Source organism: Glycine soja, chromosome 2, assembly GCF_004193775.1.
Source record: "Glycine soja cultivar W05 chromosome 2, ASM419377v2, whole genome shotgun sequence".
NCBI classification, from domain to species: Eukaryota; Viridiplantae; Streptophyta; class Magnoliopsida; order Fabales; family Fabaceae; genus Glycine; species Glycine soja.
The window spans coordinates 42750724-42822812 of record NC_041003.1 but is presented as its reverse complement, the minus strand read 5'-3'; the positions used below and the strand labels follow the sequence as shown (position 1 = coordinate 42822812).

Genomic DNA, 72089 nt, shown 5'->3' with positions numbered 1-72089 from the left:
GAAGGCGCCATCACCAATGGCGCCATGCATGGCTGCTACGTAGAAAAACTGCACCCCTGGGAAAATTATTTAGGAACAGCCCTATTCTGGGAAATACTTTCTAAAAGCACCCTAACGAGAATGAGATAAGATAATGTTTAATATACTTATATTAACTTGTAAGAGAACGTTCTAACTATCATCTTTCATCTTATTTAGGGCAAAATCACCAAATTGGGTCCCTTTTACAAATTAATTACCAAAATGGGTCTGTTTTATTTTTATTTACCAAGGGGGTCTGTTATTTTACTACAAAGCGCTTACCTGAGGAGCGCGTTCCACCAGAACGCGACACGTGGCTTGTCTGGACAGGACGATGTGACAGGGGTGGTCGTGCCTGCCTGCCAGGCGCTACCAGTCGTGCCTACCTGCCAGGCGCTACCAGTCGTGCCTACCTGCCAGGCGCGACCACTAGTGGTAGCCTGGCAGGCACTTCCACTAGTGGTGGGGCCCCTGGCACGTCCCTGTTCCCTATAAAACCATCTGCCCTCCGTTTCATTTTCACACAAAAATCAAGCTCATTTGGAAACCTTGAAGCTGAGTTGAAACGTACCGGTTAGAAATTTTGTTCAAAACTAGTAAATATTTTTTATCTTCAATACATTATAGCATTAATTAATATTTATTTTGGTGATGATAATAATGATTATATTTTGTAGGTGCATAAACAAATTGACATGAACTATAAAATGAAATAGTAATTTTGTTTATATTTTTTGTGTGATAATTAGTAATTTTTGGTAACTTAATAATTTATTTTTTGGTTATAATTATGATATATTTGTTTGTTGATGACAATAATTATTTATTGTAGTAGTTTTTATGTCTAGCACATTATTATTATTATTAGTTAAGCTCATAATTATTGATGTTGTTGGTATATTTTTTTAATAGCCAAAATTTATACATAGACATTAAAAATAAATGCCGATTGTTTTGCGTCATTCGTGTGCGAAGTAGGAAATTGTTGTGACAGTAATTTCATTTATTTAGAGTAATTTGTTGTTGTTAATTTATTTTAGGTTAATAATTTATGTTATGTTAATATATTTTTTATATTATTGTTTGTTGACGACATTAATTATTTATTGTAGGTATATTTTTGAAAAATGAATTCAATTATTACACTCGTCTATTTAAATGGTAAGATGTATGAAACTGATGATGGTATCACATTTGAAGGCCCTAAAAAAGCTATTCAAATAAAGCGTGGTATTAGTTTTGAGAGTTTAAAAAAAAGGATACACGACAAGGTAAAATTACAAAAACATGAAAGTATATCTACTATCACTTGTAGATTTTTAGTTGCAGGTAAATATATTGCACTGCAAATTTGTGACGATGAAGATGTTGAAACAATGATTCAAAGTTTTGAACAACAACAAGAAATGTCTGTCATAGAATTATGTGTTGAAGTTGATGTTGCGGGTGCTTCTGCAATTAATTTGACAAATTCATTGTTATCATGCGGAAATAATATGTCTCACAATGAATCGGGTAGTGCAACAGTTGGAACAAATTCAGAAGAAGATTTTGATGATGATGATTATTTAATATCTAATTCATACGCTGAGGACTCACTAGATGAGGATGAGGATATTAATGAAATGTCTGACACAGATGATGAAGCTGCCCGTTTGATCGAACCACTTACAGTTGTGCAATCGGGAGAAGGTATATTTATTGTTATATATAAATAAATATTATAATATTTAAATAATTCTCTACACTTGAATTATAAATTTTTGGTATATTGTTTTTGTAGGTGGAAGTCAGACTCCATTTTGGGATTCTGCTTCTCACTATAGTAATATTAATTGGAGTTATCCTGACCAAGAAGAAATTTGCGGTTTAGATATGGAATCAAATTTTAATATGGGTCAAGAATTATATGTTGGTATGGAATTTGATACCAAAAGCGCAGTAAAAAATGCATTACAACAATATGTAATGAAAGTGCATCAAAGTTTCAAAGTTGTTGAATCTAAATCGCAGAAATATGTCGTCTGTTGTGGAAATAGAAGCGATGACATCCCATGCCCTTTTTATATGAGGGCAATTTTATAAAAAAAACTGATACATGGAAAGTTACGCAATGGGGAGGACCACACAGTTGCTTGAATATGAGTATAACTCAAGACCATGATAAATTGGATTCTGATTTGATTGCCACTTGTGTACTAGGTATGATTATAAATTTTCATTCTTATTTATCCTTTTTTTTGTGTTTGTTGGTGTGGTGTACAATAATTTTTCGTACTTATTTTTATAGGGATGATCAAAGAAGATCCGTCACTCAAGATTTCTTTGATTCAAGAGAGGATCAATGGAATGTTTAATTACAACATTTCGTACAGGAAAGCGTGGAAGGCAAAGCAAAAGGCAATAACAATTGAATATGGCGACTGGGATGAGTCTTATGCCGTTCTTCCGTCATGGCTGAAACACATGCAAAATCATTCGCCAGGATCGTATTATCAAATTTGTGATGATGATTTTGTTGTTGGCAATACTGTCAGCCGTGAACACCGACAGTTCCATCGAGTCTTTTGGACCTTCGGTCAATGCAAAGAGGCTTTTAAATATTGCAAACCAGTCATACAAGTTGATGGTACATTCATGTATGGGAAGTATCGCGGTACGCTGTTAATTGCAACAACACAAGATGGAAATAGTCATGTTCTTCCGCTTGCATTCGTTGTGGTTGAGGGGGAAACATTAACAGCGTGGTCATGGTTTTTGGCACACTTGCGTGAACATGTCACAGATAAAGATGGTATCTGTCTCATTTCTGATCGTCATGCAAGTATAAAGGCAGCTGTTGCGAATGAAGCACTTGGGTGGCAACCTCCTCATGCGTATCATGTGTATTGCGTGCGCCACATTGCAAGTAATTTTAATCACAAATTTAAGAATGGGAAACAAAAAGAAATGTTAAAAAAATTAGGTAACATTTCATATCTAACATATATTATTTCATATATAACATATATGTTATTTGTTATGCAAATTTGACTAATGTGGATAATTTATTATGTGCAGGATACACCCCGTGTAAGCATATTTTTGATAGAAATTTTGATAAATTTTGTGAGCTGAGTCCCCCAGTAAAAGCATGGATTGGGAAGATTTCAAAAGAAAAATGGACAATGGCATATGACAAAGAAGGCCGTAGATACGGTCATATGACAACCAATCTATCCGAATGTGTAAATAAAGTTTTTAAGGGATGTCGCAATGTACCAATAACTGCCCTTGTGAAGTCAACATACAGCAGGTGTCGAAAGTATTTTGTTGATCGTGGTCGTCAAGCACAAAGGGAAATACGCGATGGTCAAATATATTGCTCACACGTCATGAAAAAACTTCGGGAAAATCAAGAAAAGGCTTGTTCTCACATTGTTCGGACATATGATATTCAGAGAACAATATTTGAGGTTGAGGAGGCTTTCGACCCTATGACTCAACGAGGTGGACATAAATGGACAGTTAACTTGAATGAGCGCTACTGTCAATGTGGACAATTTACTACTTACCACTATCCGTGCTCTCATATCATTGCTGCGTGTGGTACTGTTAGCATCAACTTCTATCAATATATAGATGTTGTGTACACAAATGACTACATATTACGTGCTTACTCCGCACAATGGTGGCCTCTTGGGAATGACGATGCGATTGTCCCATCTGATGACCCGTGGACACTTGTGCCTGATCCAAGTTTTATTCGTGACAAAAAAGGAAGGCCAAGATCAACTCGATTAAGAAATGAAATGGATTGGAGGGAGCCATCGCAAAGTCGCTACAAGTGTGGCAGATGTGGGACAGTAGGACACAACCGGCGTAATTGTCCATTGCAATCTCAACAAGGCAGTTGTTGATGTCATGTATTAGATCATATGATAATGAAATGTTTACTTCTTTTTTTGTTATTCTTAAACACATTTATGTGTCAGTGACATTATCGTAATTTATTTTAAAAGCATTGCACGATAAGATTGAACGTTAAAGTAACAATAATATAAAATTAACATGAAAACAATATTTGAAAGTACATGACATTGTTAAAACATGAAGAAAAAAAAACAATACAAAGTACATGGAAAAAAACAATACAATGTAAACCCATTATTAATCAATCATGACTATGTCTGTGATGCCGCGACGATGTCCCACATGGCCGATCCCAATTCCTAGCTGCCCTATCAGGGTTTCTTCTTCTAAGATTCCCCCTTTCATCCACTTCGTCAGCCTCGGCAGAGAAATCATGACGTAAATCGACCCCCAATAAGTCATTCATGTCGGGTATATTTCCAGGTACATTCCACGGACCACCAAGTGGAGCATTTGGGGTCGGTAGTTCATTATTTTGGGTGAATGAAGGAGTCCCCCCTGAAGGAGGAGAGGATCCAAATATGCCTGTCATACTGTACCCTGGTTGGAAATCATGTGGGTATGAATACATCGGCGCCATCTGCGATGGTTCTTGGGTGAATACCAGCGGTGTGTAATACATTCCATGTTCTCGTTCTGGCATCGGAGGCAAACTGTACGGTGCTGCATCCACAGTTTGCCGACGTCGCCCTAAGCCTCGAGTCTCCACACTTCGCTGTAGTATATTAAACTGCTGATGTTCAAATTGTGGCTGAGAAGGGGGAGCATCTTGATGTGCCTCAAGTATCCTATCCTCTTCTTCAGATATAAGAGTGATCTTCTCGATACATGGCAGTAAATCATCAAAAGTACAAACCCTTCTCCCAGCAGGCGACACCATAAAATGTAGTGTTTCCGCGATTTCACCCTGCATAAAAAAATAAAAGAATAGTTATTAAAATAATCTTCAACGCAACATTATTTTCTAAATTATAATGAACAATTTATACCAATAGTCCTCTTCTTGCATGTTTTGGGTCGACATAAACTTTTGTCTTACGCCTGTACCACCTCATATATTCAGAGTTCAGACTAAGGGTCCCTGTTTGTGGCGGCGTTTGTTCTACTCTCCTTTCATAGCGACTATTCCATTCATTAAGCGCGGGTTGCATTAGTCGCATCCAATTTCTTCCTTCTTTTCCCTTTAAGGTCAAGTCATGTATGTTTTCGGGTTGCATTACTGGGCCCGGAATAGGTTGTTGCATTCCAAACTGTCGCATGACTCTATCCGGCTGGTGCCATTCCACTTTTTGAAAACAAATAAGTGGTACGATACATGTCCATAATACAGACCCAATAAAACAAACTTGACTCAAATTCATTTCCACATGTCCAGCATAAGGGACCCAAACAAACTGCATATAAAAGTTAAATTTAATAAATTAAGTAACAATTAGAACATCATTTAATAAACAAATGTCAAAATTATTACCTCGTCGCGTTTCATGACATCTAATTTACGACGAAACTCAAGTAAATTGTCATTGCCTATGTGATGCAATTCACCTCCTAACCATCTTCACAAAAAAACAAATAACAAAATAAGATGTTACGTATAATAATGATTAACATCAAGCAACCATATTTATTAATTATCAATTCAAAATATTAAAGGAAAGTATACCTGTAAGCAAGTGGCGCGTTTTGTTGTTGTGGAGGAATAACTGACGGGGCTAACGTTGGGCATCGTTCCCATGCCCATAACTGAATCAAGAGAGTGAAACCGCCTATTGATTTAGCATGATAGTCTGTTGCGATGCACATCTCTCTATAAAGGTTACCCAGAAGAGCAGCTCCCCATGCATAAGTGCTGCACTCTCTAAGGTCTCTCAAAAATTGCAAATATCTCATTGGCACCCTTTTGCTGCTTTTATCAACAAACATCACGCCTCCTATGAATCTTAAGATCCAAGCTCGAGCAAATCTTTCAAGCCCTTGTTGGTTGCCTATGAAATCATTAATATTTGCAAATTGAGAAGTCAGCCAACTCAATAAAAGTGAGTTCCCGTCAACTGCATCATCGTCAGGCATGACACCCAATAATTCATGGCACAACTCAAACCAATCAATATTTGTATTGCCGGTTAAAGGTCTTCCATCAACAGAAATACCAAGTAGCACAGAAACATCTTGAAGTGTAATAGTTGCCTCGCCACACTTCAAATGAAATGTATGTGTTTCTGGCCTCCACCTTTCAATAAAAGCATTAACTAATGCTCCATTTATCTTCAATTGCGCCAATTTCATTATCGGGTACAAACTCGAAACTTGTAATAAAGGAATAATTTCCTTGGGCAGTGCTTCTCTATGATTATACAGTGGTGTAGCTCGTCGAATTTTTAACGTCCTTTGATTAGCACCATTCCAAATATGTTGTGATATATGGTTTTTTTGCATCCACAGTAAATCATCCTCTAATGGTCCAGATGCCACGTCATAATGATTAGATGATGACGAACTTGCCATATTAAAACTCCTGTATAACAAGAAAAAAAATTAATAATCACACATATCATAAATAATTAATAATAAATTACAATATGTTTAAATACATTTTAAATACGTACGCAAACAATATTCTAAAAAAATACATAATTTAAATTTTAGAAATGAACACATAATTTAAATTTTAGAAATGAACACATAATTTAAGTAAATGAATTATAATGACACACACACATATATATATAGCAGCAATTTCAGCAATTTTTTTTCTTAATTTTAACTTTTTATTTTAAAAGTTATTAATTATAATTTAGAGTTTATTTTTAATTTTAAACTATTGATATATTGTATCAAACTCAATATGCCTTTCTTTTTTAAATATGCTCAATAGCAATATTCTAGTAATATTTATTATTAATTTTAATTAAAATTATATTCTACAAACTAAAATTATCAACCCAACAACAACAAAGTCTTACAATTGCAAATAACATCAATTATAACTAATATAATTAAATATTAACAAAAATAATAATATAATATTTAAATAACAATATTATTATCTATAATTATCTTCAACAATAATTAATAATTTTATATTATTATAAAATCAAAAAACAAAACACTAAAAATATATATCAATTTAAACTTCCTATTTATCAAAAAAAAATATATAACAAAGCATTAAAAATATAACACACTATCAAATTAATAATAATTACTTCTACAAATAAATCCACTAAAAAATATAAACTGCCTATATGCAATATATATATATATATATATATATATATATATATATATATATATTAAAATATAACAATTTATATAGTATTTAAATAACAATATTATTATCTATAATTATCTTCAACAATAATTAACAATTTTTATATTATTATAAAATAAAAAACAAAGCACTAAAAATATATATCAATTTAAACTGCCTATCTACCTAGAAAAAAATATATAACAAAGCACTAAAAATATAACACACTATCAAACTAATAATAATTACCTCTACAAATAAATCCACTAAAAAATATAAACTGCCTATCTGCAAAAAAAAATATACATATATATATATATATATATATATATATATGTATATATAAATATAACAATTTATATACATTAAATAAAAAATAAAAAAAACTAACCAAACAAGGGAAGTGGAACCTGCAAACAGGGGAGAAGCTGGCTGCAAAAAAAAAATTATATATATATATAAAAGATTAAAATATAATCATTTATATAAATAAAATAAATTAAAAAAACAAAAAACAAAAAAAAGAAAAACCTGCTGCTGGGGAGGGGGGAATGGGAAGGGGACTGCTGTGGGGGGGGGGGGGGGGAACACGAAGGGGGAGTTTGGGGGAGGGGGGGACAGCTTTCGTGGGGGGGTTTGGGGGAGGGGGGGACCCCATTTAAGGGCGCTTGGACGCGCCTGAGGCCAGGGCGCGAACCAAGGCGCCTCGGGAACGGCACGACGGAACGCGCCTGCGTGCAGGGCGCGACCAGTAGCGCCTGCATGCAGGGCGAGACCTTCGGCGCTTTGTTGCAGGGCGCTTCCAGCACCGTCTGCACCACCTGCAGCACCGCCTGCAGCAGCCTCCACGTGTCGCCTTCCTCCGGTAAGCGCCCCTCAGGTAAGCACTTTCCCTGCCAAAACAGCACCCCTTAGTAAATAAAAAACAAAGAGACCCATTCTGGTAAATAATTTCTAAAAGTAACCCAGAATGGTGATTTTGCCTCTTATTTAGAGAAAGAAAGTGAACATTGGAGCATTAAACTTTTTTTTACTAATTTGTCATATTGATAAGATAAAATATCTTGATTATCTTTTCTAGTACCAATATTATGCCACAAAGGATAAATCTACTTTTGATTAGAAAAGTGCACTTTTGTACTTTGCACCAACTTGTCATATTGATAAAGATAAAACAACTTGTCTTTTCTTATACCAAAGTTATGCCACATACAAAGGATATATATACTGTTTTGATTAGGGAAGTGCACTATTGTACTTTGTAATAGAAGGAGAAGTGTTCACCGTACAGTTTTGTTTAATTTTTTTTATTAAGAATTCATTTGAATCAAACATAAAAATTTATATGCAGATTTGAATTTATTATCAAATCTATCCAACCAAACCACTCTTTTACGGTTTGATTTGGATAAATTTTAACCATTTTTATTAAAATATTATTTCATTAAAATTTATATACATTATTTTCATCTTTTAATTAATTTAATTAAAAAATTACTAGTAACAATATATAAATTTTGTTAATGTGCTAAACATTCTATAACAGAAATGTCTCAAAATTTCATTTATTTCAAATCAACACATATCCTGAAAAGATCATGAAAATAATAGTATATAAGTTTCAGTTACTTAACACTTTAAACATTATAACACTATAGTATAAGTGTTATAATTTTATTTGGTTTTAGAAACACAAACTCCAAACCAATTAGTTTGACCACAAAATCATCCTAACAAATTAAAAAAACTATCAATTTGATATGATTTGTTTGAGCAGTTTTTTTTTTTATTTGAATCAATTTAGATTTAAGCACCCATACTTTATTCATGGTTGTTAGACACATTTTTTTTATGAAGTAGGTGAGCTTTGTGAGGGCGTTGACTTTACAAAAAGCTTATTTAATACGTTTAAGATCTTATATGGTGATGAGATCGAGCTTTTGGTTACTGCAAACACAACAAACTAAACTATGTAAGCAACTATGTCACTTTAAGTGAAACATTGCATTTGGCATTTGATTATGTGATTTGCATAATCAATTATATGCCTTCAATACAATTTTAAAAATATAAATGAGTTAGTGAACTTATTTTTTCCTTGGTTAAAGGAAAAATAAGTATTTGATTAATCATTTAAATTTTTTCTTTTTTTATTCTTACTTACCCAACCATTTTAAGTCAAATCTTTTATCTTTTTATACTCTTTTTTATCTCTATCAAACAAATTTACTTTCTACTCTCTTTTATTTTTTTACACTTTCATCTCTTTTCATCCCTCATAATCAAACACACCCTAAATCTTATAAAAGTGATTAAAATGAAGGTATTATGATTTTTAATTGATTGAGAGCGAATAGAACACATGAAATGAAAATCAAATTTATTAAACACCAATTCAAGGTATCAAAATTGTGTGGCAGAATTTATCATGATTTGAAGGTGTATGAAATTGATATGCATCATTGTCAAATTGAATTCAATTAAATGATCATCTAGAATTTTATTTCTAATACTCAAGATTTTAAGGGGTATATAGGTGTTATACCCTAGTGCTAAGAATTAGTAAGGTGATAGAATCCAAGAGAACAACTAAGGCTAAGGGATTAAGCTCACCCAAACACTACAGGGTGTTATTAAGCCCACCTAAGTCTTATTATTAAGAGGAAAGAGAAGAAAAATAGGTTAGTCATCAAAAATAGAAGAGGAAAGAGAGTGCGGAGGAAAAATATTAAGTTGTTAGTGTTTGTTATGTCATAAGTTAATGTTGTTAGTTGTTACTCTTGCAGTAGAGATTAAAACTATTAACACATGAACAATATAGGAACAAAAATGTTAAAAGAGGGACTAAATTAAAATTTACAAAATATTGAGGAACCAAAATACAATTAACCCTAAAATAAATTAAATGAGTTGGGTTATTAGTTCATTTTATACTGTAATGTTTCATTATAAGATCATGTACCATTTTTTTATTTGAATTTTTTTACAAATTCTAAAATGAAAACAAAACATAAATTTGCAAGTACTTAAAAGAATAAAATGGCATCATTATTCCCGTTTGCTTAACTTGGGAAGGAAAGCACCTCGGGTCAAGGACACAGAGTTTGCTGCAAATCAGAATCGATATCTTTTTCCTAAAAAGTAAAAAATTTAATATTTATGTACTGATAATATAAAATAATTTTATATTAATATTTAATTATAAATTATTGTTTGAATTATCTTAAAATAATTATTTTATAAATCAATTAACTTGTTATGTATATAATTAATTATAATTGATTATATAATTTTTTTTAACTTTTTCTCTCCAAAAATACTTATGTGACATTAACTTTTCTATGCGCAGCCATGCTTCAAATTACCATTGACAATCAACATGATGTGGACGTCACCCCACAAAAATATCTGGCACGTGAGTTTACTTTAGTACGAATCGAAGAGTATGTATACACATGATAAGTTGCATCTCTTTCACGACGATGATTCAAATTTAAACTTTTTAAAATATTTTTTTAAAGAGAAAATGGTTTTATTTAATGTTCCTAAGTCCTAACCTAGGAAAAAAAGAATTTTGAGAGTGAACCATGCTCGCAGACATCATGTGTTCTATAAATGCCTCAAATTCTTCTGTCATGCAATTAACCAAAATGATTGAAGAGCATGCGATGTGGCCCCGTTTTGTATCCCCTCCCCTAACCTGAGGGATACTCAATGAGTGGGCTTCCATATTAATTTACTTTAGACTTTAGAGTAATGATATAACTATTTTTAATAAAATGTTTTATTCATGTTTTTTTTTCTTTTTTATCGATCGTGCCATATGATTTAGCATTTTTATTGCAATAATTAGGATGAACTCTTAGCTAGGGAGATATCCGGAAGTATTTTAACAAATTTCAATTTTTTATATTAATTATAAAATTATTTTTTGATCTAGATCGAGTTTTGTTATATTTAATTTTTTTTACTTCTCTTCAAAGATATATTATGCGAGAATCACACGAGATGCTTTCTTACAAAGCTCACTGTGCAGTAATTTTTCTAATCGAACCATACTCATTGAGTGACTTATTACATTTATATTTTTTTTCTTTATTTTCTCTTATTAATCGGACCATTGTTAAAATTTTTTACTTTTAACTACATTACAATCAATAATAGTTAAAAATGGATAAAATATTCATTTCGACCGATCTAGAAAACACATTTTTTTATAGTAGTGTCTCCAATCAGTTATGTTTACTGTATACATGCAACCTACTCAGTGTATATATATATATATATTCCTTCAATTCTAAACGTGAATTGCAAGGCAAAGAATTTTTAAACATTATCATCACAGACATTTGAATACACGAAGACCTACGTACGCGAAACCCCTAGGGATCATAATACAAGAAAAATAACTCGTTTTTTTTACACCCTTTTGCCCTTATATATTTATTTAGAAAAAAACATACATTATGTTAAAAATGTCTCTTTTATTTTATTTCCTATAAAATAAAAGAAACAAGACAAGCACAAACAACACAGTCGATAATAAATAATGCTCAATGAGAGTAACTTTAGGATATTCGATAGAGACCTGCAGAAACAAACAAACAAGGAAATTATATATAATCAGTGAGATAAATAGATAGACTTGGTCCATACGTATATATATATATACCTAGCATGCACAATACTCAAGTGAAGAAGCACTTTACGTCCTACCCTCCAAAGCGAAAATCAAAATATCTTCTAATCAGTGAGTGATTTTTCTAACCAATAATTATTACTTAATTAACCCCAAAAGAACAGAAAGGTTAGCCGACCCAATTGCCAACCCATCACCACAACCTTTTCTTTATCCCTAGCATTAGGTGACACACTACCTGTTTACCTGTCCTATTATTAACCTATAATAATAACATTATAATAAAATACATTTAAAATGAACCCGTTCCTATCCAATTTCCCTTGTCGTTTCATTCACTAGTTGAACTTCTGCTGCAGTCCCTCCTGCACCTTAATAATTACAACTTACAAGAGAAATATATATTATTCTTGATACATTTTATAATATGGAGAACTACTTTTTTTTGGGTATCTAAAGTATCCTTAATCAAAAGCTAGATATTAAACTCTTGAGAGATATGAAAACTCATTAAGGGATGTATATGGCTTTGACAATTAAATTTCAAATCATATATTTTATTGATAGGGTTATTTATCAATTATATCATATTATTACTCCTTAATATATTCTTTTAAACATAATTTTTATTATTAACTGGAATTTATTAAAAATTATAAAATTTTGTATCCACTTCTTATTTAACGAGTTTTACTAAAAATTTTATAATTTTTAATAAATTTTAAACAACAATTAAGAATATATTAGAATGTATGTGTTAATAAAGAATGTATTATCATCAAATACCTAGATAAATTTATATGTATTTGTTTCAATTTAATTACTAGAAGAGAAAAGTTTATATGTATAATAATTTTACCTGGTTCAAATAAGGTTGATGTTTTTTTTTCAATTAAAAAAGTTAACTAGTAACTAATGTTATAGGATAAAAGATAAAAGTTTACTATCAAACCAAATACTAGAGTAAAATAATAATAAGCATACAAGGAGAGTGAGGAGTTAGGAAGAAGTGAGTTTTCTTAAAAAAAAAGAAGAAGAAAGAAGTGAATTCAAATATAAAAAATAGAGCAGACAAAATACACAAACACAATATATTTATTTGTAATTTTATTAAAGCCAGATACATTTACACACCTTCGATTATTTATAGATCCACACTAATCTCTACCAATAAATAAAAAATGCGTTACAATAAATGCAATAAATAGTGTCAATAATATTCAGCTAATATCTAATTATCTAGTAGAGTTGGCTTAGTGACGAAATATTTAATAGTATGTACAATGTTCTAAATTTTAATCTCTAAAACAAAATAACAATCAGCTAACTACAAATCTATAATTAGCAATGTACATAGCAAAAAAATACTAATCAATAATTAGCAATAATAAGCAGGAGGGCAGTTTGGTAAATAGATATCGAAAAGGGGTCAATTTTGGTGATCACAAGTCACAACAACGGAATCGCACTGAACTGCACCGCACCACACCACCTTTTCTTCTGCTTTACACAACGGTGGAACCGCCACGCACACACCCTTTCTCTCTCTGTCTGTGTGAGTTTGTTTCATTTTTGCGTTATACCTCTCTTAAAGTGTTCCCGCCAGAGAGAGAGAGAGAGAGGGGGCAAGGCACCGGGAAAAGTGCCACTAATTGTGATGCCGAATCCCGAGGCTCACCACCCCTCCCGGTCCCGGGCCCGGCCCTCCACGTCAGCCGCGGCCCGCCCCCCGGCCCGGGCCCGCGTCTCCCTCCGCCAGCTTCTGCGCGTGGCATCAGTCGCGAGCGGCATCCAGTTCGGGTGGGCCTTACAGCTCTCTCTGCTGACGCCCTACGTTCAGCAGCTGGGGATCCCCCACCAATGGGCCAGCATCATCTGGCTCTGCGGCCCAGTCTCCGGCCTCTTCGTGCAGCCCCTCGTCGGCCACATGAGCGACCGCTGCACCAGCCGCTACGGCCGCCGCAGGCCCTTCATCCTCGTCGGCGCCGTCGCCATCGTCGCCGCTGTTCTCGTCATCGCTTACGCCGCCGACATCGGCTGGCTCCTCGGCGACACCGCGGACTACCGCCCTGCCGCCATCACCGTCTTCATCGTCGGCTTCTGGATCCTCGACGTCGCCAACAACGTCACGCAAGGTCCCTGCCGTGCCTTGCTCGGTGATCTCACTAGTAAGCTCCGATGATAATTCTCTCTCTCTCTCTTGTCTTGTCTTCCCCGTTTGTTGAATTTGCAATCGCTAATTGAAGTTATAACTGTTTATGGTGAATTGGTTATTTCGTAAATTGATTTTGCGAATGCAACTGAACTACTGAAGTAGTTCGACGAAGATCGAGCTACCTTGTTGACTTCGTTTTCTCTTGAAGGATCGTGCAGTTGGTTAATTTTTTGAACTTTGACCGTTATGATCAGCGTGCGTTTTTACTGTTGACCAGATTTGACCTCACTTTTTTCTGTGAAATGTTACTGGGGCCTGTTTGGATAAACTTATTTAGAAACTTTTTTTGAGAAGAAAATAAGAAAAAAAATGAAAAATGAGTTTTTTCATAAGCTAAAATAAGTTCTCTATTAATGAGAGGACGTTGACAACTTGATGATTTTTGTTACGGAGAATGTAAAATGTAAAATGCGATGATTCAATTGTGTCCAGTGTTGAGAATTATTTTTTTGTTGGGATAAGGCTGGCAGTGGCGCCTAGTTCGTAGGTTGGGTCGAAATGGCGACTAAGAAGTTCTGTTGGAACAAATTGAAGTCTCCGAGGGACATTGTACACTTTCTCTGCATTGAGTTGTATTGAGGGGGTCAGGGGTGTTACTAACTTACCATTTTCATTCTGTGCTTTCTTGTGTTGCCAGATTTGTTTAGTGCTTCTTGCTTTGAAACTCATGGTTTTGGATGCCAAATGATTTTTTTACTTTAGTTACGACCTTGATAGTTGAAGAAACCTATGTATGTTGAAAACTATAGTTAGTCTCTGAATAATTTAATGTGTACAATTAAAATATAGAAAAAGAAAATTATTATTCAGAGAACAAAAAAATGCATACATAAGATTATATAAAGATTAGTGCTTACTGCTAAGCATTTGAAAATTGAAACCATGGTTCTTTTATTAGTGTGGCTACAACTAGTATCTGTCTCCAATATTATTTTTATTTTATTTTATTTATCTTTAGTCAATGGTGCATATCACACTTGAACTTTGTTTTTTATTAGTGAGTCTTATGTTATATAGTTAATGGTCACATTTATTTTCCAGAATTAGTTTTACTGTCTAGCTTGGTAGGTTATGAGCTGTTGGTTTGAGTCTATATTTTTATAAGTTTCAAATTTACAATCTTATGTTGCATATTCGCAGTAGTGCCAAATTTGAAACAACTACCAATCTTTGGTCATATCTGTTAGATGCTATTATGGGATAAGAGCCTGAGCTACTGAAACTTTCGATGCCTCAGTAATCATATCTGTTACTTTAGATATATAAATGCTCATTTCAGAGAGAGAGAGAGAGGGTAGGAGAATTATGTGTGCTTCTTATCAACAAAAAAAAAGCACAAAATGTTTTTATTATGTTTGTCATCATTTTTATGAAATGAGTGATCAATTTGGAAAACAAACAAGACATTGATGTTCCTATTTTTCTTTGAAATGTTAGGCAAGGATCCTCGAAGGACACGTGTTGCAAATGCTTATTACTCACTGTTTATGGCCATTGGTAACATTCTTGGCTATGCAACTGGATCATATAGTGGTTGGTACAAGATTTTTACTTTTGCCCTTTCCCCTGCTTGCACAATTAGTTGTGCAAATCTCAAGTCTGCTTTCTTTCTTGACATTGCTTTCATTGCGGTCACAACATATATCAGCATCATGGCAGCTCATGAAGTGCCTCTAAATTCAAGTGAGGCAGCCCATGCTGAAGCAGGGGCAGGGGAGTCAGGTAGTGCAGAAGAAGCTTTCATGTGGGAATTATTTGGGACATTCAAATATTTTACAACCCCTGTATGGATAATTCTGTCTGTTACTGCTCTGACATGGATTGGGTGGTTCCCATTTACTCTCTTTGATACTGATTGGATGGGTCGAGAGATTTATGGTGGTGATCCAAATCAAGGCCTTGTTTATGATACTGGAGTTAGAATGGGAGCACTTGGTTTGTTGCTTAATTCAGTTGTTCTTGCATTAACATCATTGTTCATGGAGAGGCTATGCAGGAAGAGGGGAGCTGGTTTTGTGTGGGGAATCTCAAATATCATGATGACCATTTGCTTTCTTGCAATGCTAGTAGTAACCTATGTGGCAAATAACATGGGCTATATAGGCAAAGATTTACCACCAACTGGCATTGTGATAGCTGCGTTGATTATCTTTACCATTCTTGGGTTTCCACTGGCAGTAAGTTGCCCTACTCTACTGCTAAAAGCTTATTGTTCCTTTCCTATCAACATTGAATATGTGGCTAATACATATCAGTTGCATTAATTGATTTGCTTTGGCTGTGCAATCTCCTTTAGCTTAAACTGTCTTAACTCTTATCTTGTATAATCTCTCTCATTTTTTGGGTGCATTCCTTGTGACACCTTTTATTTTAGTACAACAAGGTGTCAGAAATGCAAATTTGGTAATGGTCCCAAATATAGTGAACAAATTGAAACTATATATACTGTTTGATTAATTTAATCTGCTTTATATTATTTATTGCAGATCACTTATAGTGTTCCATATGCCTTAATTTCCACACATATTGAGTCATTGGGACTCGGCCAAGGTGAGCTTTTATTCATTGCCTTTTGTATTCTTTCTTGAAGATGTGTCTGTAGAACTATTTATATGAATTGTTGGAACTTACAGGGTTATCAATGGGTGTCCTAAATCTGGCAATAGTGGTCCCACAGGTATTTCTTCTTTTGAACATATATGATTCAAGTCAAACTACATTTATGTATCAACCTAGTGTGAAGCATAATCTTAGTAAATTTTCATCTGAACTCGGTCTACTTTTATTATTTAATATATGTTATCCTGAATGGAATGCAATTAATGGTCCTGAGTCATGAGGCGCATTATGTGCTGCTTCATGCCGCTTGATAAGACAACAGTCCTAAGTCCTGAGAATAGCTATTATTTCAATCAAAGTAAATTTAATCAGCATGAAACTTTTGTAATATCAAACTGATATAATGAAAACTTGAAGTGCATTTCTGTTTTCTCCCAAATATCTCACGTCAAGAAACTGGCAGATTTTAATATGGTATACATAGATTATGAAGTCACTTGCATATAAATACTTTCTGTTAGAAACTGTTAATTTTTTCATCCATTGTATTTTGAATTTGAAAGAAACCCACTTGCATACAGGTACACTTATTATCGTTGTATTTGAAACCATAAAAGTGTGATTTGATTGGATTTGATAGGATGTCCTTTACATTGAACTGACTAGATTAATCGATTCTTCAATTGGAGCTTGTTACAAAAAAATAAAAGGAAATTACTATTTTAGACCTTGAAATTGTAGAAGACAGTCCTCTTAGTCCCAAATTATTAAAATTTCAAAATAGTTCACGAAATTGTAGACTTTTAGTCAAGTTGGTTCAGTGACCACCCTCAGTTAACTAGCAGTGTCAGACATGTTGATGTTATGTGCTCTGATGGCTCCTATGTTGGTGGAGATGTGGTAAACCAATCACGGGGAATATTTTGACAATGTTTTTTGTGACATTCTGACAGTTTATGAAGTATACGGCTGTTATTTGTATATGTGGTTGCTGTGTTAGATTATCAGTTGAGCCAAGTCAGCACCTTCTCAGTTCCTGACTCAGCAGTCAGCACCTTGTCAAAGTCAGTTTGTGCTGTCTTTCTGTTATGACAGCTGGAGTCTAACAAAATCTGATAAATTCCTATTTTATAACTACGCTAACAAAATTTATTTATATATCAATCAGTTCCTATTATTTCATTGTTCCAAACATACTGTATGCAGTTCTAAGCCAATGATGTTTTGGAGCTACTAAGTTACATGTTTATCATGTTTTAAACAGATAATAGTGTCACTGGGAAGTGGACCATGGGATCAGCTATTTGGTGGAGGAAACTCCCCAGCCTTTGCTGTGGCAGCTGTTTCAGCCCTTATCAGTGGACTCATAGCTGTGTTGGCTATTCCTCGATCTGGTGCTCAAAAGGCTCGAAGCCATGTATGAGGTATCATGTTCTGTCTGCTTTTGGCATTTATTTCTTTCGAAGAAGGATGGTGAAAATGAACAGGTAGCATGGATTTGTATATAGTTATTTTTTTATTGTATCCTTTTTTCCTGAGCAAAAATTTCAATCTCCCAATTGTTTCCGAATAAATGAATGAATGCTTGAATGTACTTTAATATTATTGGTCATAATTTAAAGTGAATGACCTGATTTTTTAGTGTTATTATTTTCTGAAGCAAGCTTTGGGAACAATTTTTGTGTATGATCCTGATGAGTGAGTTGTCTGTTTAAAACAGTGAGGTTGGTTGGCTATGTAAATCATGAGAGACTTCAACAAGCTGTAGGAAAAGGATGAATAATACTCTTGATGTCAATGGAACGATGTAAAAAACAAAATTCATATATCATTACTTTTCTAAACATCTTGGAATCTCATGTGAATGTGTAAATCATAAAAGCTGTTTCCAAATACTGGTTGACATTTTGTGCAATCAGTGGAGACCTTCCTCATTATAAGTTAGTTCTTCTCGTGCAAGATGTTCTTTTCGAGGTTAATTGCAAAGAAGTTAAGGCATCTTCCATGGGTTCTAAAGTTCCATCTTGGGCAACATTCTTTCCCACCAAGACGAGTTGCTGCTGATTGGGAATTATTCCACATGAAAAATTCTTTTATTTTTAGGAAATTCTGGTTGAGCATTAGTAGTGCTTCTATAATGAAGTGTTAGAATCTTATGCGTTTGTGCGACTTGTTTGTATTAGTGGCATGAATGTGTTAAGTGGGCAACAGTGAACATGTGAATTTTGCTGATGGAAACCTTGATGGGGACATGGCTTAATGCTCCTTATTTTGGTATAAGTATTTTTCTCTTAAAAATAAAATTCTTGAACGACTGGTTTGATTTGTAGGTCTTGCTATGTAATGCCTTAAAGACATTTTTTTTTTTGTTTTGATCGGGAAAGATAATATATTTATATATATAAATAAAATGTAGAGACAAAAGTACCAGAGGTACTTACACAGATACATCACCCTTGCCACAGATTTCATAACCTGCTCTAGACATATATCTTTGCATTAATAATAGATATTTCTAGCTATGCCAACATTGCAGACTGTGATTAGAAGAACCTGTCAGCCATGCAAGAAAATAAAAAGGAAAACTTCATCACCAATTGACCTTCCACAAGATCTGGTCTTCATCCATAATCCTCCAAAATACAGGTCCCTGTGTTCGAGTGCCGTCGTGCAAAAGAAACAGAGAAGCCTCTTTCCAATATCCCCTTTATATCCACTGCCATGAGTGATACCGTGCTTGATAGACAATTTCCTCTTGGCAAAAAGCTTTTCCTCTAAATATGATATTGTTCCTGTAGTTCCATATGCCCACACTAAGCTGCTCCACACACTTTGAATTACATGCTGAGAGAAGTGATCTGACGGGTGTAATGGCAGCACCACCGACAACCCACACCAGCTATAGCATGACTTCCAAAGTTGGTCAACTTTGATACATCCAAAAGAGAACATGAGCAATATCTTCTACACACTCCCCGCAAAATACAAACGCACCCCCCGTTTCTCCCCAAATTTCTTTCTCTTGAGCAAATTATCGCATGTTGGAAGCCTATTGCGTAGCACCCTCCATACGAAGCATTGAATTTTGGGAGGTACCAATAGATTCCAACATTTCTCAAGCAATGGATCAATAACTATCCCTCCTTTGGTCAACTCTAAATACAAGGATCTAACCGAAAATGCACCGTCAGGAGAAAGTTGCCATATTCACACATTCTCTTTATCATTTTTAACTTCTGTTTCCCCCACCTCTCGAAGCAATTGATCAACAAGCTCCTCCTCCCAACTAAACTAATGTCGCCCCCAAGAGAAGTTGCACTGCCATGACCCTCCTTCCCACCTTATGACCTCATGAATAGAGCAATCTTTTTGATTGGAGTTCAAGAACAACCTTGGATACTTTGATTCCCAAGATTGCCCATTCAACCATGAATCTTTCCAGAACAATTTTTTTTTTTCCATTACCAATATTCTTTTTAATGAGATTCAAACCACCTAGACTCACTCCTAGCTCCACTCTCATCTACTAAACCTCTCCACCAAAGTGGTGTGCTATGATCCGACAAAGCCCCCTCAAGACCTCTCCACTCCCCATATTTTGAGACCAACACCTCACACCAAAGCAACTCATTTTCACACATCAATTCCCACCTCCACTTTGCAAGAAGTGCCCTATAAACACAAACACATTTTTTACTCCTAATCCTCCAAGTTTTTTAGGCAAGCAAATCAAATCCCAACTTTCCCAACAAATTTTCCTCTCCCCCTCACCAACAATCCCACAAAGAAATCCCTTTGAAGAGCCCTAATTTTCAAACCCACCTTTTTTGGAACTCAAAAAAAATAAAAAAAAAAAGAACGAAGGAAGAGAGGATAAAACAGAATTTATAACACAAACCCTACCCGCAAAGGATAGGAATTTGTATTTGAGGAATTCTTCATTAAATTAATTATCTTAATTACTACAAGAATAAAGTATTAAATGTTTTTATGAATTTTCAAAATTAATGTTTTTACTTTTAATTCACGGTTTTGCCAATAATGAGTAATGTTTAATGAATTAAAATTGAAACATTTTTATTAAAAAATATAACATGTAATGTTATCCCTATTTACATAAGGTGATTTATAATAATAAATAATTTGATTTTTTTTAACAATAGCCTTAACAAAATTGTTTTTATTTTTAATTTCATAATCAATGCTTGGGGACAAATTCCTCAATTCGTTTTGCTACTTTTGTACCATGGAATAAATTCGTGTTACATACACTTCGCCACGATTTGCTTTCAATTATCGTTCGCACAATATCTTTTACTCAAGCACTTCTCTTCACACACGCTACATACATTAGCTCGTATCAAACCTATTTATAATCAATTGATGAATTCGTGACAGTAATTACTAATTATTATTTATTATAAATAGTTAAGTGGTTAATTATAAGGAAAATATTAGATAAATTAGTTTGATAACTGACTAATAAAGTGACATACTGACATGTAGTGGGAGAATAGTATTATTCGACCATTTCGTCAGTTAGGCCCATCAAAATTAAAGTCTTTTTTTTTTTTATCCTGATTTGTGATTTGGTCTATACGAAAGATGCATACGTCTTGGTAAATGATTAGTCATGGTGCCATGTGGTGGAATTTAACATTGTTATCTCCGTGGTAACTCCATTAAATCAAAAGCAAAGGATGCAATTTGATTCGTGGAGAGAAAGGAGGATGAATAATGAATTTGGTGGTTGTATCTATTACATGGATAAAAAAGCTTTGTTTGAATGCATACAATACAAGTGTGGAATCTGTTCGATCTTCTAGAGAAGCATAACCATGTCAAAGTTAATATTTGATTTGTCATGTCACTCTTTCCTGAAGTTTGCGTTGTAGTATTCCACTATTCATCTACTTCTTTAATCAGCTTGAGAGTCTTATTCTTATGTGTTCTTTTTAAAATACCTTTTTATAAATAAAAGTATTTCTGCCTATTATATTATTAATTTTATTTTGTACGTCTCTCCCTTTTTTTTATCTCTCTTAAATAATGCACATAAATTGTAGAAATAGAATTTCTGGAAAAAAAAAATAACCTGTCTAATTTTCCCGTTCAGCCAACTTGAGTTAAAATGTCTTTTTAATTGATGACAGTTCATTTGTATGCCATAATCACGAGATCCTAAAATTGTGTCTCTTTCATTTTGTTAAACCCATTAGGTGGGAGGGAATTAGGCACTGTCCTTGCCCAATCACGATGCCAAATTCGAATTTGGATCCCAATTCATGTTCATCCTTTGAATGACACCGGTTTTTATTTTTCCATCTTCAGTATTCATTCTGTGGATGCATGGTACATAAAAATTAGAGGAAATTGGATATATAATTTTTTTGCTACATGAAAATTTAGGAAAAATTTATGGCTTAAGGAATATTTTGTTTTCTTTTATTTATAGAAATTGATATCAGGTATTAAAAGATTTATAATAACTTAACGTTAATCTTTCTTAATAAAGAAGCTAAAAAAAATAAAAGTAAAATAAAGTTCTAACAAGTTACATGTCACATGCAAAATTATGTCTTGCTTCAATCAACTAATCTGGTAGAGTTAGTTAAAGTTGGACATAATGATTAGGTAAACACTTAACATATATAACCGTTGGATACATAAAAGTTAATATTTTATTTTTATTGCTAAATATTAGTTATTAGTTTGTTAATCTAGTGGGAGGATTTGCCCAGAATCTATTACTCTCTCCCTTCAGTCTTTAAGTCAAATTTATATTTTCATAAAAGATAATATTATTTTGTTAGAGATTTTCAATCCCCCATAAAAAAGACAAATTAAGTAGTTGAAGTTTTTGCGAAGTAAATATCCAAAGGGGAGAAAGTGAATGCGTCTGATAAATCCCCATCAGCTTGGGAGAATCCCTCATAGTTATTTGTGCATTTAAATCATATTAAAGTCAAGCTAGAAGTATTCGTAAGACCAACTTGTGTGCATGTGCGTAGTACTTGACCTGTGAGTTAATTATGAAGGATTCTTATAGTGAGGTTGTGCCTAAGATATGTGCCTAATGAGGCCATAGCCTAGAAGCTGAAAAATTAAGAATGCCATGTTGGTTGCTGCCAGTGAGGAATTCGTTTAATTATTTAAAAGTGGGGGTGTGGGGTTTGTAGTTTTTTGTTTACTTTTTTATTATTATTATTATTAATTTGGTTGCTTCACTTGCTTGGTGTCACGTCCCTTACGATCAATGCCAAACTTTTTTACTATGTATGGCATCGCCCAGTATCCAAATGGGAACACTCTCGGATCTAATGGGAAAATAGGTCCACAGTATTTCCTAAATAGGGGCTAGCATGTGCTAATCAACAATTTTACCATTTCCAGGGACTAATCACCAAAAGTGTGTAGAGAGTAGAGTAACCAACTCTAACTAGCTAGTACTTTCATGATGGCCCCAAAGCTCACCTTGTGCGTGTTAAAACGCACCATGACACAAAAAGTTGTTGGTGTTTGGGTCTAGTTAGCATAGGTGTTTGTGTTATTTGTAGGGTAATTAATCATTTCTTTTTATAAAGCAATACTGTTCGACATAGGTATTTTATTTTCAAGTAATACTGTTCTAGATATAAACATTAAATATGAATATATCATTTCTAATAAAATTTTGTAACTTTTTTTTATTAATAAATATTAATTAATTGTTAATTCTTTTAATAGAATAGATTCATATTCATGATCTCTTTCTTTATTTTTTCCTCTCACAACTTCAAATTTAAACCTGAATCACTAAATTGTGAGAGATTAAGGGTGTGTTTTAGAAAACTTTAGGTTGAATATAATTTATTTTTCTTTCAATCAACTGATATATTTCACCAATAAGACTTGAATCTAGCAAAAGAAGCTAGTCTCCCATAACGTGATAAATCAAAGTTCAAATCTTTGTTGACATAGATATCTATATTTAATATGTAATTGTGTTTCAAACAAAATTATCTTTAAAGAAAAAAGACATGTGAGAAAAAAAAAACTTCTCTATTTTGAGCTTTGAAATATATGAATTGGCGTTTGATTTTTTACAAATGACAAATCAAACACATATTAGTCCCTTCCACTATATTCAACTAGTTGATCTCTTAGCACGTTTCTAATGCTATCCTACACTGGCTACACATATATGACTCGTGACCTTTGTTATACAGATTAAATGGATGTTGTGATTGGAACAAATTAAATTCTCTCTCTTAATGTTTCAAAATTCCCATCTGTCTCTCCTCCTTATGGCCGTCCACCATCGTTCCCGGGTAGCACCACTAGTGGTCCCATCCATTCCATAATAATATTCATATTTATAGATATAATCATATAAATGAAGATAACATCTACACAACGGACAAAAAAGGTGCATTATAAAATCCTCTAAGCCACAACTGAAACCTAAATACAAGACAAAGCAACTTGTCATTGGAACGTGTGCCCGGTAAAAGACCCTCTATGGCTAACTATATTAAATAATTGATTAGACATCTTATATTAAAGATTTCATTTCTCCTCTATTGGTTAAAACACATAAATTACTCACATTACAATTCTTACATAACTTGATAAACATATTGTGCACCCATTCATTGCCCCAATCAGTTTGCCTGCTCGTGATTGAACATTCAACGAGCAATAATATGAAGAAGTAGAAACTGAGGGACATAAACTTAGATATGTCGTTTGTTTTTGGGTAGAGTATAGAACACATGTATATTTTACTGGATATTAATCATATTTGAGCATAATATGATTATTATATGGATGGTAAAATTCTTTCTGACTATTTAATATAAATGTATATTTAGAATTCGAATTTGAGATTATTATTTGTTAAGCAAAAATTATCTCATATCTAGTTGATATGCATGTTTGGTGATCTAAACTTAGATATGGTCAGGGGAAAGTGTTGCAATCTCTAGAATTCGGGAAAGTAGTCATCAAGGGAATGTTTTGGCCTTTGGGGGTTTCAGATATGGTGCTATCCACACTAGACAGCAGGAGTTGTGTTCGGAATGGGGTTTTATGACATTGGTTGGGAAAGAATGGAACATGCAAGGCTTGGCTGCGTCAAAGAACATGCAAAGATAGACATTTTGCCTTCCAAATCAGAAACTATTGTCCAAAACAAAACAAACCATGTTGCATTTTGCAGTATATGAATTTTTCTTTTTAAATATATACAGTACAAGGGCAATTCTAGATTATATATGATTGCTCTTTGACACATTACTATTAAGGCAGTATTTTAATTTATTTGATAAATTTCATGTGGCTCCCAAACTTAGGTCCACTTTCATGGATCCACGTGTCAGTGAAGATAAATCTAGTTTTATGGTAGCGAGGTAAACCATGAAAGTAATAAAGACTTGTATGGATTAATGGTATATAATGTTGTGGATGTGGTAAGACAACCGAAAATATTAAACTGTCTTATGTTCTACTTTTATAGATTCAATGGCTATTAGTAAGTTCACTATTATTATAGAAGTCCAACGTAGTAAGTAATTAAACCGAAAACAGCTGAGCAAAAATATCGACTTAAAAGGAGAGCTTACTGCTATAAACCATAGTTGAGCAATCAAAGATATGCAAGGGGTCACGACATGTGGTCATATCGGATTTTCTTATAACTATAAATCAATTATTAATAGTATGTTTGAAGGGTAAGATTTTGAATAAAAAGGGAAGGAGGTAACATGTAAGTTTTCATTTTTAATAAATATTTTAATTAAACTTTTATATTTACCTTAGTATTAATTGGATGTACCTAGCACATCCAAAGAGTCTTTTTGATGATCAATAATCTGCTTTTTGAAAATGATATAATTTTAGGTAGAAGGTTTGAGAGGAAATGTGAAGTGAAGACAAGTTATAGAATGTATAAGTAGAAATGAGACAATTTATAGGATGTAAGTTTAATTAGTTCACATCGATCCTTATCATACTTAGCACGGTTAAAATATCTTGAGTACTATTACACAAAACAACGAAGAAAAAGGAGAATGATATTAACCATAAGATTCAGATATAGGATGGATGAAAGGGAGAAGTGCATTGAGTCTTATATGTGACAAAATAGTACCGGTATTATTTATAGAAATATTTTACGATATAATCATAAAACTTGGGATGTTATAAATAAAACTATAAAAGTAAGTTTTACAGGGTAAAAAGGTAACGACAAAATAAGCTCATTTTTTTTTTGACAAAACAAAATAAGCTCAATTTAAAAATTATGAGAATGTTGTGGAGATGAGTGAATGTACTAAGCAAGCAAGAGATAATTAGAAATAAATGCACAAAAAAAGTTGGGACAAACTCCTAATGCAAAAAAAAAAAAGTGGTAGAATCTTATTTTAAGTGGTTTAGACATGTGTGTATGAAGACTAAATGTCTCACTAAGAAGATTTAGGTAAGTTGAAAGGTAGACCAATCACTTAAGGAAGAGAGAGACAAACAAAAAAACTACTAAGAAAAATATTAAAAACGAATTAGAAGTCAATTAATATTATAAGAGTAAATAGTTAGTTGAAGACATATATTTTTCCATCAATTTTTTTTCCTCTATTTACATAAAAATATAATGGATGCACAATCATTGGGTTAGGAATAAAATAATAAAAATATTTAATTTTGAATATTCTATTAAAATATTATTTGAACAGAAATTAGTATATATAATAAGTTTGATAACTATTACAATAGTCATATTTATTATAGCTTTTAATTGGTTGATAACGTAAAAAAATTATATTTAAAAATTAAACTCATAATATAATAGTAATAATATATAATAGGTTATAAAATAAAATAATACGTTTAATTAAATTAAGTTATCATCTTGTTTGAAAAGCTTAACCATGATAACGATTAAGTTAACAACAGCTGAAAAATTAAACTTTTTTTTTAATTAAGTGACAATACACGGTATGATAATAATATTAAAAAAAAAAGAGTTGCAGTTAATAAAGAATGAAAAAATACTACTACTACAAGTCTATAACCTATGGTTTAATTTCATATAAGCAAGGGAATTGACTTCTCCATTAGTTCCACTAACCAAATTTCAGGATAAAATTCTTTATTTTTCCATTCACGACAACCAAAAACCAAAAATATGGTCTTCGAAATTGAAAAGGTTATCCATTGCCATCATGATCGAACCAAACTTGTCGTCGTTTTGACGGCTAAAAAAATCATTAAAGCGAATAAAGGCATTTCATTTTTTTTTTCTTCTTCTTGAGTTTCACCGTCCTATAGATAGCTATGGACTCATTTCCTTTCCAGTTTCCAGACTCAAAGGCAAAGAAATACTTATCAGCCTATAAATCTTCAGATGCCATATACTTCCAATTGTTTTTCACTTTTTAGTAAACAAGTTTTTTTATATCACCATGTACACTTACATAGGGATAGAAATTAGAAAGTGAACAAGGTCGGTTACCGTGGCACCTCCACAAGCATTTTCTTTCCTTCAAGTTTGATCTTTCTTTGACATTCCTTTTAACTTTTCTTTTTTAAAAAAAATATTGACCTCTCTTATCTGTATGATATTTTTTTTAGAGACACTACATATATTCTTTATTGATAATCTTAATAAAAATGTTATAAATAACAAAATTTTCCTTATAAAATATTTAACTTAACTGTTTATCTAAAATTTAAATTTAAGATCACTGAAATTTTTTTTTGTGTATCTAATATTCCTCTGTCATGAGTCAAAAATTAATTCATCAAAATACTAAAATTCATTTAAAGACATGATATATATATATTTATATTTATTTATTTATTTATGTGAAATTAAACTCCTGATGATATATTTAAAAAACAAAATTATGTATTAATCATGTTATATCAATGTTACTATTGTGTGAATTTAAGACACGCTTCAAAAGGGCCCCTAATAGTCTTTAAAAACCCCCTCCCCTTCATCCCAGAAGCAAGAGAAGAAGAGTAGCAGGGGATCATTTATATTTTTCCTACCTTTGTTACATAAACATACACAATCTGCTTTAACTCTTCTTTTTATATTATCTACATCATAAGAGTTCATAGCTAGTGGATCATGTGTAATCCAAAGCCATCTTCCGTATCCCCATTTCTCAGTCCCACAAAATCCCACCCCAAAGTTGTGTACCCTTCCGCTGAATCTGATGATCAAGTTCAAGATGAATTGCACAGATGGCCTACTCTTAATGAGGTAATGAAACAGAATAAGAAAAAAGCAAGTGGTAGTACCATATATACATATATTTTTTATATATATTTTCATGTAAAAAGTAAATTAATGAAATAAAGTAACAGGTTACTAATACTACCCCTCTATAGTGACATGAAAAACAAATAACAATGTTAGTCTTTATGGTGAGACTTACCATTAATTAATATTAACTACTAATCATTATTCAATATCTTTTTTTTTTTCTGCATTGATTCAGGCCATGGAAGAAATCAAGGCAATTGGGAGGATATCATGCCCAACAGCCATCACAGGATTAATCCTATATTCAAGAGCTATGATCTCTATGATTTTCCTTGGCTACCTTGGTGAGATGGAACTAGCAGGAGGGTCTCTCTCCATTGGTTTTGCCAACATCACTGGCTACTCTGTGATTTCTGGATTAGCCATGGGAATGGAACCAATCTGTGGACAAGCATATGGAGCAAAGCAATGGAAGATTCTTGGCTTGACACTTCAGAGAACCGTTCTCCTTCTACTCTCAACCTCCATCCCCATCTCATTCATGTGGCTCAACATGAAGAGAATCCTCTTGTGGTCGGGCCAAGACCAAGAAATAGCATCAGTGGCACAAACCTTCATCACTTTCTCAATCCCTGACCTCTTCTTGCTCTCACTCCTCCACCCTCTAAGAATCTACCTCAGGACTCAAAGCATCACATTGCCACTCACATATTGCTCAGCCATCTCAGTTCTTCTCCATGTGCCTCTGAATTTCCTCCTTGTGGTTCACCTCAAGATGGGAATTGCTGGGGTGGCAACAGCAATGGTGCTAACTAACCTCAACCTTATTCTCTTTATTTCCTCCTTTGTGTACTTTTCTGGTGCATACAAGGCCTCATGGGTTTCCCCTAGTGTGGACTGCATCAAAGGGTGGTCCTCATTGCTATCACTTGCAATTCCAACTTGTGTCTCAGTTTGCCTTGAGTGGTGGTGGTATGAGTTCATGATAATGCTGTGTGGCCTTTTGGTGAATCCAAAAGCAACCATTGCTTCAATGGGGATCCTAATCCAAACAACATCTTTGGTCTATGTGTTCCCATCATCACTCAGCCTTGGTGTTTCAACAAGGGTAGGGAATGAGTTAGGTGCAAAGAATCCTAGAAAGGCAAGAGTGTCAATGATAGTTTCACTCTTTTGTGCTCTGGCTTTAGGCCTTGCAGCAATGCTATTCACCACCTTGATGAGGCACCAATGGGGGAGATTCTTCACCAATGACCATGAAATTTTGGAACTTACATCACTGGTGCTGCCAATTGCTGGCCTTTGTGAGCTTGGGAACTGCCCTCAGACCACAGGCTGTGGAGTCCTGAGGGGAAGTGCAAGACCAACCATTGGTGCCAACATCAATTTGGGCTCATTTTATTTGGTGGGTATGCCAGTGGCTATCCTTTTGAGCTTTGTGGCCAAAATGGGGTTTCCAGGGCTCTGGCTTGGGTTGCTTGCAGCCCAAGCCTCATGTGCCGGCCTCATGTTCTATGTTCTTTGTACAACAGATTGGAATGTGCAAGTGGAAAGAGCCAAGGAACTCACAAAATCTTCAACAACAACAACTACTGCTATGACTGCGACTATTGCTACGACTTCTTGTTCTACTTCTCCTAATTGTAACTACAAATTGTTACCTACACTCACCAAAAAAGAAGCTAACATGAACAAGAATGCACATGTTTGTCTCGAAGAGATAGTTATTACTAGTGGTGGTGGTGGTGATGAGCTTACCAAGATATCTTCAGTTGAAACAGATCCACTGATCATTCCAACTACCAAACATACTCAAGTTTAGTTAAGTTAACCAGAGTGCTTTTGTTTTTTTTTTTTTTTTTGGCACCCTACTCATTTATTTTACCTTCATTTATTGGATTGTACTGTAGCATAAAATTGCCCCTCCTTTTTTTGTCTTGTTTCTTCATGTTGTATTATTAATACCCATCTTTTTCTTTTCTTTTGTTTCTTCAGGTTGTATTAGTAATAATTGCAATTGAGAAAAAAAAGAATGTTTTTTTCTTCTTCTTCTTCTAATTACTTCCTCATAAAGACATTCATGGAAAGTAGTTGGATAGAGGGCAAAAGGGATTTCTACCTGACTTTGGTACTGATCCCATTCCATAAAAAGCCAAACGAACTAAAAACGGAAAAATAACCTCTGATACTATTATTAACACTAGGCCTAACAACCCAATGTAAGTAAATTCTCTGAGCATCCAGTTCTTATTCTTATTCTTTTATCCTATTTTACAACAATAAAGCAAATGAAATGATGTAATATTCGAGCTATACAGCAAAAAACTTGTATCCTAGTCTCTTGGAGTTCTGTAATGCGTGTGAAAACGTTATATTTATTAAAATGCTAACTTTCTGTGGTTCTAATTAAAAAGGGCATTTGTTTTGATGTGCTGCAACAATATCTTCTATCAATAGTTAAAATTAATCCCTTTAGGGAGGCAAGATAACATGATGGAGGGTTTCACTTTGCCTAACAAAGTCTTTTTGATAAAATATGTTTTCGGTATCTCAAAATATATTGAAATTTGGTTTTATTTCTTATAAAATTTAATACGTATTAAATTTTTATAAAAATTAAAATTTAAGTTTTGAAATATTTTAAGGATAAAAAAAATCATTTTAATACAAGTCTTTTTTAGACAATATGGTGTGGAATGATGGTCAGATAATTTTTTCTTAAGTTAAGAAGTCGAACATAGATCCATATATATAAAAAATATATGTTAAGAGAGAAAAAAAATATCTTTAAATGGATCTTAGTGTTTAAAAAATTAGTTCATAACTTCCAGTCGAACAATACCTAGTTAAGCAAAAGCATAAGTCTTTTTTATAACAGTCATGAATCGTATCTTAGTTAATGTGCCTAAAGAACCTTATTATCTGCAAATTGTATCGTGTTTTATTGATAAGAATAAGAAGCATTTAGCAAACACATTTTTATTGATAAGAATAAGAAGCATTTAGCAAACACATTTTAACATCCTTGTACCACACTGTTAGTGGAAGAAATCTAGAAAAAGACTCCACTAATAAAGAGTGAACCTTACTAGGACCAACATAATATGCTACCAAGTAATAAATAGGTTGAAAAGAGAGCATTCCTCCTCTAACTAATGTTTTTCATGGCACAATGCACATTGAATAGAATGACCATTAGTGGACGATGTTATGACATTGGCAATGAAAATGGGTAGAGAAGATATGTTTCTCTTTTTTCAAGGACACAATAGTGTCTGTACGATTTGTAGATAAGCAAAGAAAGAATGCGGTTGAATACAAAAACATTCATAGATGAAATGCATGCACAAAGCATCTGCACAGAGAGGCAGTAGTAAAAGAATGATAACAATAATTGGCAATAGAGAATATATACAGAAGAAGGGTATTGGGGGGGCCTGCTTCAAACTGTGCATACAAATCCATCTATTATTGCCCCTGTCTATTTCTCAGATGACAACAAAATTGGAACAGTGCCCTTTGCATCACCACTTGCCCTCCACCTTAGGTTACCCTCTTTTTTTTTCTTTTTTTTCTTTTTTACAAATTGTATTTTTCACAAAAGATAATCATGCTCCAGTTCCAAATGATCATTGTAGACAACACAATTCTCTATCAAAATATTTAACGTAATTATATATTTAATATTCAAATTTAAAATATCTGATTATATTGAAATAAACCCATGTCAATTGATTCATATATTTGATTTCTCTTTTGCCCCAAATTATCACCAAACACCACTTTAGATAACTATTATTATGAATAACAAAAAAGTACTTTGGTTTATTTATTTTAATTCCTTTTCTTCATGTGCACATTTTCTCCAACACAATGTGGTACAGGTCCCATCTTATTTGAAGTTTGGAGGGGAATACCTAAGGTCAAGTTTTGTCCTCTTCTCCTTCTTTTCCGCTATTTATGTAGTAGTGCTTGAATTGAAACCACCCCTCATGTCACCTTATCTTCAATTTTTCAACTTGTATAAATAATATCTGCATTTCCAGCATTAATCCCAATTAACGCACGCACTCTGCTAAACAATAATTATTATTGTTAAGAATAGTCCCACATCGGGTAATTCATGAACATGATAAGTATTTATATAGCTGGGTAGACCACCCCCTTATGAACTGGTTTTTAAGAGGATCTTTCGGATGCCTTGGCTGCACTATAAAAATTTAATATGGTATCAAAGCCATATTATGCAACAAACACTTGTCTAATTTTTTTTTTATCAATTTTCCTAAAAATCAACCTAAAAGATTAGATTATAAAATTTCTTTTAAAAATTAATTTTTTTTATTAGTAGGAATTGAGCATGATATCAAGGGATTTACAACGCATGCACACCCTATTCAATTAATCGAACTAGACCCCCCCCCTAAAATTTGCCTATTTTAATAACTTATTTCAAATAATGTTATACTTTCTTCTCTTCTATTCACATGTGTAGTTTGCCCTTTTTGCACAACATCATCGGTTCACTTTCTCGAGTACGTGTCATTGGTTATTTTCCAATTGTCATTGCCTCGTTGGCATCTGATCATCTCGCTTGGTTGACTTCATGTTCGTGGTCCCTCTATTTGTTACTTCGTCTTGTTTTTCTTTTCTAGTTTACTAGCTTCCCTCTTCTTTGGGATATTTCTGGTACACCCTTTGTTCGTCTTAATATAAATCTTAATTATCAATTTACATTTTTGTCATGTTTATCATATATATACCACATTCTCGAGTCTTATGTTTTAGATTTTAGTTGTGTCTTGGTGTCCTGTCGTATCCCATATCCGTGCTTAATTAATAGATAGAGAGAAGGAATCAAGTTATTTGAATATTAATTCTTTTAAAGTTATTTCTTATCTCATTATTTTTTTTTTTTTTGGAATCTAACAGTTAAAATTAATTATTTATTAAAATCATTAGACTTCAACAAAATAAATGATGAGGATGAAAAGTAACTTGATCTCTTGTCATATATACATATATAAAAAATATGTTATGAACTTATAAAATCATTTTACAATATGAATATGAGTGCATAAACTCTCTCTCTCTCATATTTGCTACCAATTTTTAATATTATCATACTCTTATATTAACAAATTATTATTAATATTTATCAACTAACTCGGTTGGTTTTTGTTGATCAATGTAGTGAATTGTTATTTTAAACCCTTCCATAATGAGTCGACTCCCACATATAAAAAAAATATTATTATTTTGTTTGAAAGAAAAAAAAAATATTATTATTATTATTTGGTATTTGATATTTAATATATTTATAAATTAAACATTTATTTGATCCTTAACTTTGTTTTCTTTTGTTACTTTTTTGACATAAAGGTCTAGTTTTGCATAAATATCTAGTATTTTATTAGCAGTGATTTTGGTAGAATTAATTTTAAGAAAATTGATTTGTTTGGGTGAGTTAAGATGAAAATTTTCGTTTGGGTGGTAAAGTGTACATAAGATATAACTTGCAAGTCTTACCTAAAATTCGTTCTATATCTAATGAAAAAATTTAAAAAAAAAATCACTTCTCGTAGAATCAATTCTACCCAATATAGAGAATTGATTTTGTCCACCTCAATTTGACAACCAACTCGTATTCTACTGCAAAAATTCAATTTGTTGCCATAAAATGTGATTCAAAATTGATTCTGTGTTATTATTCAAGTGAGAACTATATAAATAAAGTATAAAAGATTGCAAAAAATAAAATAAAATAGTAAAAATAAATTGGGATAACGGATTAGCCCATCTCCTAGTAAGCTTAACTTGCATGAGTCAAGCAATTTTTGGATTACATCAAGTCGGATCATATTAAAGTTGAATTTTTAGAACTAAATTAATGTGACACTTTTAATTTTTGGGTAGTGTTAAGTTGAAATCTTATATCCAAAAGTAATTTCACTATTTTAAATTGGTTTTTTTTTATTGATAAATGTTAGTTGTTGTTGTTTTTTTACAAGGATAAATATTAGAGTAGTTGTTAATTGTTATTTAAAACTTAAAAGGTTATATTCAAATAATTTTTTATTCCCTTTGAGTTAGTTTAGTTGGTTAAGTTATGAGAGACATAAATTATGAGTGTGCAATTTTGATATCTAGTAATGCATTGTCCCTTTATCACTACCTTATTCTTTCTCCCCTTCCTCTGTCGTGAGGCCTTCTATAAGCTTCTCTTTGTACAAAAAGAGAAAGGATATAAACAACTCATGCTTTCCATAAATATAAATCTTATAATTTCAACATATTAAAATTTCACAAAACTTATCCTTAGACTTTCTAACCAATATCTAACGAAGTTTGCATTGCTACTTAATTTGCACCTATATGGCTATGCTTGAGATACCTAAGGTTGTCACCAAATAAGGACCACAATCATTTCTTCTTTGGTAGAGGGAATAAACCCATCGAAAGTAAGGCCCTATAGGTACCTACATTATCAAAGACTACTCCACGCCTGCAAGGCTATGTTTGAGAAACCTCTAGGATTTTTCACCACACAGGGAAACAAAGGTTTTTCTACTCCTAGGATGGATATCCAAAGACTAATATTTATATGCATTTGGTGTAAATGAAAAAGTAATTTCCTATATATGGTAAATCGACAAGCAATATCGATATACCTTAAAAAAACAACAGCATGATCATGATCAATTTATTATAAATTGTATTAAAAAAAACAGGCAAGTCAATATTCTCATCTTAAAATAAGGTTTTTTTTAACAAACATCAAAATAGGCAATGACAATGCCTATTTTTTTGTCCTTTATGTTTTTCACATTTTTTTCATTTTAGTTGTTTATGTTTACGAATTGATTCATTTTAATCATTTTTGTCAATTATCTTTAAATAAAATTTAATATCTGCTAAGTTGTTATTGATGGATTGATAAGTGCACCAATGTGTCTTAAGTAGTAAAGTTAAAATGGAAGTCCGAGTATCGTATCCATAGTGACTTTATTTGTACTTAGGTAAATGGATATTTAATTAAGAAAAATATTTGAAAAAGATAGTAGAAAATAGTAAATTAAATTATTGAAAATTAAATCAAACAAGAAAAAGAATTAAACATAAATTAATTAAGAACAAAAAAGATGAGAAAATCCAATATTATTGTAGAAGAAAATTCAAAAGATGAGAATGTTGGAAACCTAGCCTACCAGAGTTACTATTTGATGTAATGTTAATGATTTTTCTCTATTTATAATTATTTCAATTTACACATACATCTACTAGTATACTCTAACTTTGATTCCCTGCATGAAAGAATCTAATTTATCTATTTTCTCACTCAAATCTCTTTGCAGAGCTAAAATAGTAAATTGCATTAAGAATAGAGATGTATAACAGGCTAAACAAATATCAACTTATCTCTAGTGATGACTTTATTTATATGTTCTTTCCCAGTTCTATTAGAAAATAATATTTCACAACATTACCCCTAAAACTTACCATGCAAATGGGTGATCAAGTCACAAGCAATAATATTAAGCACATGAAAAGATAATGTAAATGTAATATTCATAAATAGATAGGAAGGGAAATTACTTCAAGAGTAGTTGACCGCCAAGTTTCCAACAAAGGGAATTTAGTCTCTCATTGTCATGGAGGTTTTACAATTGCAAGAGAAAAATATTTAGTAAAGGGGAAGAAGATAAGAAAGGGAATGGAGGAAAGGAATGACTCTCAATGTTTGTTTCTCCTTCTTCTAGCCTTTGTCTTCTATAAGAAATTGTATTCTCTTGGAATTTCGGTGTCTTTTTCTTCTTCTCTATTATTCTTTTATAGGTGTAGATTAACGGGATTCTTGCACTAAGTTTGTCTTTACTTTCTTGAATTAGTCTGTTTTTCTTAATTGATCATGCTTTCTTTAATTAGCCCTGATTTCCTTAATTAATTTTGTTTTCCTTAATTAGCTCGTTTTTCTTAATTATTCATGTCTTCTTGAATTAACCTATTTTTTTACCTTTATTTTACTCATTAAGCATCATAAATTCATCACTTTTAATATTCTCTGCACAAAAACTTAAATTATGTTAATTTAACAATTATTTGCTCAAAAAGAAAAAATTAAGAGAGAAAAATTATAAATTTCTATATAATTTAACCCCAAAATATACTTATAATTAACAGTTATCAAATTCCCCCAAATTTAAAGCTTTGCTTGTCCTCAAGAAAAAAGAAAAAAATTCAGAGTTTATCAATCACAATTCATGAGATAATTGCATACATTCCAAAAAACTTCATTGGTTTATTCTCAAGTTCACAGTTGTCGTAAGTTCATGAAAAGAGCAGAACAAGATGCACTTCAAATGAAATGGTTAGCAAGGATGATAATCACCAACTTCAGTCCTCACAAGGCTACTATTTCTCTCAATCCCACAAATGTCTCGGTAAAAGTGTTTCAATTATAACAACTGAATAGTGAAATTCTCAACTTTGAACATCATCTCAGTCAATGCTATCAAACATGCACAATATGGATCACTAAGCACTTTATTAGGCTTGTAATGTGGGCTAACAAAGAAATCATGATTTTTCTAGGATTCAAAGCTTAGGATCTAGGAGAGCATTCATTCCCCCAAATTATTTACAAATTACAACTTTGAAATTTTCACAACACCAACCTTATTTGCTTTGCTACTCTTTTCAGATGAGAATGCTGAGAACATTGCCTACCAGAGTTACTCTTTAATGTAATGTTAATAATTTTTCTCTATTTATAATTATTCCAATTTACACCTGCATCTACTAGTATACTCTAACTTTGGTCCCCCGCATGAAAGAACCTAATTTATCTACTTTCTCTCCCAAATCCCTTTGCAGAGCTAAAATAGTAAATTGCATTAAGAATAAAGATGTATAACAGGCTAAACAAATATCAACCTATCCCTAGTGATGACTTTATTTAGATATATTTTCCCAATTCTATTAAAAAATAATGTTTCCCAACGCTACCCCTTAAACTTATCATGCAAATGGGTGATCAAGCCACAAGCAATAATATTAAGCACAAGAAAAGATAATGCAAATGTAATATTCATAAATAGATAGGAAGAGAAATTACATAAAAAGTAGATGGCTACCAAGTTTCCAACAATGGGAGTTTAGCCTCTCATTGTCATGGAGGCTTTACAATTGCAAGATGGAAATATTTAGTAAAGGGGAAAAAGATAAGAAAAGGAATGAAGAAAAGAAATGATTCCCAATACTTACTTCTTCTTCTAGTCTTTACCTTCTATAAGGAATTGTATTCTCTTGAAATTTCTATGTATTTTTTCATTCTTCTCTCTTATTCTTTTATAGGTGCAGCGGATTTTTTGCACTAAGTCCGCCTTTACTTTACTAAATTAGTCTGTTTTCCTTAATTAGTCTACTTTCCTTAATTATTCTGCTTTCCTTAATTGGCCATGTTTTTCTTAATTAGCTCTACTTTCCTTGTTTATTTCTGCCTTCCTAAATTAACCTTTTTTTAAAACTTTATTTTACTCATTAAGCATCATAAATTCATCACTTTTAATATTCTCTGCACAAAAACTTAAGTGATGTTAATTTAACAATTATTTGCTCAAAAAAGAAAAATTAGAAGAAACAAATTATAAATTCTTATATAATTTAACCCCAAAATATACTCATAATTAGTAGTTATTAGTTGTTTGTTAAGTGGATGATAAAATTATTAATTTTAATATTGTGGTGGTTTTTCACTGCCACAATCATAATTTTAATTTATCACCCAAATCCCTAATCTATCATCATGTTCTTTGTACCATAACTTAGAACTCCCAACCCATTACAATATGAAACCCATAAGCCCCACCACCACAATTCCAAACCTAGAAACGCCAACACCATCGCAACACCAAACTCATTACTATCACAACACCAAACACATCACCAAACAAAAAGATTCGGAGGGACAGTGGAGGAGTTGCATGGGGACAAAAAAGGATTTTTACTCCTAAGGAGCATATTCAAAATGATTTTTTATGCATTTGGTGTAAAAGAAAGAGTAATTTCCTATATATGGTAAATTAACAGTATCAAAATCAATATACCTTTAAAAAAATATTTGTGTGGTCAATTTATTAAATTGTATTAAAACAAAACAGGTAAGCCAACAATGTCACCCCTGATTTATTAAAATAATTTTTTTACGAACATGAAAATTGACAATGGTAATGTCTACTTTATTTCTCAATACCGAGTAAGGATAGTTCCTAGAAGCCTATGGTTAGGCTCATAGTGTTCATCTACATGATGCTTCCCAAAGTCTATGAGCATCTCGTTGATGGCGAGGCTTGATTCGATAAAGATAATGAGCCCATCCAAGAGGGAGAAAGCTCACAATAGAGACAACAATGAGATGTTGATGTTAAGAGTGGAAGTGTTCCTTGGAATATTGTCGTTGGCAACATTGCTGAGATATTGTCGAGGTTTTCCTTAGAGCCACTAACAACATTGTTTTGGCATAACCTAAGTTTATTTTGGTTGTTGAAAATCATTGTGGCAAGTCTGCCGGGGCTTCTTTTTCGCATTGTGGATTATCTGTTGTCATCGTCGAACATGTTTAGGCTTTTTGACAAAATTTCATTTTCTTTATTTTTTGTTTGATGGTTGATTGGAATTTGAGAAGAAGGAATGAAAGGTGGAGGCGATGGAAAATTCAACCTTTTCTTACTTGTGTGCCACAAACTTTGTAGTGTGAAGAAAGGAGAAGAAGAAAGAGAAAAGGACACAAAAGGAAGGGGAAAAAAGGGTCACCGTCGCCAAAAATCTCCTTTGACGATGACGAGTTCTGGTTCCAGCCAATGAACAATATGGAGAACGAGAAGAACAAAAAATAATTTGGTAGGGAGAGTTTAGAGTAAAATTGTATAGTAGAGATTAATCCAAAAACTATAAAATATGGTGCATAATAAATCACTTGTGATGGTGGTCTATCTTAAAATTTGTCATATTTACATTAGTTGTAAGTCTAAGACTTACACAAAATCTTTAGACTTATGAGATATTGTCATGAAACTATACTCATACTAATTTTTATATATTAATTGTTATTATCTTAATTAATAATAATGAGTTTAATGTTTATATACTGACAATATAAAATAATTTTACACTGTCATCCAATCACAAGTCACCGTTGGAATTACTTTAGGATGATTATTTTAAAAGTCAACAAATTTATATATGATAGGTTATAATTGAATGATTGTGCAAAATATTTTAAATTGTCAACATATATCTTTTTTCTCAATAATAATACTTGACTTTTTTATGAAAAAAGGTGAGTCTAGATGGGCAAACAAAGTGATTGAAGCAATCTCAACTAAGTTGGTATCCCTCAACCCAAAGAGCACACCACAAATATATTTACGAAAAAAGAATAAGAGATCATAGAGGGACATAAACCAAACCCATGGGGCAAAAAAGAGCAAAGAGCTCAACTTAAATCTAAAAATAGGTAGAGCTTGCCTATCCTTTATGAAAAGATTGTGTATAAGAGAAGGTGTGGAATTCCACCAACAAAATCCATCTATGTTAATACCATGAGAGCCAAAGTATTTGCGCAAGTGTTTGTCTCACGGTAGATATAGTCAAAGAGAATATGCATCACTGTAATAAAATGAATGACATTCTTTCACCTAGTTAAAATGCTCCCAGGCACCGAATCAGCATTTAGTGTTACTACTTAATCCAAGATTTTATAATTTAGACATGCATTTTGATATCATATGACATTAAGTTCATTATTATAAGTGTTTTATTTCATTGATTTAATTAAAAAGACAACAGTAAAACACAATAAATAAAATTTATATAAAATAAACAATATAATATAGTATAATTAAGAAGGTCTATATATAATTGACTAATATAATATGCACCTATAATCTTTAGCAGCAATATGTTCTTTTTCCATTGTTAACTAGTTACTAAGGTTCCTTCAAATATAAAAAATAAAAACTAGTTACTAATTAAGGCTCTATACAACAAAACCTTTCAGTATTAATTCATCAAACCAAAACTACACTCCAACATGTGACAATGAAATTTCATTTTGTGTTCGGAAACTCAAGACCCATGTCATCATAGACAACTTAGTTAGAGACTCACTCCTTAATTGTTATGTATTTGATCGAGCAACAATTACTTTTGTTTCATCTGTTTGTGATCATAATTACATCTATTAGTCATTCTTAACCTTCTAATGCATAGATTCATATCATTCACATTCTTTGGGAAGCGAATGCTTACACCGATATTCTTGCGAAGAATGAAATTTTCACCAATGTATCATTAATCACATTAGAACTTTGTCTCAATGATATTTTGTTTTGTGTAACCAATGATATTAGTGTACTAAAATATTTTAATAAAATAACCAGTTTTATACTTTTTCTTGTGTTTATCTAAATAACTTAAAAAATAGTTTTTTTTGTTTACTTTTTTTTAAAAAAAATTACTTCTATCTGTTTATTAATTAAGAAAATGTCTTTTTTAAGAAATTTTTCTTTTAAATTTAAACAAACGATACATAATATATTTATAATATATAAAAGCTGAGCTCCTTACTATTACGCTCTCATGTTAGCAAAATTGATGATTTGGAGAAATGAGAACATTCTTCTTTTGTGTCTATCATTTTACTTTTTTTTCTTCATTGTTACTCATAACATAACAAAACCTATATCAAAACATTCTAATTCAACTTTACTGATCTCCAAATGTTTCTCATGTTCACGACCCTCATTCTTCAGTGTTCTATATTACATTCTATAATCATTTTCTTTTATATTTTATATATCATTCAATTCTTTCATATTAGTAATTTATAAATTCCAATGTATTTTATGCTCTATAAATATATAAATATAAATAAATATTTCACATCAATAAAGTTCATGATCTAAAATTAATTTTCAAACTAATCTATAAAAAAATATGTTGGTTAAACAAAATGTAAATTTATTTATTTTTCACATTAGTTTGTAAAAAAATATATTTCACATCAACTTTAACTATTACAAATATCATTTTATTTACTATCTCCAATATTACATATCACAAAATGAATTTTTTTTTACATTAAATTACTTTAAACAAATTTTATATTGATTAAATTTATTTGATATTTTAATTTTAATCTGATTTGCACTTTTAAATATATTGCAATGGGAAACTCCATTACATGTAGCGAAATGGGAGGAACATTCAAAGGATAATAGATTAAAGCTCACCTCCTCACTATTACGCTGTCATGTCAGCAATGATGATTTGGTTGGAGAAAGGAAAACATTTTTCTTTTGTATCTATCACTTCTCTTTCCCTTATTCCTTCTTCAATGTTACTCACAACATAACAAAACCTATATCAAAACATTTTAATTCAATCTTACTAACCTCCAAATGCTTCTCATGTTCAGGACCCTCATTCTTCAATGTTCTATATTACATTCTATAACTATCTTCTTTTACATTTTATATATCATTCAATTTGAAAAAGCAATCATCATTCAAGAAGAAGACTCAAAATTCTGAGGTTTGATTACTTTCACACATTTAAAATCCTTAACAAAATTTATATTCTACACTTTATATAAGTTACTACTCTATCTCTTTTCTTTTCTTTATATATATAGATCATTCAGCCAAAAAAAATATGGATAACTAGAAAAATAGATGGTTAAATTGTACTTAATGTTTACATTAAGTGATTGTCATATGTCATTTCACTATGGAATTTGAAGTTATTTTTCTAAATTTAATTTTTATATTAAGTTACATATATATATATATATATAATCTTTAAATAAAATTTAAATAAAATTGATATATAATTTCCTATCCCTTTATTTTTTATATTAGCATGTTTATTTAATTTTATATTTATTTATTTATTTGAGATGTTTATTTACCATCTTAATTATTGTTTTTAATTCAACTTATTTGATAAATAAATAATTTTAATTCAATTATGTATATATCATACTTTTTGCTTACAATAATTTTTTATATTTTATTTACTATAATAATTTTAATTTGCTAATAATTATATTTTAATAATTTTTTTCAAATGAGTATTCAATCAACTCAACTTCAAGTACAAGAATCTATATCAACCTAGACAATCCTAATTTTGTAAAGTTCAAGATAGGATAAAATGAACTTCCTTCTTTTATTTTATTATACACATTTTGTAACATTCAACCAACAAAATCGTTAGTTTATTCTAATTCTTTGATTGATGTAGTTAAAAAAATTATAAATTTTATTATAAATAACTACTTTGTAGAAAAAAAAATAGAGCAACATCAAATAAAAGAACTATCTTGTTGACAAGAGAATGTAAAAAAATAGAAGATCTTTGCAAGATATAATGTCCATGAAATGGGTATGAGAATCATATGTATCCTAACCTACCATGACCTTCAAATTCATAATATTCAATAATATTTTATTTTTTCTTAGTTTTAACATATATAAAATATTAGGATAATGTGTTCACAATTCATGCAACAATCAATGAGATTGATGATATATTTGGTTGGAATTATGTTACATGTGAGAGATGCCAAAAAAAAGTTATATAAGAGGGAAATTAATACACTTGTAGAGAATGCAAATAGTCATCCAAGTACCTAACAACAAGGTTTAATGTTTTGTATACAATGAATTTTTTCTTACAACATAATTAAATAAATATTAAAAAAATTTAAATCTTTTTTAAGTTCAAGATACAATTGAAAGTCTATTATGACACCAGTGTAACAACATTCACAATGTTTGATCAAGATGCACAACAAATTCTAAACACAATAACATATGAACTCATTCACACTTAAAATGCAAATAAGACTGACATACTCCCAATATTGTATACCCTTTGCAAACACACTTTTATCAACTTAAGGATTTCAAACCTATACCGTCACAAAGACTTTTTTCCCAAAAAATATCATTCAGCATGATCCTCTTCTCAAAGCAATTAAACAGGTAATCATATTTATAAACAAATTGGTCTGACATCCTCTAATGAATAATCAATCTTACTTCAAAGTTTAGAAAGGAGTTCACCAAATAAAACAAAATTCAACAGGTTACCAACAAAAGAAAATAAATACAAAAAGTCTATTTAAATGAATAATTTTTTGTGTGTTATTCACATCATTTTTTTGTTCTTTTACCATTATGGTTAACTATTTTTCTTTCATTAAATATATTTCTTTGTTTGTTTTATTATGTCAATTTTACTTTATTTTTATATTATTCTTATAAAATTTATATATAACGCTTACTTTTATCTTCACGTTAGTTAACTTTAGTCAAGTGATCAGCCTTGAATTTTAGAATATTCTCTTATAAATATATTGATAAATAAAAAATATCTTAATTTATATGTAAATTTTTTTCCTTTAACAAAAAATGATATAAAATAACATTGAAAATTATATTTTTAAATTTAATTTATCAAGCAATTAATTTATTTAAATATTTTTTTAATTATTTATAAACCTTGCAACACGCGGGTCTTTCTCTAGTTCAAGAATAAGTTCTATGTGTCATGTTCAAAGGACATTGCTCTTAGTACGGCTTATTCTTACTCTTGGCACGAATTTTAGAGTTTTACGGTACAAATGATCTTTGGTAGATTGCCAAGAAAAAAACAGGACACCTGACATAATTTTCACGACAGGTGTGTTTGTTCCCCCTCCATATGCATAACAATCAACATCTTTCACTTATCTGATAACCCCACAAAACAATTTTTTAATTTTTATTTTCACATTTTTAAGAAAGTCCTCTCAATATAACTTTTCCCCCAAACAATCCTTTGAGGCATATTTGAGCTGATAGTTAAATATATGTCTGTATTTTAAATTTAATCACATGTAAATTCTCTATTTTATTTGAATATCCTTTCAATTAAACAACTGAAAGTAAGCCCATTGTACATTTATATATTATATAAATCATATATGTATATTTTCCTAGTTTTTTTTAAGCAATATATTTTCCTAGTTAAGGTGATAACAAAGCTTGTTTATATATCAAAATCAAACCCATCAATTTGCATGTTTCTCCCATTTTAGTTGGAATCGAATCGAATATAATTCAAAGTCGTGTACATAAGAAGCTGAGTTATTCAACAATTCCCCCCAAAAAAAAGCTTTATTCAACAACAAACCGTTACGAACATGATACGTGTCTTGAATTTACTATTCCCTAAGCATAATAATCCACCAATCGCATCATTTATATGAGTGGCACTTTTCCACAAATATAATAAAGGCACCTTTCGTGTAACAAGAAAAATTAAAAGAAGGCATAAAAGTTACAGAAGACAGAAGTAAAGGACACCCCATATGGCATGGTACCGAATAATCCAAAAAGACTTCAACCAAAGAAGAAACCACCAAAGATTAAAGAATCAGTGAGCAAGTTTGATGAGAATTTTCTAATGCATTCCCAAAAAGAATTGGCTTAATTTTATGTGCTCCATTCCCTCCAAATGTCTTGTCACATACAAAACAAATCACTTCAAAGCAAGTGAGTGGCCGAAAGCCTTTATCCTCTTCACATTGATAGAGTGAGTCAATGGAGGAACCTGTGGATAGTGTAGTCACTTCCAATGCATGACTTTTTTACCATATGTGATCACATATACACTTAATCAACCAAGTTATTCCTCGTATTGAAACTAATTTTTTTAATATTTTTCATGAAATTTTAGTATTTTATACTAATATCATAGATGAAAAAAATAGACTTAATCAATACCTATTATTTCTTTTTACATATATTTTTACCTTTTTTTTATCTCTTCTTATCTCTAGATGTTAACTAATTTTAAGTGTCTGCAAAATCTTTTTCTTTTTACCATAACCGGTGTTGACCTTTTCCCTCGTGCACAAAAGCGAACACTTTTGGTTGGAGTATCAAAAAGTCAACCTCTAGTGTATATTTGTAGTTGGACAAAGCTTAGTGATCCATTCAATTGAAAGTCAAACAAAGTTTGGCCCTGGTAAAGGTTTTCTCTTTGAGAAAATTCGAGTTACAAAGTATGAGCATGCTAATTGCCTTGGACAATGACAAATAAACAGAGCTTTAGATGATATTGCTACTTTATTTCAAGTACTTGTAATCTATTCTTCAATTAATAATATATAGTAGTGCAGTATTTTTTAAGATATATATATATATATCAATTAAACTTTATACGTAACATATTCACTTCAGATATTATAAAAATTAGTTTAATTTATTAAAATATAAAATAAAATAAATAAATATATATAAATTAAGTATTGAACTAAAATTATTAACCTTTTTAAAATAAAAAGATCAAAATTATATAAAATAAAATATAAAAAAATTAAATCACAGATTAAGAATTATAGGAGAATCAAAATTACAGATCAACTTATTAATAATAATAATAGTAATAATTACTACTAAAAAATGCAGATTTAACATCGGTTTTTGGTAAAACTAATGTTAACATAAACGTGGTGGCATAATTATAAATAATATGCATTAGTTGACATCAGTTTTACAGAAAACCGATGTTAACGAACTTACGTTAACATCAGTTTTTGATAAATCAATGTTAACATGATTTCGTTAACATCAGTTTTTAGCGTAAATTCGTTAACATCGATTTTGTAGAAAATCAATGTTAACATTTGATAAGTTAACATCGTTTTTTTTTTTCATAAAATTGATGTTAACATTTACATCGCTTGGTTAACATCGATTTTGTATTGAAAACCAATGTTGAAGCTACATTTAAAAATATTAGAATGCGAATCCTATTTTCCTCGTGCTCTCTTCTTCTCCGTCTAAGCTTTGTCTTCGCAACTCTATCTCTCTCTACAGCCACCGTGACAGCTTGCCACTGTACCTAGGTATTTTGCTGCAACCTTATTTTTCGCGACTCTGTCAATACCATTGTTGCAACCTTGTTTTTATTTTATCCACACGTTGGTCAAGCATAACCACCTGTTATGTATATGTAATATGTAATTGGGGGGTTTCGGTTTGCTTCTTGTTCCTTGTTTTCTTTTTATAAGCGCTTCAGATATAATTAGGTAAACACAGACATTTAAACCAATGTGAGGTAACTGCTATGTGTTAGTATCATTTAGAAACTGTTATTTACGTGGCTGCTGAAGTGTATACAAAAAAAAGGATTTTCAGGTGTGGGGTCATATGTATTATAGGAGGCAAGTTGGTAGCACCAACTTAACAGCTTGACAACAGTTAAGTTATGTCTGGTTTCTCACTTGGATCACCAACTTAACAACTTCCATCTTTTGTTTATTTTTTTTGTTCTCTAACTTGTGGACATTCGTGGTTGATATAATAACTCAAGTGCTAAACTATGCTGATGTTTGAATAGAGTGAGAGAGAGGGTGAGGACTATAGGAGGAAGTAGTGGTTGATACAGGTAGTGATTGGTGAGGTAGTTCTTTTACTTGTGCTAGGAGCTACTTTGGGACTAGTTGACACTTGCTTTACTACAATGTCAAAGTCAGGATGCCAAAGCCAGGATTCATCAAGGGCTAACCCAGAGGCAATTGGCTCTCCAATTACCCTTTATCCTGTAGCACAAGAACAGGTTACCTTACTATTACAAAAACTAAGTGATCAAGGCATAATAACACTTAAAAATTAAAATATCATAGTGGAAATGTATAAAGATCCTTTTGTTCATCTTCATACATTGAGATTCAGTCCATCAGTGAATTTTTTCAGGACTGTATGGAAAGAGGGAAAGTATACCAGGGAGAGGATAAGTACTCTTCCAAATTATAGAAGTACAAAACAAGGAGATAGAAAAAAAAGCAGCTAGGCAAGTCTATTTGTATATCAAAAATAGAATCTTCCTCAGGAAGTTATTGTCATGAGTACAAAATACAGAGAAAAAGGGTACATAAGTAACTGTGAACAGTAAAAAAAATCACAAGACATGAATCAGAATTAAGTCTTAGACTCTCAATTAAGTTCAAGTGACTTGAGTTGCTCTCAGTTTCTACACTCTATGATAGAGTAGAGACAACAGCAAAACACAAGAGTGGATTAATAAACTGCTCTCAAGTTAACCAATTTGTGGATGTTATAAATTCAAGTGAAATGTCTTCCTTTTGCAATTCTCTCTCAAAAAGATTGCAAAAGTATTAGTTTTGCTTCAGAAGGATTTCTAATTTTATATGCTATAAATCATGTACTTTCTCTTAATGAATGCATACATTAATAAAAATTGAGACTAACACTAGAAATATTAACGAACCTGATTTTCGGGCTTTTGCAATTTCTTCCATTACATCTATGCTCATTACATATGAACCACATAATTTATGTGGGGGGGGGGGATGTAACTTTTGTAGGCAAAGATTAAATTAAGTGTGTACTTAGATTATAATTTATAATATGAATCTTGAATTGTTCGTTTGGACAATTTGGAAAGAGTCATATTTTTATGGTAGATTTATGCGTTAAGGTTAAGATTATTTTGTTGAATTTGATGAAATTTCAGAGCAATGCAGTTCTAGTTATTCTCTGAGTGCTACTTGATTGTCGGGGAATTAATCTCACCGCTTTCATGTTGTGTACTTAGAAATCAATGTGAAATATTGCCGAAATTTTGTCTAATTTAACAAAAGAGAGTTAACCTTGACATATAAATCTACCATAAAAAAATGTCTTCCTGAATGGGATAGGGTCACACCTTTAATGAAAAAGTGATATTTTCATGCATCGAATAACTTTGTGAGTATCACAGAGTTATTATTTAGATGGATCGAAGTTGGATGAACAAAAGTCGCATGAGCCTTGTGTATGAGGAAGGCATGGAGCAGTTCTTGCAATTTGCTTCAAAAAGAAGTCGACTGGATGAGGACGAAATTTTTTTTGTCCCTGCATAAATTGTTTGAACGAAAGATGGCAAATACTCGACGATATACGAGAGCATCCATTGTGTGATGGGATTAAGAAGAATTATACAATGTGGATATGGCAAGGTGAATTTGACAGACATGCAGAGTGGGTCCTAATCTGAACCGTTTGATGTAGAAATAAGAGATTGCTTGGAGGATATGATTCGCGATCTTGGACAAGAGTCTTTTCGACAAGCACATGTCCCTATGTATAATACATTCCAAACTGATTCAAAGAAGCCTTTGTATCCGAGATGCAAGAATTCCTTGATGTTGTTGTCAGTGGTGTTAAGTCTGGTTAATGTGAAGGCCAAATATAGGTGGAGTGGCAAAAGCTTTAGTTCACTGCTTCATGTAGTGCACGATATGCTTCTAGACGAAAACACGTTGCCAAAAAGTTACTATCAAGCGAAGAAGATATTGTATCCGATGGATATGGAGTATCAGAAGATTCATGTTTGCCCTAATGATTGCATGTTGTACAAGCATAAGTTTGAAGAAATGCGCAAATGCCCTAGGTGTGGGGTATCGTGGTACAAAGTGAAGGATGATGGCGACTATAGTAATGGCGAAAACTCAAAGAAGAGCCCTCAGCGAAGGTGTTGTGGTATCTTCCGATCATTCCAAGGTTTAAGCGTCTGTTTGCCAATGGAGACGATGCAAAAGACCTTACATGACATACAAATCAGGGACCAACTGAAGGAGTCAATCACAGAAAAAGTGACTCGACAATTAATGTTGTCCTTTGTTATGCCTCTAGGACAGTTGCAGAATTTATCAACAAGTACACTGAGTCATACAAGTAGTATAAAACGATAAGATCGAGTATCGTATCCACAGGGAGTTTGTTTCATTCAGAAAAACGTTCATTCAATAAATAGACATTTGTATAACATCATGAAATAGAAGTAAAAACAAGATATAGTTTCAATTCTAAAGATAATTACAAAATTAACTAAATAAATGCGAAAGATAAACAAATGATTAAAACGTTGGGTCTTTCTACTGAGTGACTTGATGCAATTAAAGGTTTTTCTCTATCTAATGTTGTTTCTGTGTTCTATGCTGAGGAAAATTATCCCAAACACCGATGTCTCGCATGAATGAGCTAATTCTAATTAAACTATGTTCTCAGATCCCTCGTCGAACTTAGCCTAACCGAACAACATTAAGATCACAACATAATAAAAACTAGAGTCCCTGCACTCCGTGTCCAGACAATATAGTTATCTAGCCTTGCTCTATCCAGTTCTAAGAATTCAAAACATTTCCCAATGTTAAAAATCTTAACTTTACACACAAATGGATGATCAGACCAAAAGCATGCAAGAATTAAGTACAGATAGAAGTAGTGAACACATCAAAACAACATTAAATAGATATTAAAGAGTATTTACATCAAGGCTCAGCAGAAATTCCCAACCAAGATCTGAGTCTTTCATCGCAAGGCAGCACCTTTCAGCTACAAGATTAAGGTTTTGAAGAAAATTACAAATTACACAGTGGTCGAGATGTCTCCTCCACCTCTAGGAACCTAGAAATTACTCCTAAACCTAGAATCCTCTTCAAAGCTGAGGTTTTTGGCTTCCTTGCTCTGTTTTGCACCTCTGTTTTTCTCTCTACGCTCTTGGATATCAGTATCTCAAGCCTCTCCCTATTTTTCGCCAACTTCAGCTTTTAAGGGCTTTCTTTCCTCGAAGGCTCGCTTAGCGCCATTTTCGCACTAAGCGCGAGTAAGTGATTTTCCGCTGAGCAAGCTGGGCGCGCTTAGTGCGAGAGAAGACAAACGACTCGCTGAGTGAGCTGATGACACGTTGAGCGCGCAGATGCTTGGCAGATTCTTCTCTAGATTCTCCCGACTCGCTAAGCGGGATGGGTGCCTCGCTTAGCGGATGATTCTCGCTAAGCGCATAAGTCTCGCTTAGCGAGACACCAACCACAACAACCTTCTTATCATTCATCTTTTCACCTGAAACTGAAGTTGAAAATACATTAAATCACAATGAAGGGAATATCTACTGCATAAAAATCAAACTAAACCTATAAATATGTACAAACCTACAAAAAGAACCATAAATTGGGGAAAAGACATGATTTTCATAAAGCTTTTCAACACAAAAGTTAGTCGTAAATGACAACTAACATCCTTCAGCTAGATGCAGTTCCAGTTTCAATTGCATATGCAATCACAGGGACTCATACTGCCTCTTGAGCCTGAGGTTGGTCCTTTAGTTGCTCGTGTCAGCACAAAGGAGAGTTGTGTTGATCCCTTAGGGAACGATCCAAACACAGGTGACTCAGAGAAATACGGGTTGTACGTCGAAGAAAATTCTCCCTGGCTGGTTGCCCTAGAAAGACTTTATGAGAGATCAACAACCGTTCACAACATCTCTTTGTGCCATGATCAAGTCAAGGTTTGGTGTTGAGAAAGTTAGAGATGCAGATGCTTCCATTCTTGTACCCACTGAAGAGGTTCAGTTAATGAGGCAGACACTTAACACCTTTGTTGCTTGACCGACACATCTTGTCAAGCGTTTATCAAAAAAAGTATTTCACTGTCATTAAATGCTTTTTTTTTCCAGTTAAAGTGTTCACTGTAATTAAATTATGTTAATTACCTGTGTTGGATAAACAAGGAGCTTTAGGATCGATGAAATCTGCAGATAGGCCAAATCATGATGTCGATGATCCCCTATATCTGATGACATTGACCATCTCACAACTTTTTCTTAAGTCGTTGCAAGTTATGTGCGATGTTGTGGGATGCTACCGTGTTTGGGGTGATTAATGAAAACTTCCCCGTGTACATAAAGCATGAAGATTTGTCTGAAATAGCACATGGTGGTCAATGTCTCAACAACTCTATTATACAGTTGTGGATTTTGTAAGTCAGTTTACATTATTGTTTTTACCAAACTTATTGTTTTAAATTCATACATAATTTACTTTATTTTAATAACAATATGCATATGACTGAGACAAGTATACGAGTAGGGAATGTCGACGTGTATGGATTCCTCGAGCCACAGTCCATACAGAGATCTGAGCAATCGCAATTTGAATCAGAAAGTTATATTAAGAATTGGATGCAAAAATCAAAGAGGGATGTGTACCTAAGAGCCTACTTGAATGGGTAAGTTAAACTGAACAAATGAATTTAAATAATGTATAATAGTATAATAACTTATGTTGGTCTCCACTGCAGTATACATTGGAAAATGATCGTCATTTTACCTAAGGAAAATGTTGTCATCCGATTTTATTCGTTGCACAATAGGCTAGACAACTACCTCAAAGGAATAATTAACAGGTCAATTCTATTTTTCAATACATTTGCATTAGCATTAGTTGGGAACATCAATATTTTAACTATATAGTACATATCCATGTTTGTATTGAACAGTGCTTTGAAAGGACTTAAAGATACTCCATAAAGTAAATTCAAGGCTACTGCTAGGTGGATTGTTGTTAAAGTAAGTCATTTAAACAATACTTCTAGGTGGATTGTTGTACTTAACATTGAATATCTAAATTTTATAATGTATTTAGTGTAATAGACAAAAAGGAAGCATTAAGTGTGGATATTACGTCATACACTGGATGTCAACTATAATCTTAGGAAGTTTTAAGAATAATTGGGAAACGGTAATTATTTAATTCAAACATATTTCATTTTGTTATAATTGGTATTATATATTATTAACTTATGTTTTATTATATGATGCAGTATTTCAATGATGCTAGACCATTGGAACCAAAGAGATTGAAGGCGCTTCGCATGGAGTGGGCAACCTATTATTTAAAAGTTAAAAATGAAACAATTAGTGTTTAAGTAATTTTGGCATTGTAGTTTAGTTAATTTACATTTTTTACAATTCAATTCATGTTACATTAAATATTCTTTTAATTCATAGTAAATATTCAATTCTTTTTATGGAATTTTTGCTAAAAATTGTCTGAAAATCGACTGAAAATTATATGATGTAGTTCTGCTTTTAAATTTGCAGGTTAATTTTGGGTTATTAAAAAAACAGACAGCACATTAAAAAAATCCAGAAAACAACATCGGTTTTTACTTGTTGTATGTATATATTAACATCAATTTTTTAAAAAATCGATGTTAAGTTTCATTCACAATATCGATTTCTATAAAATCAATGTTGTTGTTGAGCATACAACATTGGTTTTTACCAATAACTGATGTCAGTTATCAGAAAATAATATCAATTTTTAGTAAGAACTAATGTTGTTGGTTGACTATTAACATCAATTTTGTTAACTAATGTTGATAAGAATATATATGATTTTTTTTATAATTCTTGCTATATAACATCGATTTTGTGAAAAATTGATGTTGTCATTTTTATGTTAACATCAGTTTTATAAAATCGATGTTAACGATATTACTTTTAACGTTAGTACTTTTAATATTGGTTAATAATCGATGTTAAAAGTCCTTAATAACCGATGTTAAAACTCTATTTTTTAGTAGTGAATAATAATAATAAGAGTGATCTACTTTGACTCAATGAGTACATGATAAGAAATTTAAAATATTTGTTGAAAAAGAAGTAAAAAAAATATGTTTTTAAATCTTTATCATATAAAAAATTCAAAAAATTTCAATATTTGTAAGAAACTTAAAGAATTCCATATAGTACATTTATTACTTTTAACCTCTTGCCTATGGATATATAATAAACACCCTTTTATTATGATACTAAAAATATAGATACAGTTTTGTTAAGTAGCTCAAGAAATTAAAAGTAAAAATATTTTATTAAAATTTATAACATGTAATTTTTCAACAATAATTTTCAATATTTATTAATTTCTTAAATGTAAACCAAACACAATAGTTTACAAAATCAATATAGATAAAATACGATATCATATTGACTAATTTAATAAACAATACACATCAGACACATTTAATGCGTTTGGATTAATTTATTTTATATTAAAATATTAATAAAAGTTTCTCTTTTGAATTTAGTAACTGATTATTTATAAACAGTTTTTCAATTCTTTCAGAAATTTATAAAAAATAATTATTTGTATTAAATAAACTATTTTTTAAAAAAGCCAACAAACGGATTTCTATTAATAAAATAAACTATTTAAAACGTGCATTGATCCCCTTAATTAAAATATTTAAAAAAGAAGATGCCACTAAAATACCAGCAGCAATATATGGTCTTTTCATTTTAAATATACATACAAATATTTTAGTGTTATCGTTTTATTTTTCAAATAGAAGAAGGGTTTGAGTTTGACGGATAATCAATATTCCATTTATTGTTTCACAATTCTTTTCCATTTCAAATACGACGGTTTAGTAGAATCTACAGAAAATATTAATATGAAAACTATAGTAGCTTTGGTAACGTGACATGTTAGTCCAGGCATGCAAGTATGCCGTGCTGACCAGAAGAACCTCTAAATCCAATATGTAAAATGAATTAGTAATTATTATCCAAGTAAAGGACGAAGAAGATCATATCACACAACAAAAAATTAGGTTGCACAAGCACTATTCAACTTTGAAAAGATGCCAATCTTGTGGTACTGTATTTGTATATCATATAGTAGTCACATATGACACAACTACACACAACAACAACAAGGATATCAATTGTAGCAGTGCCGTAATGGCTTTAATTCTTTTCCAAAAAGGGAGGGGGGTCCCCTTCACTTTACTGGCACGAGTGCGGTGCTGCTGTACCATTTTCATCCTCTTCTCTGCCACATTCATCAAAGGGCTGACACATATAGAAAGCTACTATAGGAGAAGCTAGCTTTGAGGGGGAATTAATTGCATTTGGTACCGTTTGTAGGGAACTACTTTTCATTTCATTCGTTTACAAGTTTTAACCCTTTAGGCTAGCTTTAGGCCCTTGGAGTAGGGTTTGGGAATTGCATGTATGCATACATAATATACCCCCTATTGTCTAAAAATTAACAACAATGTGGTTCAAACTGAGGGAACTGCGCTCTTCCATCCATTTTGGCATATGTTGTAGTCCTCCACTATTTTTTTAGATTGAGTTTAATGTAAATTTAAATTTTAAAATAATATCAAAATTTATTATAATGATTGACATATTATTAAGTGTTATCAAAATAATTACATGTTTAGTTTTAGATAAGAAGAGAAATACATGTGTTAGAGATGACATATTAACTACAAAGATATTATACAAGTAAGGGTAATTTTTACCAATTATATCCTAACTCAAATTATAGGATATGGTAAAAAACATTCACTAATTATCATTTTAAAATAAACAACATATATAATTGTTCTTTTTGTCAACTTTTGCATCTTTTTGGTCACTTACTAATTTTTTTTTTATAATTGGTCACTTACTAATTGAATTTTGTGATTAAGATTGTGATGCATATATTTTCTCTTACTCATACTTAAAGAAAACCCTAAGATCAATAGAAGACATATTGAAAATTTAATCAAATGTTCTCTAGCATATTTAAAATTACAGCAGAATGGAGGAGAAGCATACTCTATGAAAATGCTAGAGTATATGCAATGCAGTTTTACTATGTGAAGGAGAACATAGTAATTTTAATAAACAAAAATCCTAAGCATTAAGCTAAATGATCATATTAGGTTCTCCTACATATTTTCAAACTTTAATTAACTATTAGGATCAAGAAATTTACCATTATTTATCCTCTTCAAGTATTTTTGCCTTTCAAACTCAAATTTTGCGATACTAAGTCAAGTTTTGCTTATTCTCTTGAATTTTTAATCATTCCATATTAAAATTTGACCATTGTATTTATTATTTATCATTAAAAGGAGTCACCTTGCAATGGCTACATTTTTTTTATCAGATCGAGCTTAACTTTTACCAAAAAGAAATCAATTTTGAAGATATTAACATTCTCTTGTGCAACCATTAATCTTAAAGATAATTATTTGTCTCTTTATCCTTTTTTACATCCATCACACTTTCCTACAAATCTTTTTTCACAATAAATCACATCAATCTTTCCTATAATTTTTTCCCGTGTACCAAAATCCTTAACTTTTTCTTCAACTCATCTAGTTTCCTGATGTTACATGTGTATCATTCTTTGAAATATGGTGTTCACCGCCTTCAAAGACTTATTTACCAAATCACCAATATTTGAAATTCCAAACCAAATCAGACACTCTTGAACTATATAACTATTTTACACGCATCATCAGTCCAGAAAACACAAGGACTTAGTCAAAATTACATTCAGATGTCAATGTAACAACTCTATAATTTAATATTGTACTTGAGCCATAAAGTGTTCGATATAACTACATAATATTAGCATACACAATCCATCATGAGTGATGTATATACGTTTAGAGTTTGGTCAAATTTAATTTATTTGTTATCATGAGTCTAAGACAACTATCTTCCTTTACCTCGACATGAGACTAATAATGATACCATAGGTTAAGTAACAAAGGCTTGATAGGAACCGATCGTGTGACAGAGAAATACATAGATGAGCCCCGCACTTGTGCCACTATATAGGGTAGACTGAAAGAAGGGAAAGAGAAGGACATGCTATAATTTATCAAGAAAAGGATTGGCAACTACAGTACACCAATTTTGTGCAAAACACGTGGATAGGGATATTGAAAATAATGTGGGGAGGCTAAGTTTTAATTTTCAAAACATGCATGATATTGATGATTATCTTGTATCTTTGTTTTAATTGAAGTAAAAGTAAAGCAAAGAGAACATGCCAATTTATATTCACACTGCCTCCCCCCCACGACATGTTATTAGTGGAGGGTTTTGAAATTTCCCTACTTTGTCCCCTATAATTGGCATTTGACCTATTTCCATTTGTTGTTCGGTTTGACTATCTGGCTTAGATATATTGAATGACCACCACCTTTTCCAAGCACAAAAAATACGAACTCATGATTCGATTCATATTGAACGGTCGACTAATTAATTAACAATTAATTAATTAGTGGGAGGAAAGAAGATCTGAAGAAAAAGAAATCCAAGGAAACCTTGTAAAACACCAATGAATGTGATCGATGCAAAGATACTAAAGAACATTTCATGTCCAAAACCAAAAAGAGACAAGATACTAACAGAAAAAGATGGCTATATAGGCCAGCTACCTTTCTTTTTAGCGAGTGGGGTTTGCAAAGACCAGACCAATGTGGAAATTTCCATGAGCAATTCACTTCAAGTTTGAACGAATATCATGAACTTTGGAGCTTCACAGTCAAACCGGTAATGCTTATATGTTCAAAAACGCTAACGAGAATAGTGACATTCTGACAACTGACACAGATAAAATTGAATTGAATTACCCCTACAGTCAAGACTACGACACGAAATTGGCATTTTGGGTCTTGTCCTGTTGTGTTTGAGCATCATATATATATATATATATATATATATATATATATATATATATATATATATATATATATATATATATATATATATATATATATATATATGAAAGCTCCCCTATTAATATAAAAAATCATAGATATAATTAAGTGGTTGGACAATTAAATTTTTGAATCAAATTTTACGATTTGATCTCCAATTTAGTAATAGAGTGAGTCTAGATGAAATTAGATCGACTCAATGAAATTAATCTAAATGTATCTCTAATAATATCAAAAGTTATTAGTAAAAGTGATTCTAATATTGAATCTCGATCAAATTTTTTATTCAATTTTTGGCCTAATAATAGAGTTAAATCCACAGGAATCACTTTTTCTTAAAATAGGTCAACTCAAGGAGAATTAGTTACATATCAAATAGAACTATCCCATACTTCTTAGTTACACAAAACAAAACTTGCCTAGCTATATATTCATGATACGGAAGCACCACCATTGTCATGCTACCAACATTCCACTCGTGTAACAAAATCATCCACAATTCAAGTTTGAATGGTAATATAGAGTCAAGGAAGCAAATTATGTTATACTAAGAGTTTCATGGCAAGTGAAACAATTTGAATTGGACTTGAACTGAGTTGTGTGGTGCATGTGTAATGGAAATGTGTATGTTAATCCTGGCAAATTGAGAAATTAAATACGGAAGCTTATACATTGCTACGGTCATTAAGACCAGTGAAATACATATCGTGCGTATCAACTAGTCCAACTTGTGTCTTAGAAGCCAAGATAAGATTATAGGTAAAAGTAGAACATTAAATTTACGTAACCTAGCTATAACATTTCTTTGCTCAGATGTTTACTTTTAGCTAGCCAACCTTACACTACGTGAGAGGTAAAGCCATTTATTTAATATTTAATAGGATTGTTATAAAATTAGCCTAGCTAGACTACGTCCAAAGCCTTATTTCCTACAAATAGGGCAGCTACCGTAAATTTAAATAAAAATCTTTTAAAATATTTATTAGATAATAAAAAGTTTAATCGTGATTAATGTCTTTATAATCATTTGATATAAGGACCGAGTCCACTTGGCCCATCTTCATAATTGGATTGAGTAAAGCATGCTAACTGTAAACTCCACTTACTATTTTTATGCGTTATACAAGTTGGTCTCATTTTAATGGCACAATTATACTTTTTTCATATAGAAATCGACAACAGATACTAAAATAGTTTACAACAACTCATATTTTCCTTAAACAACTAAATTAAATCTTTTTGGTATAACTATGTAAACTTAAGTTTACCTTTAGGCCCCTACCCCATTATTTCGTATTTTTATTTATTTACTTATTTATTTATTATCTAAGACACTTCGATCACTTTAGGAGAAATTAGTTGACTAGGCTAGGCTACTATGACATCAATAGTTGAAGCTTTTTTATTAGCTGAAATTAGTTACATAAACGAAATGGCATGATTCAATTTTGGTAAGGGGATTAGTCCAAATTCCTTTTTTTATGGTTGATAGTGAATTATATTTCAATTACTTATTTAATGCTTTATTCCAGATGATCTTCCAGACTTGGAATTTGTTCAACTTTAGCTGCTATAGATTCAGTGGCGAGCTTGAAAAAAATTGGGAAATTCAAAATAAGATTTGAATTAAAAAATATTATTCACAAATTACTTGTTATTTTAGAATTTCATCTGAATTCGTTGACTTTTTCTCTATGTTATATAAAAAAAGGAAAAGAAAAAAACTTAAAACAACTCATCATACAATGATTTTCTACCAAGTTATTTTTATGTATATATCATTTCTCATCAAACCAAAAAAATATGACAAAACACATAAGATATATCCACTTAACAATGCCAAATTTTAGAGGAAAAGAAGAAGAAAACAGGAACATATATACACTCAATCATAGTTCCCATAATGAAACTGACCAATACATATTGTCTTGCACAAGTAACCTTTTATGCGAGAAGCTGAGAACCATGAAGGAAAAAAAAAAAAAAGAATTCATATTTGCCTCTCCTAAGTGAGTCTCTCTTTGGAATTTGTTGTGTGAGTCTTAGTCACTGACTTTTTCCAAAGAAAGAAGAAGAACTGATGAAGCATGTTATAGAAGTTTCCTTATTTAAAGATTTAATTTGAAATTTTTTACACAACACACATATATACAAAATGTATTTTATGAGAGATTTTTACGTTATCAGAGTTCGGGGAATAAATATTAATCATTAAATTTTATCATGAATGGTTGAGATTAGAATACATAAATTTGTTAAAAAAAATTTATAAAAAAAATCTCATTTCTAAAGTAGTCACATAACATTTTTTTTATTTATTTTAAATCTTGATTATCTATCATAGTTGTATCCTTGTACCATTCAATTCTTATTGAATCAATTTGTTTAGGGTTCATTGACTTGGATATCGAACAACTTGGTTTAAATATAATGTTACTACATAATTCATACTAAACCTAAAAGACAGAGAGATTACATTTTCACATTTTTCACACTTGAATGCTTTTGAATTAGGTTTTATTTTTCTGAGGCACGACTTAGCGACATGAACACTACCCCATATATATATATATATATACTTTTTTTAAAAACATGAAGGGGGCGGGGCACGGTTCCACCTTGTCACATATAGAAGCTTTGCCAATGTATAGGTTTTTAAATGAAGTGGAGTTGAAGTTTCTGCAGTGTCATCAAGGTTTTTAGGAGGAGTGTTGTCACTACAAATATTTCAACATGCAAGTCACTGAACCATCATCAGATAACTAATGGAGAGATAATGTACTTATTAATCAACCTGGAGAGCTTTTTGATCTCTACCCTGTACTTTTTTATTAATGCCAAAATGGAGAAAAATAAAGATAGATTAGATTTATGGATAAGTCTAAATATGTGAGTAATATATTTCTTTCGATTATCAAAAATATAATAATTGTATATTAAATTTATTACATACATCATGCATGTGATAATTAATTTTTTTTTTACTCAAATTAAACATCTTTTGGCCATCCTTGACCCAAAAATTCAGGCTTCATCCTTGAATCACCCAAATGTCATTTTTTTCTGGATGGTATGCAACCCTCACCCTTAGAGACCCCTTGGCATGCAGGAATTAATTGAGTAATTGCAATTTGAAAAAAAAAATTGTACTTTGAGTTCGTGGAATAGTACTCTTGAACAACCTCTTTATCATTCATTTACGTAGTGTTTTTGTCAAGTTTTCATTTTTTTATCTATAAATTTTAAAATTAAATCTTATGTGAAAACCCTTACATAAACACACGTACCATTCCAACATTAAAAGAAATCACCCTTGTTTATTAAATTAGATTAGACTTTATTAATATAAGGACTTAATTTCACAATTACTTTTCCTTTGAAGAATGATATATGCCATTTTTAACTTCTCTTATTTAAAAATTTGAACTTAATTTTTTTAACTTAATTATGTGTATATTTTTTATAATTAAAATATTTTTATTTACAATTTTTAAATACTTAGTAGTTAAATTATTTTTCCTTGACATCAATCCTATTGATATTAGTGCCTATCACTCAAGTAATTTATTAATATTCATAATCTTTCTTCTTTTTCCTTGTATAGTAGTTCTTATATGGAGATTGACATTCTCAATTTCTTCTCATGGTCTGATATTTGGCTAGCAGTTTCCAACTCTTACTAGTTCAACTGAAAAATTATATTGATAAAATGCAGCTGCCGGCCTAAGCCCAATAAACGGGTTAGGTGGGCCAATTCTATTGGGCTTTGTGTTCAAAACCTCTTCTGCCCAATTAAATTTAGTTTCAGATCAGAAAAATTAGTAAATGACAAAAGTTTTACAGTAAAAAGAGTTCTATCTTAACTAAAAATTAGTTCAACTAACTATACAATGATTTTTTTTTTGGCTAAAGTTAGCCAATGGTGAACACGTTTCAATAAATATCAAGTTTTAAATTTAAGAAAATAAATTTGTAGTACACATATATTAGAATGATTGAAAGTTCAGTTTTTCTATCATAAGCATCAAGTGATAAGTTAAAAGGTTAAAAATGCAAAGTTTTTGTTAAAAAATAAAAATATATTAAACTCGTGATAGAAAAATAATTCGTTATATTAAAAATCTTTATATTTTAGATCCTTAATCAATACCTAAAGAATAGGATAGTGTGTCAGCTTTTGTTCTTTAAATATTCTAACAAATTAAATTTTTTAAATACAAAATTTATGTCAAAAATAAGTTATTTATGAAATTTGGTTTTTATAAATAGAACGAAATTAGTTTTAAAAACATACACATCTTTATAAATAAGCTACTGTCACTATACACTATAAAAAATAGTGTATGAATTCCGGAAGTTTATTTCTTTTTTTCTGTAAAAAAAAAAATCGTTCTATTTCTTTGTATATTTGTCAATGGTTGACTATTTGAGTTCAACAATGCAGACATCATTTTACATACTAACCTGCATTAATTTAGTTATATTTTTAGTTTTTGAAATAAAAGCAAATTGAGTAATGTTGTATTTTCTTGTAAATGTTGATATAAATCCTTTTATTATTTTATAAAGAAATTATTAAATAAAACATAAAATAGTTTTAATGCATTGAAAATATAAAATGTATTTAATACTTAGAGCAAATTACAATGATATTTCTTGTGTTTTACTTAAATTACAATAAATAACTTTTTTTTACATTACTTTGACTCTATTCTATCGATATTAAGTAATGTTTTTAAGAAATTATTGAAATATAGAAGAGAGACAACTTTAAAGGAATAATGAAGAATAAAAGAATGTGGAATGGAATCACACCTTTAGTGATATCTTTGAGTAGGTAGAATGGAGGCTTTTTTTTACTTGAAAGGGTATTTTTTTGTTGGTATTTTTCATATAGGGTTGAGTTTCAAATTAATTATTGAAGGACATAAATCGTTGCTTTTACGACTTTAGTATAACCTATTTTTTGTTTTTTAACCGAAAAATTGTAAATAATTATACAACTTCAATATAATCTTTATTTTATAATTTTAAAGTCGTAATCCTTATTTTTTTTCTTTTACGACTTCAAATTTCTAAAAGCTTCTTTTTATTATTTTGGTATTACGACTTTTGTAATACTTTTTTTTAATAAAAGTTATAAACTTTTTCGTAAAAGTTTTTATAATAAAATTTTTAAATTTTTTTACGGTAATTTTTTTATTTTATTTTGTTTTCTAAATTTTTAAAAGTAAAAAAAATATTTATTTATTTTTACATAAATAATTCTAATTTTGCTTGTTATTAGTTTTTTAATATGGTATATATTTTTTATGATTTTATTTAATATGTTATATATATTTTTAATATTTTATTATTTAAAATATATTATATCTTTTTAATATTTTTTCAATAAAACAAAACAAAATAAGTCCTCGTTTAAATTTTAAATAAAACAATATTAAAAAGAAAGGATGATATATAACCTCAAATTTATAGATGGTGAACGTGGCGTCGTTGTAGGAGGAGTCAATCGTCCTGATGCGACCGCAACGGCTGATGATGAAGCCTCAAGTAAATAAATGTTATTTTTTATCAGCTTGTTGGAAAGTTTGACGTCACCTCCTCGGGAATTACTATTATCTACGTCAGGAAAAGTAAAGTTTTTTTTTTCCCAAATTGTAAACATGTTACTGTTTTTTTTTGCTGGTGACAAGATCACCATCCCAGAAAGAGTCAAATACAAGTGGGAGGTGACTGAAGCAGGGAACTGACACTACAAACATTACACCATCGGCTCATCTTCGAAGCTAACATGGAAGAAGTACAAGTTCCATACAAGTTTATATAATCTTTGATACTTCTAGAATGGTTCTAAGTTTGTTAATTTGGACAATAAGAAAGTTTTAGAAATTTGTTGGTGTTAACAAAAGTATTGGATTTGAATTTGAACATAGGCAACATATATCTTGTGTTTTATAAAGCTAAATTTTATGATCACTTTAGATTATTGTGCTTTTTTTTCTTTCTAGTATTGGGTGGGATCCATAATTTGAGAGAGGGTAAGGATCATCTACAATGCCTCTTTGTTCCCGTAGTATGAAGATATCTTCCAATTATTCATCCAATGCGTGTTGTTTTCTTTCTTCTCACTTTGGCTTCATCTTTGCCTTCATGTGTTCGAGTGTTCTTTATTGTTCTTGAAAATTCTCAAATGTAGTAATTTTTTAGGGAAGAAGACGATGGTGTTTTGGGAAAAAAGTTACTTAAAAATCACGTGGCAAATATGTGATCAAACAGATTTAATATCATTTAGTACAAGATTATGAAAATGTAAAAGTTAGATGATTTTCTATATGTTGACAAAAAAAAGGAGGGTTGCTTCTTGCAATTCGCGATTGGAAGAAAACATAGGGTGCTCTAATACTTATCATGTAAAGGAACTATAAAAGTTAGAAAGATAATATTGTAGAAGGATATAGGATTAGTTAGATAAACTTCTTGATAAGTGTTTTTAAGAGAAGAAAATAAAAGAAAAAAAGTTAAGGCTCATTTATGGTGATTGTGAGTTTTTTATTTTTGATTTTTAAATGTAATTTTTGAAGCAAAACACATTTAACAAAAATTGAGCTATTTGACAACCACTCTTCTTGAAAGAGTGGATCCCAGGTGAGTTATTAATAATTCTAATATTTTTCTATTCATATAAACGATTACTTTTTCCGATGTTTCAAAAAACTCAATTTCATTCTTTTTTTTTTACAAGTTAATTGAAGAAATTCAATTTGTTTAATCAAATTCCCCAACCCCCTCTCTTTTTATTTGTTCACTACGTATTATATGCAATAACATATTATATGGCAGAAATATTCTAAGTTGAAAAAAATAGAAACTAAGATATAGGATTTTTCAGGAAGGGGTTAAAAAAGATTATTTTATTGATATTTTTAGAATATTTCTATTTCGACACAAACAAGAAGGAATAGGAATCGGACTCTAGAAAAAGACAAAAAATCCCCCCTAGAGTACCTTTTCCATATTTTAATTGATTTTGTTTCAAATTATCTATCTATATAGATATCTATTTTATTGATTTTGTCTGATTGCTTTGTTTAACCCCCCAATCTAGCACTAGAATTGTCATCACCACTACTAACATCGCTATCATTATTGTTACGGCCACCAACACTATCACATTATCATAATTGGCACCACTACCATCACTACCTTTACCAGCACCACCAACCACTACTACCAGCACCATTGGAACTTACTCTACCACCACGACACCAACATAGTCGTTGTTGTTGTTATCATCACCATAGAAAACACACCTTTAAACTAATTTTAATAGGATTGAAAGTTTTAAAATAATATTATCTTGAAACTATTTTTTATAAAATTAAAACTAAATTTTAAAAATTTGTTTTAATTTTTTTTTAAACTTACAACTAAATACCCTAAACAAGCCCTAAAATAAACTTTTTCATAAATCTAATTTGTTGAAACTCTCATATTAACTTCATCAAAATTTGATTTTTAACTTATGTATAAGTTAATTTTAACTTATGAAAAAACTTATTTTTATTTTTTTTCTTATTTTCTTATCCTATAAATGTTTATGGAGAAATTTTTGCAAACAAGCTCTTGTTCAAGTATATTTTATCTAAACCAATTAACGTGTAGGTCGAAAATTGGAGTTTTCAACTTTCTATCTTGCATAATTTAAGTCCAATAGTCTCCTTACCGCTTTTCAGATTTGAATCCTCTCCTACTCAAAATAATCGGAGAGTCTCCAATTAGAGTATTTTTGGCCGTTGATGAGATGAGCAACTGAGATTTATTCTTTCATAAACTCATTGTTTCACTCAGTCTCACACGTCAGTGACGTAACTACTTCTTTTCCCCATAAACTTAGGTATTGAGATAAATCTTTTTTTTTTTGTGAACTCATTATTTAAAAAAAAATTATACTCCCTTAAATGTTTGTTTTTATCAAGCACGTCTTTGTGTCTCTATTTCTTTTCATTTTTCCACCAAAGTCATTCTTTGTGACAATAAGTGTGTTCGTTCATCCTCACCATGTGGCCCTGAAGCTTAACTCCCTCCCTAACAGTTTCATATATGTTTGTTCCCATTCTCATTGTAATTTGAGTTATATAAACAACATATATTAATTTTGAAGGGAAATTTGCAAATCTAAAGAACTAAACTAAAACCTAAATAACCATGATCTTGTGCACCACTAGAGGCACCTCGCACACGGATACTTGTGTCAAAGGAGTTGCGCAGTGAAATCTTGTTTGTACAAGAATGTAACCAACAATGCACGACGTTGTTTTGGCGGCGAACAAGTTTGATGGGTGTGAGTGGGTTGTTGTTCTTGGGCGAGGATTTCAAGAGTGCAATGGAGATGAGAATTTGAATGGATTGTTGTATGCTCAATGCGACGACAGTGTTGAACTTGCTTGCTCGATCTTCCTCTTTCATCTCTGGTTTTGGAGAGGAGTGCGTAATCCAAAGAGTTGTGAAGGAGGAGGACAATTCTAAACTGCCACAAAAAGAATATGAGAAGTCATTATCACGATCTAAAAAGGGAAAAATCAAAGTTAGGGTTTGAGCCTTATGTTATTGAAACGATGAGTTTAGTAAAAAATAAATCTCAACCATTTATCTCATCTAAGAGTAAAAAATACTCTAATTGGATACCCTCCAATTACTTTGAATGAGAGAGAATCCAAATCCTTGGTTTTGAACCCTAACCTTGTGTTTGGATCAGGAATTTCAAAATTTCAAGAAATTTGAAATGCCTAGAATTTGAATTACTTTCATTTTAATTTCCTTCATTTTTAACATTTTGGGATAAATCAATTCAAATTTCTTCTATTTTAAATTCTTTGTTTGGATAGGACAATTTAATTTCCTCCATACGCAAAATTTCAATTTTATATTTTGAATAGATGAAATTTTAATATTAAACTTTATAAAAAATAAACACAATCTAATTTTGAAATATTAATTAAAAAATATTTTCAATTTTTAATAATTTATAAATACAAAATATTGATAATTTTAACTAGGGTTGTTTTACCTAACCACAACCAATGATGTTTTTAAACCAGCATCAACCAAGACTATTTTTCGGTCGACATCAAATAGGATTATTTTGTCAAAGTATGCCGGGAATATTTGTCAGCTGACATAAGTTGGGACTATTTTTTGGCTAATGTTGGTTGAGTCTATTTTTCAGTCAATGTTGGCTAGGCTTTTTTACCAACGCCAGCTAGGGTTTGTTTGGCCGATACCGGCTAGGATCTTTTCAAATGACATTGACCAAGGCTATTTTTAGCCAACGTCGACTTAAAAAATCCTAGCAAGCATTGACAAAAAAATCTACCTAATATCGGCTAAAAAATAGCTTGGTCGATGTCGATCAATAGAACCTACCTGATGTCAGCTGAAAAACATCATTGGTCAACGTTGGTCAAAAAATCCCTAATCGAAGTTGGCTAAAAAATAGCCTTGACCAATGTCGGACAAAAAACCTTACCCGACATTGACTATAAAATAGCCTTAGCTGATGTTGGCTAAAAAATAGCTCTGACTGATATCGACCGAAAAAACTCTAGTGAATGTCGACGGTAAGAACCTAGTCGATGTCAACTAAAAATAGTCATGTCTGATGTCGGTGAAAAATACCTAATTGGTGTTAGTAGAAAAAACCCTAGACCACATCAACCAAAAAACCTAACTAATGTGGTTAAGAAATAGCTCTGGCTGATGTCAGCCAGAAAATCCTAGTCGATGTCAGCAAAAAAATCTTAACCGACGTCGATTAAGAAAATCTAGTTGACATAAGCCAAAATACCCTAGCTAACATCGGCTAAAAAATAACCCAAGCCAATATTAGCTAAAAATAACTTTGGCTGATGTTGGTAAGAAAAACCTAACTGACGTCGGCAAAAACCTCGGCCAACGTTAGTGAAAAACAACTTACGTCGATATCAACCGTAAAAACTTTGGTCACTCGTAGTTGTGAGTGTTGGGCGAGAAAGAGTCGCGACCGAGAAAGAGTCGTGAGCAAGAATGTAAATTAGAGTGAGCATCTCCAAAAAAAGAATTTCAAATTCAATATTTTTTTAGAGAATTTGAAATCCCACTATTTTAGTCAATCACCTCATAAAAATACCAAAAATTAAATTTCATTTCAAATACTCTATCTAAATAAACTATTTTATCATGAATTATTTTAAATTCCTTAAAAAAATAAATTTCCCTATTAAATTGCTTCATCCAAACAACCTATGAAATCATCCATGAGATATTTAACTTGCACCAATTTGATGACATCATTATGGGGTCACGTGCTTGATCTAATTATCAAATCAAAGCAGGGATAGTACTGATTCTTCGTCGGATTGATCTATCGAACGGTCCAAGTCAAGTTTTAAAACATTCTTGTATTATTTTTTTTTCCTTTTTTCTTTTGCTAGATTGGACCTGGTCTACTTTTTTTATTATTATTATTATTATCCGCGACTTAAATCTACCTTGTATCTCGGCAAATTTACGTAAGGGAGCTTATTTTAAAAAGTATTTACGGGATGGGGTCTGTTTCAAAAGAAATAACGGAGGGGGTCTGTTCTTGGGTGTGACCCGCCATTGAAACTGGCGGCAAGGCTGAAGCCGCCATTGCCACTGGCGGCAAAGGTGGAGAGAGGCTGGTATCGTCACTGGTAGTGGCAATATAGGCCATGTAGGAGGGAGAAAGGACAGTGTCGCCAATGGGAATGGCGACACACCACCAGCTGGAGCCGCCATCAGGACTAGCGGTATAGTCCACGTGGGACTCGCCCACCGTGATGGCGAGATAGGGCTCCACGCAGGCTAGGGCAATCTCGCCGTTAGCATTGGCGAGATGCTCCCTGTTCATGACGAGAAGCAGCAGGTTGGTTATTCAGGTTAGGGTTCAGTGTAAATTGAGAGATATTCAGCTTTCTTGTTGTAAATTTTGTTTAAATAATGCAGTTGCAATGATACTCAACGTAGGAAGTTGCACATGCTCTCCTTGTTCATGATGAGACTAAACATAAGGTCTGAAATAGGGTTCAAAGCTAGCTGTAGATGTTCACAGGTTGCGCATGCTCTCCTTGTTCATGATGAGACTAAACATAAGGTCTGAAATAGGGTTCAAAGCTAGCTGTAAATGTTCACAGGTTAGGGGTTCAGAGATGCTACACCTTATTCACATGCATATAGTTTAATGGCGTGTAAATTAAGAGATAGCTTCAGCTTTCTTCTTGTAAATTTTGTTTAAATAGAGCACTTGCAATGATACTCAATACTTGCAAAATTTCATACTGAATGCGAGTAAGAAACTGAAGAGAGGAAGAAAGACTTTCGTTTGAAGTTTGAAATTTGTTGATTCTATAGTAAGTATTTTATATTTATTTAAAGAAAGTCTTATTTAGTTTTGTTTATTTCTCATGTATAAATTTTTTATTTTGAAGTAATAAATTTTATGGTTAGAATAAAATTTGGAGGTCAAATTGCATTAATTTTGTAAATTAGATTTTTAATTTAGAAATTATTAGCAGTAATTATTTGTAAGCCTTTTTTTAACTGTTTTTGTGAATGAATTTAATTTTCGTATTTGACATATAGAATTGTTTTGGTATTATTTGAAATATAATTTAATTTAAGACAAAAACTAATTAGATGCTATTTCTTAACTATTTTGTGGTTTGTTTAGAGTTAAAAACGAAGTTTCATTTTACTTGTGATAAAATATAGTATAAGTTAACAACAAAAAAATTTGTAATTTTAATTATAAAATATAGTATAAGTTAATAAAAAAATTGTAATTTTAATTATGTTCCGTCTAAAATTTTTTTAAGTGTAATCCTTTCATTTATAACCCTTTTATTTTGTGTCTGAAATTTTTTGTGAAGTTGAGGAATTTTTCATAAATTATTTAATTAGAGTAATTTTTTTAGAATAAAGTATGAATGTGTAGTTTAAGTTTAATAGAGCAAGCAAATAAATAGTTTATATTTGTATCATTGACAAAATATTTAATTGAAGTAATAATTTGATTTGTTAGACTAAAATTTGAAGGTAAAGTTTAAGTGAATTTTTTTTAATTAGAATTTTTATTTTAAAATTAGTATGACTAATTATTTGTAATCCTCTTTGTTCATGGTTTTTGTGGCTTAGAAGAAATTTGACGTGTGATCCTTTCGGTTATAAATATTATATGTGAGTCTTTAAGTTTTTGAAGGAATTTTTTTTGAATTATTTAATTTGACGTATGAGTAATTTTGTTTTTTTTTTTAGAATGACGTCTCAATGTTTATTTAAGTTTACTAGAGGAAGCAAATAAATTTTTTTATTTTTATGATTCACAAAATAATTAATTGAAGTAATAATTGTTTTATTTAGAAACAAATTTTAACACGTGAAGTTTAAGCCAATTTGTAATTAGGTTTTTTACGTTGAAGTAATTTTTTAATAATGTTTACTTATTTTAATTTGTATTTTAAGTTTAAGTTTAAATTTAATTTAGTAGATGCAGCAAGCAGATACACTTATTTATTTTAAAAAGACTGTTGTTATGATTAATTATTTTTAATTTTGTTGATGTAGGTATATCATGAATTCAATTATTACAGTGTTGTATTTCAACGGAAGAGTATATGAAGACAATGATGGTGTAATATTTGAAGGCAATAAAAAGGCCATTCATATTAAACGCAAAATTAGTTTCAATGCTTTGAAAAAAAAATTGGAGATAAGGTAAAGTTAGAAAATAATGAAATTATTTCTACTATAAGTTGTAGATTTTTAGTTTCAGGAAAATATGTTGCGTTGCAAATTTGTGATGACGAAGATGTTGAAACTATGATCGAAAGTTTTCAACAACAACAACAAATGTCAGTTCTAGAGTTGTACGTAGAAAAGGATGTTGCTGGTGGTTCTATGTTTCATGCTGCAAATTCTGTTACGTCATGTGGACGTAATGTATCTCATCATGAGTCGGAACTGCCAAGAAATATAATCAATTTACATGTTGATGATGATGATGATGATGATGATGATGATTATCTTACATCTAACTCATACGTTGAAGAGTCTTTCGATGAAGATGATAGTGATGATGGAATATCTCATACAGACGATGAAGTCACTGACATCGTTGAACCAGCTTCAATTGTTCACCCAAGCGAAGGTAAATGTTTGTGAAATACAAAATTAGTTGAATACATCTATCTTTTTATGAGAATTGTATTTAATGGTAACTAAATAGGAGTAGTTTGTTGACGTGATTTTATTTTATAAATTATTAGGTGTACCAGAAATTCAAAATTCATTTTGGAATGATGCTATGCATTATAATAATATCAATTGGAGTCATCTGGACGAGGATGACATTTGTGGTCTGGACATGCCAACGACTTTTAATGTTGGACAAGAATTATATGTTGGCATGGATTTTGACAGTAAAGATGCGGTCAAAAATGCACTCAAACAATATGTGATGAAGGTGCATCAAAGTTTTAAGGTTGTTGAAACGAAATCACACAAATATATCGTTTGTTGCCCCGACAACACCGAAGAGTCTCCTTGCCCTTTTTATATGAGGGCAATTTTATCCAAAAAAACTGATGCATGGAAAGTGACACAATGGGGTGGACCGCACACATGTCTAAATATGACTATGACACAAGACCATGAGAAGCTTGATTCAAATTTAATTGCGACTTGCGTAGTAGGTACGTTTTTTATGTTCATATTATCCTACTTTTGTGTTATTTGTTATTTTAATTTGTAATTTTATTTACTTATTTGAATTACAGGCATGATCAGAGAAGATCCATCAATAAAAATTTCTTTGATTCAAGAAATGATAAATAGTGAATTTTCCTATAAGGTTTCATACAGAAAAGCATGGATGACCAAACAAAAGGCGATTGCAATTGAATATGGCGATTGGGAAGAGTCGTATGCGAAACTCTCGTCATGGCTAACACACATGCAAAATCATTCTCCTGGCTCTTACTTTCAAATACTACATGACGATTTTATTGTTGGTAATAGGGTGAGTCGCGAACATCGTCAATTTCATAGAGTATTTTGGACATTTGGTCAATGCAAGGAGGCTTTTAAGTACTGTAAGCCAATCATACAAGTTGACGGCACACATTTATACGGCAAATACCGTGGGACCCTGTTAATGGCCACATCGCAAGATGGAAATGGTGGTGTTTTTCCTCTAGCATTCGCCGTGGTCAAAGGCGAGACGCTAACAGCATGGTCATGGTTTTTGGCCCACTTGCGTGAACACGTCACAGATAAGAATGGAATTTGTCTAATATCTGATCGTCACATGAGTATAAAGTCTGTTGTCGCTAATGAAGCACTTGGTTGGCAACCTCCCCACGGTTATCATGTGTACTGCGTCCGACACATAGCCAGCAATTTCAATCGCAAATTCAACAACGCGAAACAAAAAGAGATGTTCAAGAAATTGGGTAAGGTTTATTTTATACATTAATTTAATTTGAGTTTCATGTCGACGTACAACTTTTGATGATAACAAATTTGATGCAGCGTACACTCCTTGCAAGCATGTGTTTGATCAAAACTTAGAAAAATTTCGTCAATTGAGTCCAGCCATAGCAAGATGGATTGATCGAATCTCAAAGGAAAAATGGAGCATGGCTTACGATACATCTGGACGACGATATGGTCACATGACAACCAACTTATCAGAATGTGTGAATAAGGTGTTGAAAGATTGTCGCAGCATTCCAATAACAGCGTTGGTCAAGTCAACATATAGTAGGTGCCGAAAGTACTTTGTTGATCGTAGTCGCCAATCCCAAAGACAATTAAGAGAAGGCCAAGTTTATTGTTCTAAGCTTGTTACAGAACTTAGGAAAAATCAAGAACAAGCTTGTTCGCACATCGTTCGCGTGTATGATATCCACTCGACAAGGTTTGAAGTAGAGGAGACCTTCAATCCTATAACGCAACATGGCGGACAAAAATGGGCAGTTAACTTGAATGGCCATTATTGTCAATGCGGAAGGTATTTTGCGCTTCACTATCCATGTTCACACATTATTGCAGCTTGTGGTTACGTGAGCATGAACTACTACCAATATATAGATGTTGTTTACACCAATGAGCACATCTTAAAAGCATACTCCGCACAGTGGTGGCCTCTTGGGAATGAAGCGGCAATTCCTCCTTTTGATGAGGCATGGACACTAATCCCTGACCTAACTACAATTCGTGCAAAAGGTCGGCCAAAATCAACAAGGATAAGGAATGAGATGGATTGGGTCGAACCATCTGACCACCGACAAAAATGTAGTAGATGTGGAGCTGAAGGGCACAATAGGCGCCGATGTCCAATGCAATCTGACCGTGGGAGTAATTCATTTAATTGATTTATGTATGTTACATGCCTGACTTGTATTGCTTTAGGTTTTGTTCAATGTATTTACTTGTTGGTCTTCAATGAAATCGTCAGTTACTTTTTGTTGAATGTGTGCTTCTAATGAAATAAAATTACATTTAGAAGTTGAAATAAATGGAGTGGATCAATCGAGGTTGAGTGACATTGGTGTTGATCGTTAGTTAGAAACGTTAGTGTCTAAGTATTTTGTCTACCTTAGTTTTTTTTTTAACTATCTACAATGACAAACTATGGACTTAGTCATTATGGTTTAGTGTCTAAGTATTTTGGTTTAGTGTTTAGGGTCTAAGCCTTTGGTTTAGTGTTTAGAACTATGTGATTAGGGTTTACGCTTTATGTTTTAAGTGTTAGGTTTTAGTTTTTT

General features: G+C 31.6%; 4 protein-coding genes across 5 annotated transcripts; 3 read left to right on the top strand and 1 right to left on the bottom strand.

Annotated features, from left to right (window-relative positions):
- The first annotated feature begins 1822 nt into the window (after window positions 1–1822).
- Window positions 1823–3920, top strand: LOC114376529. The gene is made up of 3 exons (XM_028334693.1): window positions 1823–2223; window positions 2312–2929; window positions 3082–3920. Exons 1-3 carry the CDS (start codon window positions 2076–2078, stop codon window positions 3918–3920), a joined length of 1605 nt encoding a protein of 534 aa, XP_028190494.1. The 5' UTR covers window positions 1823–2075.
- Window positions 3921–4048: 128 nt separating this feature from the next.
- Window positions 4049–6227, bottom strand: LOC114395902 (serine/threonine-protein phosphatase 7 long form homolog). The gene is made up of 4 exons (XM_028357773.1): window positions 5597–6227; window positions 5405–5489; window positions 4923–5327; window positions 4049–4840 (listed from the first exon to the last, which is right to left on the bottom strand). Exons 1-4 carry the CDS (start codon window positions 6217–6219, stop codon window positions 4175–4177), a joined length of 1779 nt encoding a protein of 592 aa, XP_028213574.1. The 5' UTR covers window positions 6220–6227; the 3' UTR covers window positions 4049–4174.
- A 7018-nt stretch (window positions 6228–13245) lies between these two features.
- LOC114395888 (sucrose transport protein SUC4-like) lies at window positions 13246–18933 on the top strand. Of its 2 annotated transcripts, none has more exons than XR_003663141.1 (6): window positions 13246–13990; window positions 15475–16214; window positions 16524–16587; window positions 16671–16714; window positions 17861–18083; window positions 18317–18933. XR_003663141.1 is itself a non-coding variant. In XM_028357763.1 (6 exons), exons 1-5 carry the CDS (start codon window positions 13480–13482, stop codon window positions 18017–18019), a joined length of 1518 nt encoding a protein of 505 aa, XP_028213564.1. In that variant the 5' UTR covers window positions 13246–13479; the 3' UTR covers window position 18020; window positions 18317–18933. The 2 variants fall into 2 exon arrangements, 1 of the variants encoding a protein (XP_028213564.1); XM_028357763.1 differs by having other exon boundaries at window positions 17861–18020.
- An 8634-nt stretch (window positions 18934–27567) lies between these two features.
- On the top strand, window positions 27568–29833 carry LOC114395879 (protein DETOXIFICATION 48-like). The gene is made up of 2 exons (XM_028357749.1): window positions 27568–27847; window positions 28086–29833. Exons 1-2 carry the CDS (start codon window positions 27713–27715, stop codon window positions 29670–29672), a joined length of 1722 nt encoding a protein of 573 aa, XP_028213550.1. The 5' UTR covers window positions 27568–27712; the 3' UTR covers window positions 29673–29833.
- The last annotated feature ends 42256 nt before the right edge of the window (window positions 29834–72089 follow it).

What these genes read in the sequence shown, in the direction of transcription:
- LOC114376529 (XM_028334693.1), top strand. Translation starts at nt 2,076, where the DNA reads ATGCCCTTTTTATATGAGGGCAATTTTATAAAAAAAACTGATACATGG. An exon ending in GATTGCCACTTGTGTACTAG is followed by an intron (nt 2,224 to 2,311) that starts GTATGATTATAA and finishes TTATTTTTATAG; the next exon opens with GGATGATCAAAGAAGATCCG. An exon ending in TTGCGTGCGCCACATTGCAA is followed by an intron (nt 2,930 to 3,081) that starts GTAATTTTAATC and finishes TATTATGTGCAG; the next exon opens with GATACACCCCGTGTAAGCAT.
- LOC114395902 (XM_028357773.1), bottom strand. Translation starts at nt 6,219, where the DNA reads ATGAAATTGGCGCAATTGAAGATAAATGGAGCATTAGTTAATGCTTTT. An exon ending in ATGTCATGAAACGCGACGAG is followed by an intron (nt 5,328 to 5,404) that starts GTAATAATTTTG and finishes TTTTATATGCAG; the next exon opens with TTTGTTTGGGTCCCTTATGC. An exon ending in ATGCAAGAAGAGGACTATTG is followed by an intron (nt 4,841 to 4,922) that starts GTATAAATTGTT and finishes TTTTTTATGCAG; the next exon opens with GGTGAAATCGCGGAAACACT.
- LOC114395888 (XM_028357763.1), top strand. Translation starts at nt 13,480, where the DNA reads ATGCCGAATCCCGAGGCTCACCACCCCTCCCGGTCCCGGGCCCGGCCC. An exon ending in GTCATTGGGACTCGGCCAAG is followed by an intron (nt 16,588 to 16,670) that starts GTGAGCTTTTAT and finishes TGGAACTTACAG; the next exon opens with GGTTATCAATGGGTGTCCTA. An exon ending in TGGCAATAGTGGTCCCACAG is followed by an intron (nt 16,715 to 17,860) that starts GTATTTCTTCTT and finishes TGTTTTAAACAG; the next exon opens with ATAATAGTGTCACTGGGAAG.
- LOC114395879 (XM_028357749.1), top strand. Translation starts at nt 27,713, where the DNA reads ATGTGTAATCCAAAGCCATCTTCCGTATCCCCATTTCTCAGTCCCACA. An exon ending in GATGGCCTACTCTTAATGAG is followed by an intron (nt 27,848 to 28,085) that starts GTAATGAAACAG and finishes GCATTGATTCAG; the next exon opens with GCCATGGAAGAAATCAAGGC.